At 39.1% G+C, this 72,089-nt stretch overlaps 2 protein-coding genes across 2 annotated transcripts; both read right to left on the bottom strand.

Moving 5' to 3' along the window:
* Nucleotides 1-17,702: 17,702 nt before the first annotated feature.
* NUS1 (NUS1 dehydrodolichyl diphosphate synthase subunit) lies at nt 17,703-46,157 on the bottom strand. The gene is made up of 5 exons (XM_039246039.1): nt 45,624-46,157; nt 29,470-29,595; nt 28,418-28,567; nt 21,815-21,914; nt 17,703-18,262 (listed from the first exon to the last, which is right to left on the bottom strand). The coding sequence occupies exons 1-5, from the start codon at nt 46,033-46,035 to the stop codon at nt 18,172-18,174; spliced, it is 879 nt and encodes a 292-aa protein (XP_039101970.1). The 5' UTR covers nt 46,036-46,157; the 3' UTR covers nt 17,703-18,171.
* A 9,065-nt stretch (nt 46,158-55,222) lies between these two features.
* On the bottom strand, nt 55,223-70,513 carry LOC120241118 (nephrocan-like). The gene is made up of 3 exons (XM_039246041.1): nt 70,325-70,513; nt 64,146-65,047; nt 55,223-55,676 (listed from the first exon to the last, which is right to left on the bottom strand). The coding sequence occupies exons 1-3, from the start codon at nt 70,511-70,513 to the stop codon at nt 55,223-55,225; spliced, it is 1,545 nt and encodes a 514-aa protein (XP_039101972.1).
* Nucleotides 70,514-72,089: the final 1,576 nt, after the last annotated feature.

Genomic DNA, 72,089 nt, shown 5'->3' with positions numbered 1-72,089 from the left:
TGCGCATGCATATCACCTGAAAAAAATGTCCTAGACCCCACATCAAAGCATTTAAATCAGAGTTCCTGCAAATAGACTGCTGACATCAGTGTTTTTATGTCCTCTCCAAGTGATTCTTCTATGCAGCCAGAGGTGAGAAAAAAAAATATATTACTCTAAAATTTCATATGAGTAGGAGTAGTGCCTTATTTATTTTATAGCTTATAATTCTGCCTTACATATAGTTCAATATTTAATTGAACTAACTTGAATCAAATAGCTGAAGGGAATAATTCATGAATGGGGAAAATAACATAACTTGGAAGGACTCAAATAAAAAAGAGGGGAATAATTTCCTTAATATTCTTTTCTTTGAATCTGTAAAAGGCATAGGACCTTTGTACTTTTCCCAATAGATTATCAGCACACACTGTCTTTCTCAAGAAGCACATATTCATCCAAGTGTCAGGAAATTCACTGAGCTATTTCCATCTGTATCCAATAGCATGTAAGTCAGAGGCAAAAAATTTTCTTAAAAATCGCAAAGGATAAGACTACTTGAGAGGTCACCAACATGAGTGTACCTGGTAGAGACACTGTGACCTAGTAATGGTAGGAGAGGGAGCAGTGAGTCTAGATTACCTGGAATGGGAACATAGCTCTGGGGCTGAAGAGAAACAAACCAGAGAGAAAGACAATAGAAAAGTCTGGGGCTCCTGGGTGGCTCAGTCCTTTAAGCAGCCAACTTGGGCTCAGGTCTTGATCTTTCAGATTGTGAGTTTGAGCCCAGTGTCTGGCTCTGTGCAGACAGCTCAGAGCCAGGAGCCTGCTTCAGACTCTGTGTCTCCCTCTCTCTCTACCCCTCCCATGACCATGCTCATGCTCTGTCTCTGTCTCTCAATAATAAATAAACGTTAAAAAAAAAAAAAGACAATAGAGCAAGTCTGGTCATTGTCTTGTGCTCTGTGCTACATTTTGTGGCTTCCCAGGTTGAATAAATTTATAGAGTGGATCTAGGTTGAGCTAATGGATTTCGGGAATTTTAATGAAGTCGTTCATTTGCAAGTCTGTGGTATCTATTTGCACGAGTTGCTTTGTTTTTTTTTTTTTAATTTTTTTTAATGTTGTATTTATGTCTAGGAGAGAGAGAGAGAGAGACAGCGTGAGCAGGGGAGGGTCAGAGAGAGAGGGAGTCACAGACTCTGAAACAGGCTCCAGGCTCTGAGCTGGCAGTCAGCACTGAGCCCGATGCGGGGCTTGAACCCACAAACCGCAAGATCATGACCTAAGTGAAAGTCGGACGCTTAACCGACTAAGCCACCCAGGTGCACCTGCATGAGTTGCTTTGAATCAGAGAGAGAATGGGTGGAGAACATCCGCCTCCTGGAGGTCATGCTCCCTTGCGCTGTCCCTCCCCTCTTCCCCCCCTCCCCCGCCCTCTGCCCCTGGGAAAGGAGAAAGGGAGTGAGAGGACACATATCTGTCACCAGGTGCACGGGTCTCAGAGCCCAATGTAGAGAAGTACAAGGACAAGAATCAGCGAGACTTGGGTTATCTTTGCTGATGGGAATGATTGCTCAAGTTGCTCACACCTGGGTAACACCCTCACCCTATTGCCAATACTTTTTGATTTAATATGGGTAGGGGTAATATCCACTTTTTTAGGACAACCTGGATATGGCAAGTTAAACTTTTCAAAAACTAAAATAAGCAAATGAGAAAACTAGGCTTAACAAAAAATAAAGCTAAAAATTATAATATGAAGGCAGAGTTAATAATAATAATAGTCAATAAAAGTGGAATACTCATTTGGTGCTGAGCACCCTCGTAGCCAATGCAAAGGGAGAAAACAGGACCTATTCGATGAAGATGTACACTGCTGATAGAAGAAACATCAACTAGGAACTTAGAAGTACAACAAATTCTTTCCAGAAGCCCCATGCCTGAATATTCTCTAGAGATACCAAAGGAATCTTCTCTCTCCTAGGAGGTAAGATATATTTAGAGATAAATGAATAGATAATAGGTCATAGATAGATAATCAATTCTTATACTCTGACGGCAGAATTCCTTCCTTCCTATTTCATGTCATCTATGCAATAAAAATGTGATTTCTCCAGGTAAATTGCCCTGAAATCATGTGTCTTGCCATGAAAATAAAACAAGAAAAATAAGCACAGTGCATATAACTCTACCCCAAAAGAAATGACTAGGCATTAAGGTGACCTCAGAATTTTGTTTTAGTTTACTGATTTTGTCAAAAGCTATTTGATACTATATCACTGGGAAAAATAAAGAAGACATTAATATTCACTGCACAAAAACTGACATACACAAGATTTGTTGTTTTCAGCATGATAAAGATCATTAGGAACTAAATCTGCCTTCATCAGAGCCAATATACTTAATAACCAGTTTGTAAAAATTTGCTGATGCTGCAACTCTTTTTAAGAAATAGAATTTATAACAATAGCCATGGATAGTAACAAGATTACTCCAGTGAAAAATGGCCTTTGTTGCCTAGTTCTAAAATAGTTTGGAATGACATCAGCAAGATAGCAAGATAGATGTTTCCAGTGCTTGTCCCCTCACAGAAATATCATTTGTGGGCACTTGGGTGTCTCAGTCAGTTAAGTGTCTGACTTTTGGTTTTGACTCAGGTCATGATCACATGGTTCATGAGTTTGAGCCTCATGTCAGGCGTCAGGCTCGGCACTGAGAGTGAGGGGCCTGATTGGGATTCTCTCTCCCTCTCTCTCTGCCCCTCTCCCTACTCTCTGTCTCTGTCTCTCTCTGTCTCTCTAAATAAATAAATAAACTTTAAAAAAAAAGGAAAAATCATTTTGAACAACTATCCACTCATGAAAATACCTTCACAAATGCTAAAGATTCCAGATAAGAGATTACAGCACCCAGAAAGAGAACAGAAATGAGATAAGATGCATTGAGGAAGGTAGGAAGAACAGTGTCACATGACTCCCCCATCACTCCTTCTCCAAACCTAGGCAGCCCAGCACAGACGTAGACTCTCTCCCAGTGGGTTAAGGAGAGTGAAATGAGCACCCAAGTTCATGGTGAATCCAAGGACCAAGTATTCCCTAATGACCCCTGGTGCCAGACCGCCCTCCATGGACGCAGCCTCCAGACTGGATCCGATGGTCCCAGCCTCCAAGCCAAGCCCCATGGATTATTGACAGATGAATGAATAGAGAAAATGTGGTAGATCCATACAATGGGATATTATTCAGGCTTTCATATAAGGAATTTTTAATGGGAGAAGTTTCTTTTTTATCTGCTTTATATTTAAGACTTCAAGTAAGATTTTTGATGGAAAAGGAAGTTCTACTACTTTAAAATAAAAGATTTGAAAACTGATTTAGATCAACTCTAACAAATGAACAAATAAAGACCTGAAAAACTTTTTTCCCCCCAAGTTTTTATTTAAATGCCAGCTAATTAACATACAGTGCATGTTAGTGCCTCTTTTTTTTTTCCCTCCCTATGTTTATTTGTTTGTATGTTGACTAGCTGGCATTTAAATAAAAACTTAGAAAAAAATAAGTCACTCAGAGAAAGATAAGTATCATATGATTTCAGTCATATGTGGAATTTAAGAAAGAAAACAAATGAATATGGGGGGTGAGGGAGAGGCAAACCAAGAAACAGACTCTTAAGTATAGAGAACAAACTGATGGTTATTGGAGAGGGGGTGGGCAGGGGAATGGGTTAAATGGGTGATGGATATTGAGGAGGGCACTTGTGATGAGTACCAGGTGTTATATGAAAATGATGATTCACTAAATTCTCTACCTGACACTAACATTGCACTGTATGTTAAGATCTGAAAAACTTAAATAACTTATCTTCAGTAGCCAAACTAGAATAGGGACTGCTTCTTCTGATTCCTGAGAAATATTAGTAAAATTGACAAATCTCTTTAAAGGCTTCTAAGAAAAGAGAGAACATATAAATTATCAGTATCACAAATAAAAAAGAGGACATTACTACAGACCTTACAGATATTAAAAGAATTATAAAGGAAAATTACATACAACTTTATGCCAGTAAAACTCAACAAGCTAGATGAAGAGGATAAATCTCCTGAAAAATACAAACTGCCAAAACTCACTTAGGAGAAAACAAACAAATATCCTGAATAGATATATATATCTATGAAAGAAATTGAGGTTATAATCAAAATCTTCACCACAAAGAAAACTCCAGGCTCAGATGGCTTTCCCAATGAATTCCATCAGGCATTTAAGGAAGAAATAATACCTGTCATAAATTCTTTTATAAAATAAAGGAAGAAGGAACATTTCCTAACTTGTTTTATGAAGCCAGCATATCCTTCATACCAAAACTAAATACATTACAGTAAAAGAAAAGTACACTATTAATATCCCTTATAAGCACATATTTTAAAACTCCTTAACAAAAATTAGCAAACTGATTCCAGAAACATAAAAAGTATGATATATCATAGCCAAGTGGATTCTGTCCCAGAAATGTAAGATTGGTTTACCATTTGAAAATCAATCTATGTAATTCACCACATTAAGATGGTAAGAAAAGTTATGAAACTACTGGGATAGAGAATAACAACAAAATAAGTTTTAATACCAATTAATGACTTGAAAAATAAAAACTTGCAGCAAACAAGAAATAGAGGGTGACTCTCTTAATCTGATAAACAGCCAACATCATATTTAATGGTGAAATGCTACAATATGTCCATTAAGCTTGGAGAAAACAAAAAGATGTGTATTCTCTCTAACATTGTAGTGGAAGTTCTAGCTAGTTTGATAAAGCAAGAAAAAGCAATAGGAAGCATAACTATGAGAGAGAAAGAAGTAAAACTATCCTTAAACACAAGTGCCATAATTGTTTATAAAGAAAATATTATAGGGTCGCGTGGGTGGCTCAGTCGGTTAAGCGGCGGACTTCGTCTCAGGTCATGATCTCACGGTTCATGGGTTCGTCGAGCCCCGCGTCAGGCTCTGTGCTGACAGCTAGCTCAGAGCCTGTTTCAAATTCTGTGTCTCCCTCTGTCTCTGACCCTCCCCTGCTCCCCTACTCTCTCTCTCTCTCTCTCTCTCTGAAATAAATAAAACATTAAAAATTTTTTAAAAAGATGGGGCGCCTGGGTGGCTTAGTCGGTTAAGCGTCCAACTTTCGCTTAGGTCATGATCTCGCGGTTCGTGGGTTCGAGCCCCGCGTCGGGCTCTGCGCTGACTGCCAGCTCAGAGCCTGGAGCCTGTTTCAGTCTGTGACTCCCTCTCTCTCTGACCCTCCCCTGCTCACGCTGTCTCTCTCTCTCTCTCTTAGAAATAAATAAAACATTAAAAAAATTTTTTTTTAAAGAAAGAAAATACTATAGCATCTACAAAAACTAATAAGCTAATAGGCGAAATTACCAATATTACAGGATATCAAAAAACATCAATTATCTACAAATAAACCTAATAGATGTGCAAATCTGTACACTTAAAAACACACACGCACAAAGCATTACAGAGAGAAATTCATGAAAATCTACAAGAGAGATATGCCATGTATATAGATTGATAGGCTCCCAAATTTTAAAATTTAATTCTTCCCAAATTGATCTATAGAGTCAATGCAATCCCTTTGTCAGAAACTGAAGAGCTGATTCTAAAGTTTATATGAAAAAGCAAAAGGTCTAGGGGTGCTTGGGTGGCTCAGTCGATTAAGAAGCCAATTCTTGATTTCAGCTCAGGTCATGGATTTGCAGCTCATGTGTTCTAGTCCTGCTGCCAGCATGGAAACTGCCTGGGATTCTCCCCCCACCCTCTCTGCTCCTCCTCCCCTCTGCCCCTCCCCCACCCACACTCACTTTTTCTCTCAAAATAAGAAAATCAACTTTAAAAATACATATATTAAAAATAAAAATTAAATTAAAAAACATAAAAAAAGAAAAGAAAAAGACAAAGGTCTAGAATGGCCAAAACAAACTTGAAGAAGAACAAAGTTGAGGAAATTACTTTCTATGATTTTAAGACTTAATATAAAGTACATTAATCAAGACAGTGTGACATTGGTATGAGCTTAGATCAGTGAACCAGAACAAAGAAATTAGAAAAAAAAATATGTATATATATATATATATCGCTAATTATTTTGACCAAAATGCCAAGGTAATTCAATAGGGGAAGAATCGTTTTCTTTCAAATATGACTGCGGCAACTGGATATTCATATGTAAAAAATAGACCTCAGCACTTATTTCACACTATATTAGTTCAAAATGAAAGTTCAGGGGCACCTGGGTGGCTCGGTATGTTGAGCATCCGACTTCAGCTCAGGTCATGATCTCACAGTTCATGGGTTCGAGCCCCGCACTGGGCTCCGTGCTGGCGGCTCAGAGCCTGGAGCCTGCTTTGGATTCTGTATCTCCCTCTCTCTCTCTGCCCCTCCCCCACTCGTCTTCTGTCTCTGTCTCTCCCTAAAATGAACAGTAAAAAAGAAAAATTAAAAAAAAAAAAAAGAAAGTTCAAATATTAGCTGTTGGAGTCGGGCTCCAGCCAGTTCAAAGGTCCCTGAAGGATGGATGGTGTCAGTGAGAAAGAGTTTCAGTGAGAAAGAGTGAGAGAGCTCTGAGATTCTTTCTGATTGCCAGGCAGGCATCTCTGTCTTGTCAGTTTTGGTGTCTTTATTTATAGGTTAAACGATAACATAATATCAGAAAATGCAGTTTTTACAATGGATGGTTCTCTGTGATAAGATGTTTTTGGAAAATGTACAGAAACAGGTTTTACAGAAGTATTCTTGCAGAACTGCCCCAATTACAGTGAGGTTGAGTAAATCTTCAAATAAGAAAATAACAGGGTGGTCTTAGTGAAAAACAGGATAACATACACATTTGTTTAAGTTAATAATGCTAAGATTAAGTCATAGGTTAAGTTGTATATAGATAGGTTAGGAGTCATTCTGTCTGGCTCACAAGAGGAAGAATGTATTTGAGCTGGTTAATAACTTTTTGATTTGATGATGAATTCGTAAACACCATGGGGGGCCCTAAGAGTGTCAGCCTTTGTATCTGGGTTTATGTTTTAACTAATTTTATCCATCCTCATCACAGCTGCCAGTGCAAGGGAAAGAAGTGTTTGTGAAATGTAGGCCTTAGGGAAGGGACTGCAATACATCACCAGTTAGCAAAGGTATATGTGGTAACTTATGTTCTGCCCTTATCTGTTCCTTAGGCCCTTTGTCTCTAGGCCAGACATGATTGTCCAGTTATATTCCTTATGACATCGAAGAGCAAACCATACCCTTAAAGAGCTTAGCTCATTTCCAATACATAGAATAGCTTCTTGGAGCACATTTACCTTTGTGTCTAGTTTTTTGTCGATGGTTTTTTGAATAGCTAGGGCATGAGAAACATTTTTGGTTAGTTGATTTACATGTTGAGCTGTATGAACCTCTTGGACTAATGCAACAGAAGAAACAGAATTGTACACGTAAAGGTCCATCTATTGTGAGTGAGGGTCATTAGCCTGTTCATAGTCAAGGAAAGTATCAAGAAAAATGGGATCTGCTTGGGACACCCTGTCTGTTCCCAAAATCACAAAAGAAGAAGTTACTAGAATAAGTTCCTTCGCAAGGTGCAATCATCAACCAGGACCAGAATAAGGGCACAAGTCACTCCCGATACCAACCAACAAGGTGCCTTGGGAGTCAGTGCTTAAGCAGAAATAATTGACTGGGGGTGGATATCAGTCATCATCCGACGGCAGGAGCCCTTGAAACCCTGCCTTAACCTCACAAGGAGTTTTCTCAACTAGAGAGCTCACAATGGCTCCAAACAATTAGCTTAAATGGAACTCAACCTAAATATAAAGCTAAAAGCATAGAGTATCTACCAAAAAACTTGGAAAAATACCTTTTCTGATCTTAGACTATTAAAATATTTTTAGACAAACAAAAAAGCACGAACCATAAAATTAAAAATTTAGAACATGGCTTTAACCAAACAGAAACATTTTTGCTCATCAAAAAATATCATTAAGAAAATGAATAGGCATCCACAGACTGGGAATAAAAATAATTTTAAAACATAGGGCTTGTCTCAGAATATATAAAAAAATATAAAAAAGGGAAAACACCTTAAAGATACTTGACATAAGAAAGCATACAAATGACTAATGATTACATCAAAAGGTGTCCAACATGTTTAGTCATAAGAGAAATGCAGAAAAAAAGCTACAATGAGACAGGATTTAATATCAATTAGAACGCTAAAAAGACTGGCAACACCAAATGTTTGTGACAATATAAAGTAACTAAAAAAGCCTCTCCTCATTCCTGTTAAGATTTTACCCATCACTTTGGAAAACTCTCTGGCAATTTATCCTAAGTTACTCTTTGACTTGGCAAGTATGTGGATGTGTGTAAGAGAAGGGTGTGAGAGAGATAATGCGTATAGCATCATTATTTATAGTAGCCCAAAACTGAGAACCACCAAAAATGTCTAACAGTTCAATAGGAGCATGGATAAACAAAATGTGGTATATCCATAAGTGGAAAAGTACTCATTAAGAAAGGATGTTGGATACAACAATTGGGTGTTGTATGGAAACCAATTTGACAATAAACTATTTGTAAAAAAAAAAAAAAAAAAGGAAAGGAAAAAAAAAAAAGAAAGTAGGCCTTAGGGAAGGGACTGCCATACATCACCAGTTAGAAAAGGTATAAGTATTAACTTAAGTTCTACCCTTATCTGTTCCTTAACCTAAATTAGGCTCTTTGTCTCAGGGCCAGGCTCAGTTGTAACTCTTGTGTTCTTAACCCCCTTTATTATCTAAGTCTTGGGTCTACAAGGCCCATAGGAAGAGCCTTTTGACAATCACCCACAGTGCTTTCATCTAAAATCTCTTTTGAAAGGCAGGGATATGCTTTTCCTTATGAGGTATCTATGTGCGTAATATTGGTCTAATTTAGAATTAGACCTGAGATGCTGGACTTACCCAGCTGCCTTCACTGTCAATAGGCAATTCTTCTGCAGCTCAGACTCTTTTTCTGAGTCCTTTCCTGCCTTCCAATCCCTGCCCTGGTGTAGATATCCTTACTTCAAAATGGGAAAGGGACCATGATTTTGCTTATCACACTGCAGCCTTATGATCCATTTGGGTATCCATTTCCCACGAGTATATCTTGACCTGTCTCTGGGGTAAGAGTATTCCTCCTTATGAAGACTGATCTCACACTGTGTGTGTTAAGGTGGGGTCTTTTGTCATTTGTCTTCATACCCCCAATATCTAGCATAATGCTTGGAATAAAAGAGATGACCACAGGGTGACCTGGGTGGCTCAGTTGGTTGAGTATTCTACTTCGGCTAAGGTCATGATCTCACGGTTGGTGGGTTCAAGCCCCACATTGGGCTCTGTGCTGTCAGTGCAGAGCATCTTACTTTGGATCCTCTGTCTCTCTCTCTCTCTCTCTCTCTGCCCCTCCCCCACTTGAACTCTCTCAAAAATAAACATTTGGGGCACCTGGGTGGCTCAGTTGGCTCAAGAGAGGGAGAGTAAGCAAGCAGAAAGGCAGGGAGAGAAGGAGAGAGAGAACTGCAAGCAGGCTCTCTGCTGTCAGCGCAGATCCCAGCTTGGGGCTTGAACTCAGAAACTGTAAGATCATGACCTGAGCCAAAAACCAAGAGTCAACACCTAACCCATCGAGCCACCCAAGCACCCAGTTTGCAGATTTTTTAAGAAAAGAACAAAGACAGGTTAAGGAAGTAATACTAGGTCTTTTTAGTATTCATTTTTTACGAAAACAAATGAATCATAAACTCCAAGTATGTAGGAGAGTATAGAATCCCAGAAACAGAAATGTAAAAAAAACGTATAACTGTAAGAATTGTAAAATACCGCAGTACATTATGAAATTTGGCCTTAGTAACTTTCAGGCTGATTGTTTAACAGCAGATTGGCAAAAGTTAGATTTAGAATATAGTAGAGGGGTGCCTGGCTGGCTCAGTCAGTAGAGGATGTGTCTCTTGATCTCAGGGTTATGAGTTCAAGCCCCACGTTGGGTGGGGAGCCTACTTTAAAATATTTTTTTAATTAAAGAAAAAGTAGATATTCATTCATTAAACAAATATTTGTTGAACACTTGGTACGTGAATAAAAGTCTACCAACATTTCCACTTCAGTTGAGATTACATTCTAGGGGGAGGCAGGTTGAAAAAAATAAACGTAAGTAAACCACATAGCATGTTAGACGTAATAAGTACAATGGAAGCAGGTAGAAGGATCAGGAATTTTAGGGAAATAAGGAGATAGGCAGTTCACAGCCTTTCAAGAGGGTTAGCAGCGAAGGTAAGAGGGAGGCCATAACTTGAGGGAGCACATCTGTAACTCAGGGAAAGAATCCCCTGCACTTAGCAGAGAGACTGAACATGGGAAGGAAAAAGCAAAAGTCCTGAAGAGAGGAGAGATGGTATCAGATGCACAGTGTGAGGATTAGTTGTGACACGAAGAAACGCCCTTTCCTCACACAAGGTGAAGACAGATTTTGAGGTAAAAAGGAACAATGCTGACCCCTAGTTGGAGAAGCCCTCTTTAAACCAGTTCTAACTAACAAGTTTTAGGTTCATCTTTTTGGACAACATGCTAGATTTAAAAATACAGAGAATTCTTGGACATAATCACCAGTTCAGTACTCAAGTAACACTAGCTTATGTGTGCTATCTGTTCCTTCTTTTATATTGACAAAAACTCACATTCCAAAGCACACATACTCGTTTATTTAACTTCTCTTTTTTCCCTCCTTGGGCCCACATGAGTAGGCAGCAGGGCAGAGATGATATTCTTCTAAATTAATTAAAAGCATCGCCAATTGATATGCTGTGAGCATCGTGGCTGGTCTTCTGCATCTGATAAGCTGAGGACCTCAGAGTACATCTGATAGCGTCTGATTTTGCAAGCAATTAGGTATTCTGCATATTTACGTACAGATGAGCTTCTGCTTCTGAGTAACTCATAAATTAATATTTAATGAAATCATTTGCCTGGAGATGTTTTGTGCATTCCTGTTCATCTCCTGAATGCTTTATATTTGGCGTTGGATCTCACACTCCAAACCCAGTGACAGACTTGGCGGGACTTACACATACATAGCCCATGTACTCCTGAATGAAAGCAGGCTTATTTCTCCGTAATTTTCTTTCAGAGAAGTCATCTTTCTCCAGGCCAAGAAAAATCTCTTTATGAGAAGCACTCTTAATACTTATTTGAATTACAGGTAATATTTAGGAAAATCACATTAGATTGAAGCCACTTGAGTATCACTTTCAGTAGACTAAAAAAGGCCACCGGATAAATTACTTAAAACTAAAAACGGGGGTGCCTGGGTGGCTCAGTCGGTTAAGCCTCTGACTTCAGTTCAGGTCATGGTCTTACAGTTCGTGGGCTTGAGCTCTGCATCTGGCTCTGTGCTGTCAACATGGAGCCTGAAGCCTGCTTCAGAGTCTGTGTTTCTCTCCCCCACCCACCGCCCGCCGCCCTCTCTGCCCCTCCCCAGCTCACGCTCTGTCTCATCTCTCAAAAATAAATAAACACTAAAAAATTTTTTTTACCCTCCTACACTATTGGTGGGAATGTAAACTGGTGCAGCCCCTTTGGAAAACACTGTGAAGGTTTCTCAAAAAATTAACAACAAAACTCCCCTATGACCCAGCAATAGCACTGCTAGGTATTTATCTAAGGGATACAGTATTGCTGATGCATAGGTGCACATGTTCCCCAATGTTCATAGCAGCACTCTCCACAATAGCCAAAACATGGAAAGAGCCTAAGTGTCCATCAACTGACGAATGGATCAAGATGTGGTTTATCTGCACAATGGAATACTACATGGCAATGAGAAAGAATGAAATGTGGCCATTTGTAGCAACGTGGATGGAAATCGAGGGTGTTATGCTGAGTAAAATAAGTGAGGCAGAGAAAGACAGATACCATGTTTTCACTTATAAGTGGATCAGGAGAAACTTTACAGAGGACCATAGGGGAGGAGAAGGGAAAAAAATAGTTGGGGAGAGGGGAAGAGGAGTGATGAGCATGGAGGAGGGCACTTGATGGGTTGAGCACTGGGTGTTATATGGAAACCAACTTGACAATATACTAAGAAAAAAAGACAAATTTCTAAAACTAGTATGCTATTTGTTAGCTTGTCTTCTGTTAACTATGTCCCAGGCCAAAAAAAAAAAAAAAAAAAGCATATAGAAAAAAAATATAACAATGTTTAATCATTATTCTTGGTGAAATATGATCTCAAAAACAAGCATAGGATGTTATAACAACCAACTTTAAGAACAATATTAATGTGGAAATCAAGTATGTGCAGGATAAAGGGAAAGAATTTGCTAATTTGATGTTTTATACAGCAGGTAATTGAAGCATGGAGTTTCTTATAACATCATACATGGGTAAGGCATTTACCATCTTTCAAAAGACACTGTTTTCTTTCAAATAAGCTTAGACAACAAGCTGACAGGCTTTGGGAAACTGGTGTTTCAAAACATCAAGGGAAAATGAAAATAATGAGAATTTGTACATGTAAAAAAGCTAACATATCATTTTACAGAATTAAAATATGCATATACAAGTAAATGTGTACTTCATCTCTATGAACTATAGATTCAAATTTAAACTTGATTTGTTTTTTAAAGTTATGTTACAGCTTATTTTATGCACCATCCATCACCACCCCTAGCTTTGCCTCTTTCTACTTGATATCAACAGTATGCCCTGTGTTGTGACAAATAATGTCCCCCAATGTTGTCACATGTCCACTGGGGGGTGTAATCACTCCAGCTGAGAAACGCTGCTTTAAACAAATGCTGTCAAACATCTGTTAAGTAACTTCCACGTTTTTCTTGATGTTCCATGTTTTAATTATCTGAAATCTAATTAAAATATTGGTTTCTCCTGGTGAAAACAGTTGGTTACTATTCCCATTATCTATTTCCTTTTCCATTAAATTTTGTAAAAATAAGAAACTTAAGGGGCGCCCGGGTGGCTTAGTCGGTTAAGCGTCCGACTTTCTCTTAGGTCATGATCTCTCGGTTCGTGGGTTTGAGCCCCGCGTCGGGCTCTGTGCTGACTGCCAGCTCAGAGCCTGGAGCCTGTTTCAGAGTCTGTGACTCCCTCTCTCTCTGACCCTCCCCTGCTCATGCTGTCTCTCTCCTAGAAATAAAACATTTAAAAAAAAAAAAAAAGAAACTTAAGGCAGTTATGTGTAACTGTTAACTGAGGAATAACCTTGCAAAATAGACATTTGCTAAAAAGAAAGGAAGGCTTCATAGAACCAGATCCATAAAAGATACAGCAGTTGAAATAAATCTTTATCAGAATGGAAATATTACTCTGTACACGTAGAACTATGCTGTTATGACTGCCCTACATTCAGATCTTTTCATTCTGCTCAGGTTTTCCTTCTCTGAGCCAAACAACTTATGCTTCTTCCTTGTCCCCATTAAAGCAACTTAAACTATTACTACTAATGATGAGAAGTATAAACATGGTCAATAGCACGTAATGCAAATAGTTTGTCCTGGGAGTCTATCTAATTTTTATTTTTTGCATTCATCTGGATGTATGAATCCAGAGGCCAAAATTTATGCATAGTCCTTGAATCTCTACAAGACAGATGGAGGGAAAAAAAGAAGAGTATAAAATTACTTGAAGAATTTGGACTAAAGTGAAATACTCATTAAGGGTAACTGAATGTGGACTGTAACTTCTCCCAAACATTTTATTTTCATGTGCTCATGTGATTGTTATATCCAGACACAATAACTAAATACAAAACAGAATGCAAGACTCTCAATTTATAGTTTGTAGCTTAAAAAGGATCTCTTTATTAAACCTGTTACAGCAGAATTCATTTTTTTCAAATAGAAGTACAAAAAAATTTGATTGTCACCAAAAATGTAACCAATGAATGATGGTATTAGAAATTATTTTCCTTTACTTAGCTTTTTTGAATTTTGTTTTTTTCCCTATAATTAATGAGTGTTTTTTAAAACCACAAGCCAAAAATAAAAAATAAATAAATAAATAAAACCACAAGCAAATTCTTTCTGCACTCCCCTTTCCCACCAATTTTATCACAGTTTATGGACTATCGAGTAGGATTCTGGGACAACTGCTGACATTACTCTTGTTTCATGGGTCTTATTTCAAACTATACTGAATTCTTCCTACACTAATTTTTGTTAAATGCATTTCCTATTAACCAAAGTTAAAAATGTGCCCTTTGATAAACTTGGTTTCAGGTGAAAATCTGTCTTGCAATTAGATACATAGAAAGTGAATATTCTATGCAATGTAAGACAAACCATAGTTCTTACCTTTCTATTTCCTAGTTTGACAAAGACTGTCAAATTTCTTAAAAGAGTACACACATACATTTTTAACTTGGCATTCCATGTTCAGTAAAAACCAATTTGATCTTAATTACTGTGGAATTTTGACAACTCTACCAATGGCAAAGCTGAATTTTATCTTGCTGTTATCTAGCAAAAAGCAAATACCATTAAGATTCCAAATGTTTAACCTGGTAAAAATGAGAATATATTTCAATCAGGACCATACCATTGGAAAAAAAATAGTATTGCTATCTAGTCATGAGTTTCTTAGTACATTTCTGCAGGCCCTAGATGTTTAGAATAAATGTAGCATTCAGGGGCGCCTGGGTGGCTTAGTCGGTTAAGCGTCCGACTTTCGCTTAGGTCATGATCTCTCGGTTCGTGGGTTTGAGCCCCGCGTCGGGCTCTGTGCTGACTACCAGCTCAGAGCCTGGAGCCTGTTTCAGTCTGTGACTCCCTCTCTCTCTGGCCCTCCCCTGCTCATGCTGTCTCTCTCTCTCTCTCCTAGAAATAAATAAAACATTAAAAAAAAAATTAAAAAAAAAAAAAAGAATAAATGTAGCATTCACATAATACTATAGTCCATGAAAAGAGTATATTCTTTTATTGTTTTTGTTCATACATGTTAAGTTTCAACTTTCAATAATAAAATTCAATAAATTTGATTCCTCAATCATAAAAACTTGCTTTACACATTATGTACATGTTGCCAAAGTCTACAGCCATACAAAACATCACAAGGATTTGACTCTATGCGTGGTGCCATCACACAGGAGGGAGCTGATCAAATAATATACATTCAAAGGCTAAATTGTAGATACGCACAGTGTATTTGGCACTGTTCATTAACATCAGAACACCTTCCGCTCAGAGACAGGTATTCTTAAGCTTTAGTCCCAAAATATCAGAATTTTGTTATTCACATCAAAAGCAGCTTTCAAACTCTATTGTAACAGTAATCAGTTTTAAGAAACAAAATACAACCAGAATTGGGACTGGAATTCGAGCACTCAATCTTTTTGCTATGCTCCAACCTGTCATCCTTAAAGTAGGTAACTACTTTCTATCGTCAGTGGTGTTGGGAAGAAACAATTTAAAGACAAATACCTTGAGTACACATAAAGACAAACAACAGTTTGATTAATCTTTAAGATTATCAGTTCTTCTTGGGAATGCAAAGGGAGTCCTGATGATGCAGAACTTGTGATGATTTTGGCAGGAATTCCAGAATGACCAATGCCATTCAAGTTGTAGAGAGGATACAAGCAGTTAAACTCATGAGGAGAAGGATCTGGAATGCTTACATCTGAATTCAGAATCCTTAGCAACTTGTTTTAAGCGTCTCTTTCTAGGACTATAACAGACTCAAGTCACAGGTCATAGATGTACTTTGACGTGTAATACTACACTGCCATGAAATGGAAGGAGAAAATGAAAGTACAAAGACTCAATCATTACTTTTAGAGAATTTGGCCACATCCCAGTGGGTGGTGTTTGATTAACTTCATTTAAGAAATATTAAATCCCTTCACTTCAATCAGGCCCGTTAAATTTATTCATTAAAGCCATACATATTCCAGAATGTTTATAAAAGACACACACCATGTTTATAAAAGACATAAATTCAGTCTCAAACTAAGGCAAAAAAACCTCAACAGAACATGGATCACAGTACAGGGGAGCAGAAATCAGAAACTGGTAGTTCAGGGATATGCTATAGTTTCACACAAAACTTGCAGCAATACATTAAGACTTAAAAAAAAAAGTCTTATAATGTACAAAGGACTATGAGGTGCAAAGTAATCTCACTGAACCAAAATTTAGTTTAATCATTTTATTTCAAGTGTAGTTTTAAAAATCATAAATGGGGTTTTATAGTCCAAAGTTCAAACATTCATTCCTCCTCACAGCTTTAGAATACGACAAGCAATTTCAGACCTTGCTTTCCAAACCCCATCTTCTTTGCCATTTTTCAGATTTCTGAGACCTAGTATTTAAGCTACTCCATCCTAAATGAGTATTTTAGACAACTATTGTACACTTAAGATTTTTCTGAAAACTGTTCATCAAAGATAAAGAATGGTTTCTGTCCAAGGATCAGGAGTGAGGGAAGAAATATTAAACATCAAAAAATCATTTATTCATTTAAAAATAACAGAACCAGTGCTATTCTCTGTCATCAAAGAGAACATGTAAGGTTAACTTAAATTACTTTTGTAGACTTTGGTAATATTTTAGTACCTACACAGGCCTCAATCATACTTAAAGATCATTTAGGCAAAGTCCCCCACCATCAGGATTGACTGAATAAAACTCCTGGGTACGAACATAGCCCTAAATATGCTGTTCCAAAGGGGAATAGGTTACTGCTTTTGGGGAAAAGAGCTGCCTTGATAACTTCCCTCAGATGCTTATTTTAAATAAAAAGTTAATGGGAATATTTTTTAAACCAATTTTGGGTACACACTGCCTACCAAATAAAAAAAGAAACCGAACTTTCTTTCCTACTTTAGGAAATTTTCCAACTTTACCTTTAAGATTATAACTTTTTCACCTTTTTTGGACTAATACAATATTTAAGTTTTTTTAATTCTGCATTTCAACATAGTAAGAGTTCTTTTTCAAATGATCTTCACAACCCAGAACACAGACATCAGAGCAACACTCATAAGTCACACTGTTTAACTATAATGAGATGAAAATGGACGGATATCTGAAAATAGGTATTCCCTCTGCTCCAAAGGTGAGCAAGCTTTTAACATGTGACCTACACAGAACTCCATTCCTCTGGAGATCCCTCAAACTCAAAACGGTTCCATTTAAGCACATGTACCCCAATGTTCATAGCAGCACTCTCCACAATAGCTAAAACATGGAAAGAGCCTAAGTGTCCATCAACAGATGAATGGATCAAGAAGATGTGGTTTATCTATACCATGGAATACTACATGGCAATGAGAAACAATGAAATCTGGCCATGTGTAGCAACATGGATGGACCTTGAGGGTGTTATGCTGAGCGAAATAAGTCAGGCAGAGAAGGACAAATATCATATGTTTGCACGTATAGGAGGATTAGGAGGAACTTGACGGAGGAACAAGGGGGAGAAGAAGGGCGGAAATGGTGGGGGAAAGGGAGAGAGGCAAACCATGAGAGACTCTTGAATGCTGACAAAAACTGAGGACTGATGGATGTGGGGGGGTGGGGGGGATGGGCATGGAGGAGGGCACTTTGGGGATGAGCACTGAGTGTTATGTGGAAACTAATTTGACAATAAACTATTTGTAAAAAAAAAAAATAAAAGCTAGCAAAAAAAAAAAAAAAAACGGTTCCATTTAATAAGTCAATATATTATTCTTAAAAATTAAGTTTGGTCACTAGGAAAGACTGAACAAAAATTATTCCCCTCCCCTCAAAACAACCAAATAGCTCTAGTCATGCCCTGCTCTCCCCACAAAAACAGGGAAGTAGTTGAGACTGAAGCCTTTAAATCTGAAATCTCAGCTCCTAAAACATTGCTGCTATTTGCTCAAAGTTGCAGGTCTACGAATTTCCTTCTCCAATACTTCCCCCATTTATAAATTTATTAACACACATACACATACACACACACACACACACACACACGCATACATATTCACACATACCCTTACTCTCAAGTAAGACACTTTTTTGTGTTTGTTGATAAATTATGAGGATTATGAACTAGGTGTGTACAGGGTTTCATAGGTGCTTTGTAAACATCAGAGTCACTTGGGTCCTTTTCTCCAAAAGCCTGAAATCAAAATAGACAACCAGGGATCACTACTTTCCCAGACGCTGTTCACAGGCTGCATATTGACAAAGGGCAGAGAAAAAGTCCTCATAACTGATGTTTAGGTGGGAAGGCAAAGAGCTGAAAAGAAAGCACAGGGGAAAAAAGCAATTAGATGATATACTGTAATGGGGGGGGGGGGGGAACCAGAAGGAAAAAAAACAAAAGACGTTAAAGACAGAAGAAAGTGAATGATAAAAATAGAGTATGTCAAACCATTTCTGCCAATGACTGCTAAACTCACTGTGAAACACTGCAAGTAAAAAACCATCTCTCCTTCCTTCCCCAAGGACAGAAAAGCAACTTCTAGCAAGACAGAGATTCAGAACCCGTATTAAAGCCTAAGTCTAAGTGAATGCAAAACCGGAGACTGTTTATAAAGGATCTCATTCACACTCACTTTAAAAGTCCTCTCTGTCAGGGTAAAGCCAGCACTGCGCAAAGCGGTCTAGGACAGCCAGACTGGCCACCGCCAGAGCAGCACAGCACGCTCACACGGCTAGTTGCTGAAGCCATGCAGAGAGCAACCGATAAATGTTCACCTCTACCATTTCTATTCGCTCAAGGAGGCAATTACAGGGTGACATGAAGACACTTTAGGGGCAGAATGAATGTATAGTCAGAGGGTTCCCTGTTAGGTACTTTAAATACTTAAAATAATTTTCAATAATTGACATAAACAATTCTCTAGTGTACACAGCTTTATTGTGAGGCTTTGGGAATTCCAAACTGTACCAGAGCCAAACACCTGGTGAGAGTAGAAGTTGCACTATGAGCTCCGGGCACGTACATCACAAAAAAAGACTGAACAAAACTACCGTGAATGGACTCCTGTCTGACGGTGTGCTGGTTCTCGTAGCTGGGCCTTCTTTATCCTTCCTTTCCCCTCCCTAGCTTTACTGAAATATAACTGACTTCCCATCTCTTCCTTTCAACTGCCAAAAGTTCTGAAACATGCCTCCATTTCCTTATCTCTTATTAATTCTGCCATCAGCCTTTCATCTGATTCATTCCACTGCAGCGATAACCTCACAAGGCATCCTCAAAGGACAAAGTCAATGGCGCTCTTCTTGCTGAAGCTTGCTTCACATGTCCTCCTCAAACAACCCACTTTACTACGTCTTTCTCATTTTATCCTCTTCATCAACCGCTTGCTCCTATCACTCCTCAAGAAGCACTTAGCACCACTCCCTCCTCAGTGCCCCAGAGTGGCACTGTCTTGTCATTCCTGTCTGTTCTGTTAGTGCTCTGCCCTTCTATTTCTCCACATTATGATTAAGACATTAAGACACCAGGTGCTTATGGTCTGGTGGGTGGTAGACAAATTCAGAGTAAACCTTAACAGAACGTGATAGGGCTATGATGGATATATGTACAAAGATCTATGGGAAAGCTTATTATGTGCTCAGTATCTCATGTCCATTATCTGATGTAAATCCTCAACTTCTTATTAAAATACCCATTTTACAAATACAGAGAAGTTTAAACAGCTATCCAAAGTCATGTTATTGAACTGCATAGCCAAGATTCAAACTGAGATATATTTGTTCTAAAACACACTCTTCCCTCCAAACTACTCTCAACCTCACAAGGCATCACTGTTACCTTTCTTGGAGCCCAATGCAAAAGGCACCTGAAATGAACTCAAACTGCTGGAGAAAAAAAAAACAACAAGAGAAACATACATCCATCATAAGGAAATCCAGAGTTTGGAGATTTGGGTTCTAATTCCACTTTACTACAAGCAATTATTAAGAAGAGCTACATCTCTTCCCCATTTTCCTCACACCTATAAAATGAGGTAGGGCCATATGATCTACAGCCCTTCCTGACTCTAAAATGCTACATGTTTTTTTCTGCCTTTTTATTTGACAACTTTCCCTGTCTTGCCCCTGAACTTGAAGCATTTAGTAAAAGGCCAAAAGATCCCTTGATACTGTACTCTTATATATACACTTGAGAAAGTTCCTCTATTTCTCACAGACTCAACTACCATCACTTCTAAGGACTGTCAATCTCCAACTATCCATTTTTAGCCCTGACTTTTCATCCTGGACCAATTCTGCATCTTCATCTGCTTTCCTAAGTGTTTCCATAAAAGAGACTATGGCCTCAAAATCGTCTTATCCTTGAAATTAATGTTTTCTCTTCAAAATCAATGTTCCCTTGACTTTGTAGTTTCTCTCAATAATGTCATAATTTACCCTATTAGGCTTTATAGCTTAGGAGTCATTTCATTTCTTCTCTAACTTTTAGCAGAGTTTTAAACTACCAAGCCTGCAATTATGCTTAGTAAATAATTCTCATTAGAGATAGAATTTATAGTATGTTCCTCTTTAAGACTCAGAATTGAAATATATTTTAAGGCTACTGAATCTCTTTAAAATCAGGGGTCACAACTCATGAGCCTATCACCTGTTTTATTACAATACAGCCACACACATTTGTTCATGCACCATCTGTGGCTGCTCAGCTATACTCCCTATGCTGAGTAGTTGCAAGAGGAATAGCTACTAAGGGACTGTATGGACCACACGTTTGCCAAAAATCCTTACCATCTAGCCTTTTGTATAAAAAGTTTACCTGTGTTCTAAATAAGCAATTTCATTCTCATCACTGTATTATCCCCTAAATTATAGCTATGGCCTCTTCACTTGTCTCTCTACCAGATCCTTTCCCAAATCTGATCTACTCTAGTACACAGGTGCCAAACAAATCTTCTAAAATCACCATTTCCACACGATCTACAGGCTCAGTTGTTTCCTATTTCCTGTCTAAACCGTTATGCATATTCTTTGTGCTGGAACTTAAAGCCTTCCCAACATCAGTAGCCCCAAATTATTTGTTTTCACCTTACAGAGTTGACCCTTGAATAACATGGATTTGAACTGCCTGAGTCCACTTGTACAAAGATTTTTTGCTTTTTGTTTTTGATAAATACAGTACAGTACGATAAATGTATTTTCTGTTCCCTATAATTTTCTTACTAACATTCTTTTCTCTAGCTTACTTTATTGTAAGAATACACCATATAATACATAGAACACAAAAAATATGTATTAAGTTAGACTTCCAGTCAAAAGTAGGCTATTAAGTTTTTGAGGAGTTAAAAGTTATATACCAATTTTGGACTGCACAGAGGGTCCACACCCCTCATGCTCACATTGTTCCAGGGTCAAGTGTACTACCATATAATGTTATAATACTAACTTTGCTTTGGTAGGGCCAGTTCCCTCACAATTTCTTTAAAATGAGATGTTCATTCCTCCCTTCCCAGCTTTTCTTTTTTCCTTGCTCATCATTCCCTACACTTCTCAGCTTTTCTGTAATTACAAAAATTCTATCCATTTTACACGCCCCAGAGTATGTCATACCTTTTCTTTAAAACCAACAACTCTGACCCACAGGCGTATCTCTCTCACTCCTGGTTTCCTATGACAATGTGTATCAATACCAGGTATCTGCACAACCATACTCTCTTGTATCTGAGTCTTTATCTTCCACTGATACTGTGAAATACATAAGGGAAAGGACCAGTATTATAAGTCTTTGGGAATTCTCACCATACCTACTGCTAGGCTCAAGGAATACTTGCTGAATTGAACCAAAGTCAGTACACTTTTAATTACTTACACAATCTCAGTCAATCTGATGTGCCAGGGAAGAAAGCCTAGTGTGCTCTCCACAGGACCAAACTTCAGTACTAAATCAGGATCAGGGAAACCTTTTGAACCTTATAAAGAAAGAAACACATAGGAATTTAACATGCATTGCTTATAAATAAAATGACGATGGACAAAATCTGTTCATCAAATTGGCTTTTTATGCTTTATCTGTTTTCTTCAGAAGCTTTACTCATATGTTTCCATACCACCACCCCACTACCCAATATATACTTTAGTATCTACTCTGTTTTTTCTCTAAAGTCCATTTAACTGAATGGATTACCTGATAAGATAAGGTAACTCCACTCCCATCCTAAACCCTACAGACAGCCCCCAAATCCCATCCATCTTTCAAGACTCCAGAGTTCTCCTGGCACCCTGAGAACCACACTGCTTTAGGGGTTCTAATGCTTATTCTAGCCATAGAATCCCAGAACGTCAGAGATGAAAAAGAATAAAAGTAACTACAATCCTTCCTTCCCATATGCCCCTTATTTTATAGCTGAGAACAAAAAGATCAACTCCTAGCCATCCAGTATAACTGTTTTCTCCAGAGCCCCAGCCTAAGGAGGGAAAAGACTATACATCTGCCTCAACAAAGGCATGGCCATTCAGTCTCACAAACTGGTTTCCATAAGAGACCTAGTTTGAGGGAAAAAAAGGAGATAAGGATAGTTCAGTTGCTTAAAAAAAAGTAAAATAAATATTAAAATAGTCACTGGTAGAACATAAAAGATGCTGTTATCCAAGAAACCCAGGCTCCAACAGTTTCTAATACCTCAATTCTGCCACTAACTTTTGGTTACACAACCTCTCCAGGGCTTAGTTGTTTCATTTGTTAAATAAGGAGACTAATCTAGATTAGACTAATCTAGATTAGACAGGCTCATACACAGGCAGTAATAAAGAATTATTTCCATAAAAAAGTGGCCTTAAAGTCCATATTGGTAGAAGTGCGTGGACTAAGAAGAATATATATTCCCGTGACTGCTGAAGTACAAATTCTCTTTAGTTTAAAAAAATTAAATCAAATATGGCAAGAAGGAACTTCTGGCTAATGGTAGTGTGAAGAAGGTGATGAATCCTCCCCCCCAAAACATGTATTAAAACTGATAAAACCTAACACTTAAGGGTACTGGATACCGACCAGTATAAGAAGCAATTATTCTTTTAATAACAAAAAAAATGAAACACCAGCTAGAGCTTCAGGTGAGAACAGTAAGGGTCTTTGTCTTTCCTGCTTGGGAATGGTCCTAACTCCCATGCCTCTCAGCCAAATCAAATGGAAAGAATTATAGCTTTACCAGCATGGAGCTGATAGCAAAACTGGTAGATTTGCTGCTTGTGGCCAAAAGATACAAACTCAATTTGGAACTGGAGACTGTGGGCAGGAGAGGGCAATGATGAAAACCCAGGGATTTGCCAGCTAAAAGTGGGAAACTCAAAAGGAAACAGATGAGGAAAACACACAGTTTATTGGCCTGATGTTGTGGCCCTAGTTAGGGCAGACAGTCCAATGGTCAGAAATTTTCCAGGCAGATCCTGAAAACAAAGGCTCAGCTAAGCCCTCCACATATCCATAGCTGATGAGGAAACTGCATACATGCAAAGGCTGGAAAGAGGATAAAGAAAGAGGTCAGCAAGGGAGCCCAGGGAAAACTAAACACCAAGAAGACTTGAGAACTGGTGGGAACTCTGCACCCAGCCGCCAACATCACACAGACCAAGGGAGCCTTCTAAACTCAAGCTGTTTGAGCACAACCAGTGTGCAAATCACGGTCCAACACAAAACTAGACAGACATAAAAAGTCACACTAAAACAAAAAATTGAAAATAGAAATTTTGAAAGAAGACAGCAGTTGTCATCTTTATGTAAAGAAAATGTTGGGGTACCTGGGTGGCTCAGTCGGTTAAGCTTCCGACTTCGGCTCAGGTCATGATCTTACAACTTGTGGGTTCGAGCCTCGCATCGGGCTCTGTGCTGACAGCTAGCTCAGAGCCTGGAGCCTGCTTCCGATTCTGTGTCTCCCTCTCTCTCTGACCCTCCCCTGCTCACGCTGCCCCTCCCTCTCTCAGAAATAAATAAAACATTAAAAAAAATGCAATCTTATATTTAAAAAACCAACTCAGTTTTGGCTCAGGTCATGATCTCAAAGATCGTGACATCTGACAGCGTGGAGCCTGCTTGGGACTCTCTCGCCCTCTCTCTACCCGCCCCCCCCCCCCAAAAAAAAACAAACATTAAAAAAAAATCAACCAACTTGACAATAAACTAAGAAAAAACAAATCTTGGAGCGTCTGGGTGGCTCAGTCAGTTAAGCGTCCGACTTTGGCCCAGGTCATGATCTCATGGTTCGTGGGTTCAAGCCCTGTGTCGGGCTCTGTGCTGACAGCTAGCTCAGAGCCTGGAGCCTCTCTTCTGACTTTGTGTCTCCCTCTCTCTGACCCTTCCCTGCTCACGCTGTCTCTCTCTCTCTCAAAAATAAAAAAAAATTTTTTTAATTAATAAAAAGTCTTAAAGACTGCAAAATGAACTACCAGAACTAGTAAGTGAACTTCAGCAAGGTGGCAAAATACAAAATCAGTATTTTTAAAAAAAGCAACTGTATTTTCATATGTTATTTATCATCAAACAATCCAAAAGCAAAATTAAGCAAACAATCCCACTAATAATAACAACATCCAAAAGAATAAAACAATTGGGAATAAATTTTGACAAAAGAGGCAAAAATCCCAAATCCTGAAATTATAAAACATGGTTAAAAGAAAAATTAGGACCCAAATGCGGAGAGATATACTATGCTCATGGATCAGAAGGCTCAATATTGTTAAGATGGCCATTCTCCCCAAACTGAGGTATAGATTCAACTCAATCCCTATCAAAACCATGTGCTTTGCGGTTTGTGAAACTGACAAGCTGATTCTAAAATTTACATGAAAACGAAAGGGTCCTGAGTAGCCAAAGTTGTTTCACTTCTAAAAAGAGAATCAAAGTTGAAGGACTTAAAGGACATGATTTCAAAGTTTATCAGTAGTAGGCACTACAGTAATCAAGACCTTGTGACATTTGAAGGACAGACCATACAAACCAATGGTAGAGAATAAGAAGTCCAGAAATAAACTCAAAGATTTATAGTAAACTGAATTTCAACACAGGAGTCACAGGAGTAATTCAAGGGAGAAAAAAATGGTGGTAGAAGAACAACTCGGTTTGTTTGCCTCATACCATTCACAAAAATTAAGTCAAAATAGATTACAGATTTAAACGTAACAGGTAAAGTGATACAAATTCTAGAAGGAAATAATGGTGACTTTGGGTTAGACAAAGATTTCTTAGATATGACACCAAATGCATGATCCACAATAGAAAAAAAAATGTTAAGTTGGATTTCATAAAGATTAAATATTTTATTTTTTAAGCTTTTATTTATTTATTTTGCAGGGAGGAGAGGGAAAGGGAGAGGGAAGGGAGAGAGAGAGAGAGAGAGAGAGAGAGAGAGAGGAGAGAAAGAATCCCAAACAGACTTTGCACTGTCAGTGCAGAGACTAAGGCAGGGCTCAATCTCTCGAACCCTGAGATCATGACCTGAGCAGAAATCCAGAACAGGATACTTAACCAACTGAGCCACCCAGTCACCCATAGATTAAACACTGTAAGGAAAAAAAAAGTCAGTCATGGATTGTGAGAAAATATTCCTAAGTCATATGTTAGTACTGAAAAAAAGATGTGTACTCCAAGTATATAAAGACCTCTTAAAACTCCATATAAGACAAACAACCTATTAAAGATAGGCAGAATGTCTTGAACAAATCTTTCACCAAAGAAGATACAGATGACAAATTAGCACATGTTAGTCATTAGGAAAATGTTAATTAAAACCACAATGAGATACTATTATACCTAGAATGGCTAAAATTAGGAAACAAAAACAAAAAATTGACAATCCTATGCCTTGGCAAGGACGTGAAGAACCTAGACTCCTCTACATTGCTGGTAGAAGGTAACAGTACAATACCTTCTTTGGAAAGTTTGGCAGTTTCTTAAAAAGTTAAACATTCACTCAACCACACAACCTAGCAATTCCCTTATTAGTTATCTACCACAGAAAGGAAAACATGTCTGCACAAAGACTCGGATATGAATGGCCACAGCAGCATTATTCAAACAAACCTAATGCATATCAACTGGTGAATGGATAAACAAAATGTACATCCACAGAACTGAATACTATTTACCAACAGAAATTAATGAACTACTAATACATGGAACATGGATGAACCTCAATAATATGCTGAGGAAACAGAATATTAAAGACTATGTTTTATGTGATTCCATTTATATAAAATTTGTAGAAAAGATAAAAGTATAGTCAATAAAAAGCAGATATGTAGTATCTGTAGACATGTAATGAACTTTTGGGGGTGACAGTATTCAGAGGGCCTGCTTCCATCAGATTTGTAAATTAACTTACGGACTGTGTACATTTTCACTTATCACGGGTTTGACACCCCTGAAGGCAATACCTGGGCTCAACACTTCCGCACTTCTCCACAGCCTCCTTGAATGACCACCTTTGGTCCCTCTATCCTTTTAGGATACCCTCATAAATTAGTCTATGTCTGCGGCCTTACAGACTCCGGGAAATGGTCAACACTCCAGTAACCTACAATGAGTCTCTACAATAGTCTACTTTTAGTCTATTCATTCAGCCCAAACATGGCCAGGCACTGAGAGAGAACACCAGAGTAGGGGAAGAAGGGAGTAGTCAGTGAAAGTCAGGAGTTGGTGAGACCCAAGGCCAGAGAGCGAATGTGCTCTGTGATGGACAGGTGTCAATATGAATGACTGAGTTAGACCAAAAAAAAAAAAAAAAGCATGATTAATAAGGTAAATGGTAACTCTATTTGAATGAACAAAAAATGTGTATCTGAAATTACATGGCTATAGAAGCTATTAATGGACATGAACTTGTGAGAAGCACTTCCTTTCTTCAAAAGGATCAAGGATAGGGCGCCTGGGTGGCTCAGTCGGTTAAGCATCTGACTCTTGATTTTGGCCCCACATAGAGCTCTATCTTGGGCAAACAGCTTGCTTAAGAGTCTCCCCCCTCCCTCTGTCTCCTACCCTTCTGCCTACTTCTAAACAAAACAAAAGAACCCAAAAAACAAAAAACAAAAGGATCAAGGATAATGCCAGTATGCAGAAGGACCATAAAGTTAAAGCAAAAGTTCCCTAGGAGGTTCTACAGAGAATAAGCAAATTAAAGGTTTTTATAAATAGTTGAAGGAAAAAAACCCTATAATGTTATATTTGGCATTACATGACAAATATAGTAAGTACATTTCATATCACATAGTAGAAAGAACACTAAAAATAAAGTGATGAATGCTAATAAGATTATATGAAATTCAAACTTAACAGATAGTTCAAACTAAAAAGAAATAGTAAGAAGAGTGTGATATTATAATAAAACATATGGGTTTGGTCTCTGTCCAGGTTCCAGGCACAGAGCTCCTAAAATTCTTGGAATTTCCTGAATGATAAGAGTGAGAGGAGTATCTTTTGTTATTCATAATAAGCCCCCTTCTGTTAATGGTGACTCTAGGCCGGCCTCTAGATAGCTTTAGGATGGGAGCCAGCTGCCAGGGAAACCAGTCATGTGATTACAGGGCTGCAACTTCTAGCCCTACCTTTCAACCTGCAGGTAGGGAAGAGGAGCTGAAGACTGAGTTCAATCCCTAATAGTCCATGATTTCCTCAATCATGCTAACATAAAGGAACTTGCACAAAATCCCCTAAATGACAGGGTTCCAAAAGCTTCCAGGGAGATGACTGCACTGTGGTGATGAGAGGATGACGGAGCCCAGAGGTCATGGAAGATGACTGCATCCCCCAAAGATACCTGGCCCCATGTACCTCTTACACCGGACAGCTCCTGACTTCTATCTTTGGTAATAAACTGGTAAACATAAGTGAAATTCTTTTCTGAGTTCTGTGAGCCATTCTAGCAAATTGTCAAACCTTAGGAGACAGTTATGGGAACTCCTCCCCGCCCCCACACTCCCATTTATAGGCAGTTGATCAGGTGGCCCGTACAGGTGGCATGCACAGGCAGCCTGAAAACTACAACTGGCATCTGAAGTGGGGGCAGTTTTGTGTGACTAAGCCCTTCAACCTACAGAGTCAAACACTACCTCTGGGTGGTGTGTCACAAGTGAACCAAATTGCTGGACACCCATTTGGTGTCTGGAGAATTGGAAAATTCACTGTACAGTAAAACATCCCCCCGGAAGGCTAACAAGCAGAAGTCCGACATTCAAGAACATTCATCAGCCCCCAGCAAAATCCTCTTATATCCTCTCCTTTACCAGTAAGTCCTTTTCCAAGTGAGTGGACTACAAATTTCATTATCTCAAAATCATTTCCACATGTGGGGCTTCAAAATTTCAGAAACATTACAAGTGTAACAACGACAACAAAATCAGGTTTTATAGGGCAGGCTTTATAGTACATACTGTACCCTCTTAGGACAAAATTGAAAACATACATATTTGTATATATATGACTTACTAAGTAAACTGTCTAACATATCTACATCCAAATCTGTGGATCTCTTTTGCTGCTGGGCTACTAATTGGCAAAAGTCCTGAGCAGCTCTCACGATATCTGCTTTTCCATCTTCTGGGGAGAGCACCTTCACCGCCGACTGGCAATTTAAAACTGAAGGAAAAAACAAACAAGTTATTAAGAAAACAACCTGTTCCAGACATATTTCAAAATCAGCTTCAAGAAATATTAAGTTCAGACTAAAATAAAAGTATAGTTCTTATAGTAAACATAGATCATTTAAGTCCTCCAAATTGAATATAAAACATACTTATCTACTCTCCCGATAGGAACCACACATCACATTTGTGTATATATTTACACACTGCCTTCCTTTCAAAGACTTTGTATCTCTGAATAAATCCTCTAGAAAATAGGAACCATAGGCTAGTTTACACTTTTCATTCACCTAAAATGCCATCTACAATCATAGTAGAGTTAGCAGTAAAACAAAGATAAAAATGAAGAATATAGGGAAAAAATGTGTTTCAATGGAACAGGTACTGTCTAACTTATCAGAATCTGATTCTAGGGGAGCTATTTTATAATTGATAGGATTCTAGGGACCTGAGAGGAATGCCAAATTCTTGTCTGTAGACAAGAATGCAAATTCTTTCTTGTTTGGTAGAGGTTCAATTATCTTCCCTCTAACCCAACAGAAAAATCAGTTTTGCCTCTATTTACATATTCATTGCAATATTCCTGATCCGTAAGTGTGTCCATTCTTGGGACTCTCTTTTGAACTAGTTACAATCTGCCTGGTTCCTGGTTATTTATTGGTTACATAAAAATCTTCAACATGTGTTTATTTTTTAATATCTATGAGAGTCATGATTTTATTTTTTTTGAAAATTATCTTTGAACAAGATGAAGAAAGAAAAGTCTAAATCTGATGATTAAAGAGCGTGACAATTAACAGGGCAAAATGAATAAATGAGTGACAGAATCTGCCTTGAAACACACCCCAAAAAATACATCTGTGTAAGTTAGATACTCAATTGTATACTCATGCTTACCTTGATCATCTTTGTCATTACTATTCGCAAACTCTGGTGAATATTTGGAACAATCTAAACCCAGAAGTTCCTGCTGTTGTTTTAAAATTTCATCCATCAATCTGGAATTATTTCTTTTGAAAATACCTTAAAAAGAAAAAAAACAAGTAAATCCCAACTAGTTTAATTTATGCTCTTCAAGAATTAATGGGTGTTTGCTGTGAAAACAACACTGCACCCAGAACTCAACAAACTCCATATGAAGCAGTGCCAACTACGCCTAAACTAGAGTCTAAAAGAGAAACAAAACAAAAATGTTATTAACACGAGAGTCTGGAGTCAGGCTAAAGTTAAAAAAAAAAGAAAAAAAGGATAGGGATGACTACCTGGAGTCAATATGAATATGATAAAAATTTGGGCACAGAAAGAAATTTTAAGAGATCATTTACTTGAAATCCTCATTTACAGATTAAGAAACTTGACACCCAAAGTCCTTAAGAGACTTGTCCAAGAATCTGTAAGCTGCAGAGTGGTCTAGAGGCCTCATCTTCCCGACCCTCAGTCTGATGCAGTTTCCTTGCAGACCTACTATGTGCAATCAATATTATTACCTCTATTTGATTAGTTTTTTTAATGGTAAAAGGAACTATTATGAATTATGTAGAAAGTAGACAGAACACACAAAAGTAAAAGAAATGAAATGTAGTAAATTCAAGCAAAGCATGGAAACTGTTTTTGAGCCTTCAACCATGCACAGAAAGATTAAAACTTTTAACTGCTATTATGTCGTTGAGAAAGATGAAGGAACTATGTGGCATACATTTAATATAAAACTAACGAAGAGAGTTCTAACTAAAAACAAGGGACAAGTTTTTAGCTGTTTTCAGAGGGGCAGCTTTTTCACTGGCCATTGCCTTTTCGACCTTTACCAAGTGTTCCTACTCTGTAGTATCAGTCAGATCTGACTTCAAAGATTGACTGGGAAAGAGAACATAGTAAATATATATAAAATAACCCTGAATCTGCTGTAGAGATGTTAACTTGGTAGTCCATGTATAATAGCAGTTCAAAGATTTTAAAAAAACTCTCCTTTGGTAGGAAAAGCCTTGTAAAATAAGCTAGACTTGAGCTGAGCTTTCCAAAGTTAGAAAACTGAGCTTCAACCTTAGAAAGTTAAAGAAAACGGAGAGGGTATTTAGTTTGGGAAAATGTTTAAGAAAAAACACTGAATATTCAAAAGACAGACAAATGTTGCTGGTGCAAAGGATTTGAGAAAAGGGGACAGATCTAATTTTCACTTCAAGTTGCCTACCAAGTGGGTAACCAACACTTTCTAAGCAACGTGGGAATGTTGGAAATTTATAACTTTAGGAAAACAAACCTGGAAATGGTATAGAGGTCAGGCAGCAGAGTACAGCAACAGTCCATTTGTAATTTGATGAAACAATTGAAGAAGTTCATTACAAAAGAACTGAGAGAATGAAGAGCATGACTTCATGAGAGGTGAACAGAGAAAATTCCATGTCTTTAATCCTAGCTATAAGAAAATAGTGACTTTTGTTTAAAGTGGGGAATTTCTAGCAGAGAACTGGTCTGAAGGAAAACATAAGCTTAAGTTTTAGACACCTGATGATAGAATATTTAGGCAGCAGTACTGAGAAAGTGATTAAGACACATGAGGGAAGGACACTGAAAAGAGGTCATATAGGGATGCCTGGGTGGCTCAGTCCGTTGAGCATCAAACTCTTGATCTCAGGGTCATGAATTCAAACCCAATGTGGGGCGTGGGGCTTACTTAAAAAACAAAAAACAAAAAGAGGTGATAAGCACCATGTGAGTAGAGATCTTAACTGTGTTTACTCACCAGGCTAGCACAGTGCCTGGCACAGAACAGACACTCAACAAATGTCTGCTGAAAGAAGACAACAGTCAGAGACAGACTAGGGGACTTAATAAGACCTCTTTAGGGTAAGTGACATTTCATGGAGCCCATGGAGAATTGGGAGAATTCTACAGGGGCGAGGCTGGGAAGGCAACATAACAAAAGATAGGGATATTGACACACATTTGGGTGTCATCATCCTTAAGGTGAAACTCAAACATACCCACAAGAAGTGAAATATAGGATCTCCAAAGGTAAGGAAGCACATGGAGAAGAGCAGAGGGCTAAGGCTGTGGTTCCTTGTGAAAGCCGACAGTCGTAAGACCAAAAGCTAGGAAGTATGGAAGTGAACACTGGTAGCACCCACATGCAGAGCAATAAAAAATATTTAGTCCCAAATACAAACAAAAAGTTTAACGGAAGGTGATTAATATCAGAAGCTATCTGAATAATAATGCTTAGGACAGCAATACTTGTGCAACAATACAGATGTGTAGGATATAAAGATTATGTTCAAGCCAATCATAAAATTGACATGTATGACACAAAGCATGTACAAAACAGTTATATGATATAGGCTTATTAATGTTACAAGATTTCCAGGTATTTACACAAGTAAAAAATAAAAAATAATTTAGACCACACTTTGGTCTATATCACAGATGTAAATTATGGAAGGCATAAGAATTTTAAAAACAATGCAAGATCTCCAGAACACTGCTAGAACACATGAACTTACTAGAATGTAGGTTTATTCATTTTAATAGTAACCCACCACTAGGAACCCTTGCTTTTGTCTACTTAACAGCACACTGACCCCTTCCTTTGATACTTCCTTTGGACCTATGCTTCATTGCTCCCTAATTCACTCATCTCTGCCTTAGCTTCCAAATTAAAATGGGAACACATTTCAGGAACCCTTGTTCTCTCCAAATCAATGGATGACATTCTTTATCACCAAAATGGTCACTACCTCTTTTCAATCTATATCCTTTCCTTCTCAGTCTTTCTGAAGTGTTACCATTAATGACCAAGCTCCTCAATTCTCAAAATTCTATCCTCACCCCACGGCTTAAACGTCCTTTCTCAGTTCTATTCCCAGCCTGCTGCTCCTTGAATGGCCCCTTCTCACTGTGCACGAAATCCTTCCCTCTTCCCATGTCTAACTGGAAGATTACTCCTAGAGTTCCTTTCTCAGCCTTCTCTTTCTGTCCATGTGCTCCTCCTTCTCGGAGTCTAGTCACTCATGGGACTTTAAAACCACTCAGGGCCGGGGCGCCTGGGTGGCTTAGTCGGTTAAGCGTCCGACTTTCGCTTAGGTCGTGGTCTCGCGGTTCGTGGGTTCGAGCCCCGCATCGGGCTCTGTGCTGACAGCCAGCTCAGAGCCTGGAGCCTGTTTCAGTCTGTGACTCCCTCTCTCTCTGACCCTCCCCTGCTCACGCTGTCTCTCTCTCTCTCCTAGAAATAAATAAAAACATTTAAAAAAAAAAAAAAAAAAAACCACTCAGGGCCAGGACAAGGGTAAGATGAGTGAAGCAAACTTAAGTTGGCATCATAAACAACGTATTATCTTTAACAACTTAATGCAAAAGCATCCACGATGAACAAAAAATTAAAAGTTTAAGTAAAAACAGGATCAGCATTTAACAATTCCAGTTCTGGGGCACCTGGGTGGCTCAGTTGGTTAAGTGTCCAACTTCAGTTCAGGTCATGATCTCGCAGTTCATGAGTTCCAGCCCCTCGACAGGCTCTATGCTGACTGCTCAGAGTCTGGAGCCTGTTTCGGATTCTGTGTGTGTGTGTGTGTGTGTGTGTGTGTGTGTCTCTCTCTGCCCCTCCCCCACTCATGCTGTCTCTTCCTCTCTCAAAAATAAATAAACATAAAAAATTCCAGTTCATTCAAATATCTAATTCTACCCAGAAGCTCTATAAGCATCTAAACACCCTAAAACATGGCAGCTTATCTCTTAAAGCTCATTCTCAGGGAGCCAGAGTGGCTCAGTCAATTAAGTGTCTGACTTGGGCTCAGGTCATGATCTCACTGTTGTTGAATTCGAACCCCACCTCAGGCTCTAAGCTGACAGTGTAGAGCCTGCTTGGAATTCTCTCTCTCTCTCTCTCTCTCTCTCTCTCTCTCTCTCCCCCCCCCCCAGCCCCCCGCCTTCTCTCTGCCCCTCCCCTGCTCATACTGTCTCTCTCCCTCTCTCAAACTAAACTTAAAAAAAATTTTAAGAAAGCTAGTTGTTAAACACTTACATCAAGTTCTACTTTAAATTTTTTTTTAAATGTCTATTTATCTTTGAGAGAGAGAGAGAGACAAAGCACGAGCAGGGGAGGGGCAGACAGTGAGGGAGACACAGAATCTGAAGCAGGCTCTAGGCTCTGAGCTGTCAGCACAGAGCCTGATGCAGGGCTCAAACCCATGAACTCTGAGATCATGACCTGACCCAAGTCAGATGCTTAACCGACTAAGCCACCCAGGTGACCCTATAACAAGTTAAAAAAAAAAAAAATGGAGCAGTACCATAACTGTAAAACCGATATGCACTTAGGAACTAAGCTTGGAAGGGAAAAGGCTATAGGAGAACAGTGAATGTATAAGGGTGATAGGAGAGTAGGGGATTTAAAACAGTAACTGGGGTAAAACTATATATAATTAAAAGGGGGCGGAAGCCTTTTTTGGTTCTATTTCTTTTTTTTTTTTTTTTTAAGTTTAATTTTGGGAGAGGGAAAGAGACTGTATATGCATGCAGTGAAGAAGGAGTCGAGAGAGAGGGGGACAGAGGATCTGAAGCATGCTCTGTGCTGACAGCAGAGAGCCCAATGCAGGGCTCAAGCCCAGGAACCATGAAATCGTGACCTGAGCTGAAGTCAGACACTTAACCAACTAGCCACCCAGGTGCCCCATGTTGTTCTATTTCTAATAAAGGCATCACTACCTGCCCAGTCACCCAAGCATCTTCTCTACTCTCTAGTATTTTCATGATCACTTCCAATGTGCTATTAATATGCTAAACCTATATGCTCATCTACAGCAATATTTCCCTCATCTATTTCCATTTGTCCATTGTCCCCAACTGTTTCAAGTTTTTATTTCCTCATTAAAATATTCCAATCACATGATCTTCCAATGGGTCTTCCTGCCTCTTCTAGCATGTATCACTGGACTGAAAACCAGATTAATCTTTGGGTTCATCTTCAATCCTGACATATTCCAATTTTAGTATCTTCAATGGCTCCTCAAATGCTTAATGTACTAAGAGGAAACTGCTCAGACCAGTATTAAGATTCCAGCCTATGCTTCCATACTTGGTGTATGGAAATAATGTTTATGAAACAAATGAATTGATTTCTCTGTAGTGCTGTATCCCTAGCAAATTCGAACTGTCGTATGTCCCGCCAAAGCAGATGACATGAGTCCAATCTCCATTCTTCATGTTACCTCCCCAGCCCCACACCTATGAACTTTTCACAGGCCAGCTAAAATGTCACTTACTCTTAAGAGACCCTTCCCTATGCCCCATTCCTCCTCTGACTCACCTTTACCTCCACCGAATACACACATTTTGTTCAAACTCCATAATAAACAATATTCTACTTTTTATCATAATTATAACTTAATCCCCTACTGAACTGTAGTCTTCCTTATGAATTTCTGTCTTACTTACTTCTTTTCCCCTAAGGCACCTTCCACATAGCAGGAGTTCAATGTTTATTTAATAAACTGAATTAATCAGTGCACAAAGTGCCACCTAACAACAAAACCTAAATGGACAGGTCACTAAATGGAATTTTTAAGAAGTTTCCAGGAACCTCTCACAATAAAAGCAGGTACTTCCTCACTGCATACAGGCAGAAATTCTGTTAAAAAGGAAGAATACACAAAAGCACAGTTACAAATTATTTTTTATAAAGAAGTTCATAGTTATTTTAAACACAACCTTTGTCTTCGCTAATTTGGATGGAGAAATTAGATACACAAGTATCATCTCTGAGAAGTGTATAGATAAAACAAAGTATCAGAAAGATGATTCCTGATTGTTCAAGGCTTGCCCCCTCCAGAAATCTGATTATATGCTATGCTGCCTATCTCACATACCCATAGACAATACTATCAGCTTGAGATTTTCTTCAGGATTCAAAGTCTACATACACATACTTCACATGATACACAAGAAATGCAAAAAAATGTTAAGAGTGCCTTTGCCTAAGATAGGCAATTCCTCTAATAATATCATAGTATGGTATTAGGCAAGTATTCATACTTCTGGAATTCTTTTTCTCATATCACACTTCATCTTGTTTGCCTTCACAGAATCTACTAAAGCCAAACTGGTGTAATAAAAAAAAACTATGACAAAAGTTATTGTAAAAGGAAGCTGAGATTACACTCACTCAGAAATAACTGACTTAAGAGAAAAACATTTGTAAATACTTTTTGGAGAAAATCATAATTTACAGAACTGTACAGTAATAAGATGAAATAATCATTTTAAACCATCCTTTTACAGATGAAGAAGAGGCTCAAAAAGGTCAAGCAACTGTCCTTGGCCAAGAGTCTAAGACTCTGGAACTCAGGTCTCCTGGATTCTAATTATTCAGTTCAGTAACTATTTCTAACATTGATAAACAAATGATGCTAAACCCACTTTACTAATATACCCATTAAATTCTGAATTCCCCTCCCCAAAAGTTGAACTCTCTTAAATATATAAAACTGGCCTTTTTACAAATAAGCAGTATCTTTTGAAAAAACTAGAATGGGAGATCTTTTTTAAAAGGTTCTGAAGGTTTCACAGGGCTAAGTTATTTGAGTTAAGAAAAAATAACTCTGGGGATGCCTGGGTGGCTCAGTTGGTTAAATGTTCGACTTCAGCTCAGGTCAGGATCTCACGTTCGTGAGTTTGAGCCTCGCACTGGGCTCTGTGCTGACAACTCAGAGCATGGATCCTGTTTTGGATTCTGTGTCTCCCTTTCTCTCTCCCCATCCTCTGCTCATGCTCTGTCTCTCTCTCTCTCAAAAATAAACAAACATTAAAAAAGTTTTAAAGAAAAAAGTTTTTGCAATAATGATTTCAAGAATTTTATATAATGTTTGCTCTACAACTTTATCTCTTGTATTCTCAATTTCATAAATGTAAATTATATATATTTATGGAAAAGATATATGAAAGAACTATCTTTTAAAACACACAAATGCACACACACACACACACACACACGAACATCTACAACTTCCATAAAAATAAATAAATAAATGTTACACCAGAAAAATGGGATCTCAGAAAGACGTACAATGTTTTTGGTATTTCTTGATAAACATTAGGTACATACTTTTGGGGCCAAATGTAAACTTTTTATATCCTAAGAAATACCTATTTTGAATTCTAGTATTAAAAACTACTTAAGATGCTCAACATTTAGACCAATAATGTAACTTAATGTCCCCTAACCATTCATCCTAAACTGAATGTCCCCTAACCTTAGCATGGTAACACTTCCAATTTTTAGTGTTTCCTAGTCTTTGTTCCCATGCATGTATAATCCCGGCCTATATGAACATGCAATTTTATATCTTGCTTTTTTCACTTATTTAACATGTATCCTTCCTTGGTGCTAATCTCATGATTATTATAACACTTGCATTATTTAACAGAAAAGTCTTTGCTGATTTGTTCCAGCTCTCAAAATATAAAAATCAATACTTCCAGAGCTAAGATCATTACTACTACAGCTACTGCATATTCTCTCAGCATTTAGGTTTTCGTCATATTCAAAGAAAAGAAAAATGCCAATATAACTGGTGAACACAGAAGTTAAGTGGAACGAAGGGCATTATATGAGGCCAGGCAAAGGGGTAATATGAAGGGGTCTCTGGGCCTTGGTAATGAGCTGAGAAAGCATGCCAAGTACAAAGGAAGCCATTGGAAGGTTTTATTCAGAGATCAAATGGTGTTATCAAAAAAGATCACTTTGCTGGGGAGTAAAGAATGGACTATACAGGGGCCAGAATATAATCAGGTGGCTACAGCAATAATCCAGATGAAAGATAATGACAACTCAAACTGGGGTGTCTGCAATGGAAAACCAAAACAAGTATCCAATTTGGAACATATTCTAGAAGTAAGGCCATGGAGGCCTGTTGATAACTTATAGGTGGAATACAATGTAAGAGACTCATAGAAGACATATAAGTTTTTAGCTTGAGCACATGGCTGAAAGGTACTAGTATGTTTTAAGACGAGAAAAACTGGGGCGCCTGGGTGACTCAGTCGGTTGGTTAAGTGTCCAACTTCGGCTCAGGTCATGATCTCCCAGTTCATGGGTTCAAGCTCCACATTGGGCTCTGTGCTGGCAGCTAGCTCAGAGCCTGGAGCCTGCTTCAGATTCTGTGTCTCCCTCTCTCTCTGACCCTTCCCTCCTCACACTGTCTCTCTCTCTCTCTCTCAGAAATAAATTTTTTTTTTAATTAAAAAAAGAAAAAAAATAAAGAAGAGCAAAACTGTGAGAGGGGCCTGAGGGGGGTGAAATTCAAGACATGTTTTAGACATGTTAAGTACCTGTAATGCCTAAAAAAAGTATATCTGTTAGGTAGTGAATTAGATATAGGAGTCTGGAATTATGGGAGAGATGGACTGGAGATACAAATCTGGGTATGAGCATTTAAAGGATTTTTAAAATGATAAGGTTAGAGAAATCATCTGGGACAGGGGTCAGCAAACTACTGCTATGGGAACACAACTACACCCATTCTTTTATAAGTTCTTTTTGGCCTCATTGGCAGAGTTGAGTAGTTTTAACAGCAACCTATAACCCACTAACCTAAAATATTTACCATTTGACCCTTTAAGAAAAAGTTGTTGGCCCTTAACCTAGGAGATCGCATGAACAACAGAATGACAAGGGGGTATATGCAGCACAGTACTCTAGGACACCCCAACATTCACAAGTGGAAAAAATGAGAAGCCAGAAGGCTCAGAAGGAACAGACAGCAAGACAGGAAGAAATCCAAGCACACATACATTTCAAAGACAGTGGAATTAAGTATGTTCCAGCCACCCATTAGATTATATGCTGTATTCAGCTGTACTGGAGTCCTTTGAAATCTTTACTATACTAATCAAGATTATATTTTAGAATTATAGGTTTCACTATTTAGTCTACTCTTTCACTCAAGCATGCACATATTAACTGGCTAATACAACCATGACATATGTACTTTTTTCAAATTAAGGAAGCCAGGTAAGGAGTTTAATTAGACAAGTATTCAGTCAGCAAATCTTATCGCTATTCCTTAAATCCTGCTTCTTCTAAAATTTATGTGAAATGAATATTCAATTCCATAAAATGAAACTTTTAAAGCACATATTTAATATGTTTTCTTTTAAATCTGAAATTATGGGGCATTAGGTGGCTCAGTCAGTTGAGGGTCCGACTTTGAATCAGGTTATGATCTTGCGGTTCAGGAGTTCCAGCCCCCAAATCGGGCTCCGTGCTGACAATGTGGAGCCTGGAGCCTGCTTCCAATTCTGTGTCTCTCTCTCTCTCTTTCTCTCTCTCTCTCCCTCAAAAATAAACGAACATTAAAAAATTTTTTAATGGAAATTAGAATTTTTACCATGGTTATTCCCTACTTTCTACAGAAACAGACTTTAAGAAATAACGAACATCAAGTGTTCATAAGGACACAGGAAGGGAAGAGAGAAAAGTGAGATAAACACTAAAACAATCTCTCCTAGTTATAAAGCATCTCACCAGCTACAGAATTAATGTAATACTTTAAAAATAAATGCCTGTCCTTCAAAATGGCCTACCTTTTCCCCTTTTAAACTAGACACCTAAGTAGGCTGCCTAGTGGCTACACTCACTTAATTTCTCTAACAATCCAAGAGGCAATCTTCAGAGAAGAAAACATATATTTATGGAGCAATTATTTAAAATTAAAAAAAAAACTACCATCAAAATTTTACATGACTAAAGGAGTCCTAACAAAATAAATCTTATACATCATGAAACAATTTTACTTCAAGAGAGAGCCCCAGGATTAGGAATCAGCGTGTCGTAGTAGCAAAGATCTGTGTGTGACGGTGGCACAGCATAATGGAAGGAGTGCTGTGTTTCAAGTCCCAGCTCTTCAGCAGGATAGATGTGTAAAATTAACGAACCATGTGGACTCTCTCAGCCTCTGGGTACACATTTTAAAAATGAGAATATCTTCAAAGACTCTGTTCACCTGACAGACAATTCAACAGAGCAGGTGTACCATGATATTAAATTTAGTTGATTCAGAAAGTGTCCTATGAGTCATAGGATGGACATTTATATTAGTGGTATGAAGAAAATTCTATTTGCCTTCATATATGTTACAAATCATTTCTATCACCTGTAAATAAGTACCACTTAACCAAGGCTTTAAGATAACATGACATAATTAGGAACAGTATTAAAAGTTAGGATTGTAGTCCCATTCTCTTAGGAGAGAAGTCAGTATAGCAAAATCGTTAAGTATAAAAGCTTTGGAATAAGATTTAGTTCAAATTCTAGATCTGCTCCTTTCCAGATATGGGTTCTTGGCTAAGTCTCAGTTTCTTGATCTGTAAAACTGCTAAGGATTTAATGGACTTCCTTGCATAGTGTCTGGTACACAGTAAGAATTCAACAAAGACTAATTATTCCTATTAAGTAAAGGTTTATTTTCATACACAGACCTAGTACTATGGTTAAACAGAAGAGCACTGAAGAGGAAAAGGTCATTTCAAAAGTTAACAAAAGCCGAATAAACCTTTTCAAAATCAGCAAAACTGTAGATGGAATAGTAAGTCAAGAGGTTATCTAGGAAGTAACAGTCAGAACAGACATTATAAGGATTGATGATAGCCTTTCGACAGGTAGCAAAGTCTCTGGCACAAAATGAAGAGGACATTCTAGGATGCAAAGATAAATGTGAAATTCTGTACAAGACATGAACTACACAAAGGTGAACTAGGAACAGATGTTGTCTTACTGAGGGAAAATAAGTGGCCTAGTTTGTATTGCTTAACATATCAACATGTAATCACAATACAACTGGATTTTCAACACTTCTTCCAACTCCGTATTTCAACATAAGGAAAACAAGAAGTACTTACTAAGACCATACTTCCCAATAGCATCTGTGTCAGTGTGTCAGATACGTAACTAGGGGAAACTACATTCATTTCCCTCCATTATGTTAAAGTTCCTGGGTACTTATGTTAGGAAACAAATTACAGGTAGAACACCAAACTACCTACACACTGTAAGAGAAGCAAAGATGAGAAGGATGGACAGTATCTGTGGAGCTTAAATCTAGTAAGAAAATTTACGCACATATACATATACATGACTACTATTTCAGAAAAGAGAAATACCTTTGAAGATGTACAAAGTTTTGAGGAGATTCAAGAATAGATCAAGATTAGAAATGGAATACTCAAGAGAGACTACGTAAGAGGTGACAGGATAGACTTACAAGGATCAGTGACAGCGTTCTGACAAGTAGATAGCCATGTGTCAGGAAAAGCCATCTGTAGGAGCCATTTGTCTTGGGGAGGGGGGGCGGGGCGGGGTGCTGAGGAGGAGGAACATCAAGCAACCTAAATGTGGATGAGGCAAAAGGTATATAAAATAGTGAGAAGTAGGTTGGGGAACCCAGGAGTACACTGGGCAGACATTTTTAATGCCAGTGTGAGAAATCTGTATCCAAAAACAATTTCAGAAGACACCTAGCACAGATTTACAACCACAGAAGTAACACTAGAAAGACTAAGATGAAAGATTTGTTTCCTTGTTGTGTTGCTAGATTCTCACACAGACCGCAATGCCTTATTCTAGATCATTCCAATTTATAATAAGTAATACTAAGACCCTACCCAGATTTCCTCATTCATGAAGAGGAACATGAAGAATGAATAATTTGAGGCAAGGCAAACAGCAGAGTATCCCTCAACTTGTGTTAGGGTCAAACGTGAAGGTACAGAGGCAGTATACAGACAGATGGGTAAAAAGAGATGCTCAGGTCCCACTCCCCTAAGTCAGTCTGATCAATAACTGTGTTGAATCTGTATTTTTTATAAGTATCCCCCAAAACTCTTTCTCAGATGGTCCACAGGCCACATTTAAAAAAAAATTTTTTATGTTTTATTTATTTCTGAGAGAGAGAAGGAGAGAGCATGAGCAGGGGAGGGTCAGAGAGAGAGGGAGGTACAGAATCTGAAACAGGCTCCAGGCTTTGAGCTAGCTGTCAACACAGAGCCCGACGCGGGGCTCAAACCCACGAACCATGAGATCATGACCTGAGCCGAAGTCAGATGCTTAATGAGCCACCCACGCGACCCTAGGCCACATTTTGAAAAATACTGTCCTATAGCAAGGTCCACAGCATGGCACCAATATATCTGGGCAAAAAAACAGATTTCATCATTGAAGATGATGACACACACCCAGATAATGTGGAGCCAAGCGTACTTGGATTAAGATCCAAGCCAGCACAGCACCCCTCATGTAATAACACCAAAGGTCACTGAACTCCAGGTTTTGTGTGACAAATCAGGCTAATCTCTTTACTGGAATTCTGGACTTAAGAAATCCTGTGAAAACAACCCCAATTTCTAATAGATGAAAGAATTACAGGCAGAAATTATTATAATCAAGAAATATGGCAGGTAAATGAAAATAAAAAGTTCAGTTTGTTGGCAGTCAAACCGAAGTAAATATCAATGGGTTTTTTGGTCTAAGAATAAAATATAATCTTTTTATATTTTATTATAATTAAATTATAATTAATCAGAATGAATCCAATTATAATTAATTAGATCCAATTATAATTATCCAATTATAATTAATTAGAATGAATACTTATTTAAACTCAAATTTTTAAGTGAAAGCGTACAGGACAGAGAAAAATGTAAGAAGGTACAGTTAGCTTGTCTCCAAGATCTCTGCCATCAATCCCCCTGCCTCACCCCCATCCTTCCCACACTTGTCTCCCTTGCACCTTTCTGGACAAGTTATTATCTCAATGAGAGGTAAAGTCTATTTCACCATTTTCTTGATTTGGGCCAGACCAGTGACTTCTCAGGAGTACAGCAAAAGTAACACTGCATGATATCCTAAGCTAAGTCAAAGAACCCTTGTAAGCTTTGGCCTCTGGTTAGGTCTTTGGGAACATTCTCGGGAAAAGCCAGCCACCATCTGACTACCCTGAGGCCACGATTAATGAGGAAGCCCAAGCCAGTCATGTAGAAAGACTCTGTGAAGACAGACGACTAACCTGCCCTCATCTATTCCAGCTATTAGGAACCAGGTATGGGACTTATGACAAGAAATTTTTATGTCCCAGCCACTATCTGACAGCCACCTTCTGAGTGATGAATCCCAAAAAAGACATGATCAACTGAACGGAGTCAACGTGTAATCTGTGGTTTTAAAACACTATGCCCTGGGGTAAATAACTAGAACAGTCACGCAAACTTTCACCCTACCTCATTTCTCAACTTTTCATTATAGAAACTTACTTATATTTACTGTTCCCCACAGTACTCAGCACTGTTGGTAAGGCCTGTCTAATAGGAAAGCTACCAAAAGGGAATTCCCTATTCACAGACAGAGGAGGGAGGGAGAGAGAACACTGCTGTTCATGCTAATCCAAATTCTACCCACTTTTGCAAAGCCTAGCTCAAGTGTCACCTCCTTCCTTCTCAGGAGCATAGGGGGGTAACCCTGCTTTGCAGGGATTTTTCTCTTTCCTTAAATAATGTTTCTGCCACTCACTTAGCATATTAACTTACATTAATTTTTAGTAGATATCCTTAACTTGAGAAATTTTAACTTTAAGAAACACAGTTTCTTGTATTCCTTTGTATCCCAGTGCTTTACACCATAATAAGGTACTCAATAGATGTGGCATTTGTAAAGATGTTGATAGGATTTTTTTAAACCTATAAAGAAACGGGTTTAAATAAAAATTTGTTTGGGAAAACTAAATAAAGCTTAAGTGGTCATACCAACCCTGAAAAGGACAACTTTCCTCACATATCCACACAGCTCGTTTTCTCACCTTTTTCAGGTCAATACTCAAAAGTCAAAAGTCAATGAGGTCAATGAGGCTTCCCTTGCCCACGCTACCTAACGTTGTACCCCATCATTGCCTTTCAACATTCCCATTCCCAGTTTGATTTTTCCTCATTTCATTTATGATCTAATTTACCACATGTTTTACTCTTTTATAACATTTGTCGGGCTTCCATTAAAATGTAAGTTCCATGAGGATAGGGATTTTTGTCTGTTTTGTGCACTGATGTACCCCTATGCCCAAACCGATACCTGATATTTAATAGCCAATTGTTACTGTTGAATGAATGAATGAATGAATGAATGAATGAATACCAAGAACAGGTCAAACAATGAAATTATCCCCTAAAAAATAATTAAAACTGCTTTCATAGTGGGACACAAAGTGCCCTATGTCAATTCACTGGAAATAACCTTAAAACTCCTTTAGGTTTTCAATGTCTGGTTAGCATGACTTCTTCCTTCCTATCAACAATCACTCTTCTTTTAGCAAATATGACACGAGATATTTCTGAACCATATCAGCAATTCAAGAACAGGAATTGTCAGAACAAGGAAGTGTGGCAATATTACAATCTGTAGGCACAGTCACCAAATTAAACTATTTAGCTATACATCTGCCTTCCCTACTTGAACCATAAGGGTACTTGCTTTAAAAGACTCACTTATATATAAGGGATGCACTTGTAAGTCAATTCACCCTATTGTTTAATGGCTTTAGCTAATTTCCATTTCTGCTTCACTTCTTTCTTTCCCCACACAATATTTCTGTTGTATTGGTTTAAGCAAAGACTGTGTCGCTTCCTAACAGTCTTGTGATTTCTATTGGTCTGCTGAGTTTGGCAAGTTCCATAAAATGTCAGCCTTATTAAACTTTACCCTATGGGTTATAGCATCAGTTGATGATGACAGACTACTGAGTCACTATATTTCTTGCTGACTGCAAGGAAGTGACAGGTCAAAGATTACTCTAATACTGTGCAAGAGTTACTGTCTGACCTTGACCTACTCTTTCTGAGAAAACCCTGCACTTTCACATACCTATTTGACAAAGACTTAGAGGGAAAAAATCAAACTGTAGTGTCTGTGGAACATACCGGTATATGTTACTGAACAAAGAAGATAGCATTAGTTTTCTTTCCTTCATACCAATACACCTAAAACTCTGTTACTGCCACATCTTTACGTCTAAGGAAAGGAAATTACACTACTTTCAGGATCTGACTGAAATCCAAAACTGACATTTAGAGCCTTCCTCAACCTAACCTCCTAGTCATAATTTCAGTCCAACGGAAAGCCCATTTCCTCTGCATGAACTTCTCAAACTCCGCCAGTTCAAAATTTCTCTCCCCCATTCTCATTGTTGTTACTTACTCCCAACAGTTCTTGCTATTAACCAAGAAGTTACTTATGTATCTACTCTCCATAAACCTGAGAATCCATGGAGTTAAATGTAAGATTACAAGGAATGTGCGTATTAGCACAGTGCTTAAGGTTTGTAGCCACCCAATAAATGGTGAATTCCTGTACTTAAAAAATATCCCATGGTGAAATGCATTCCCTCAATGAGAATTTAAAGGAGGGCAATTACTGTATCAAGTACTGTGTTTAGCCACTGAGGATCAAGGATTGCACGCTATCCGAGACCTCCGAAGGCACAGGTGACTATTTTCATTTTGCCTATCCAATCTCTCACATACTTTAGGTAAGCCCAGTTCAGATACTACCTGCCCCCAACCACTAAGCGTATGCATAAATCCTTCACAGGCTAGCAGTAATTTAACAGCAGTGCCTTGAATCTCTCGGAAGAAACACTGTAGTATTAAATGGGGGGGGGAGGGGAGGAAGAGGGAAAAACGTACGCGGAAAAGCGCAGATGCTGGTGACCCTCAGGTCCCTCTTTTGTGAAACATGTGTATACAAATAACATCTACCCTACTGGGACTTTACAAACAGTAAGAAATACTTTTTAATTGCACAGAAAGCGACCCTACCAAATTCAGGGACTTAGCAGGTGTTAATAAAGCTTATCTCCCTTCCTCGAAAGCGCTAGCACCGTTAGGGTGCACCGCAGGGCCGTGGGACCGGGCAACTGGAAGAGCAGGGAGCGCTGCGGTGCGCCGCGCGCCGCGGATACACCTGCCGGATGTGCGGGCCCCCCGGCCGGAGTCGCCCCCGTCCCCCTACGCGCGCCCGACCTCACCTTGGTGGTCGTAGACACTGATGTAGGAGATGCCCACAGCCATACACCACACCACGAGGCTCGCGATATCCGAGAAGCTGGGTTCCTGCTCTTCGGTGACCACCAAGCCCATGTGCACTGGCAGCTTCTCCAGGGAACGGCCGTCCGCGCGCCAGCTCAGCCGGGGGTGGGCGGCGGCCGGGCCCGGCCTCCCTCGCGGATGCCGGTGGTGACGGCGGTTCCTGCCGACAGCCGGGGGCTTGCGGAGCGTGAAGCCGAGCGGCGCTAGGACCGCGGCAGAGGCGGCGCGGCAGCAGCGCCGCCAGATCCAGTTCCAGGTGCCAAACCGAACGCGGAGCCAGGAGGTGAGCGTGCGGTGCAGGCAGAGCAGAGCATGCAGCACCCGCCACACCAACTCGTACAGCCCCGTCATACTCCCGTGGCGTCCAGGCGCCCTCTCCTCCCTCCGTCCCACACCCGCGGGGCGACAGCTTCTTATCCAGCCCGGCGGCCGGCGCGGGCCATTGCTCCACGTTCTCCCGCCCCCCACGCCCGAACCCCTTTCCACTGCCAACACCTCACCTCGCCCCCGCCGCCATCTTCCTCCTGCCTCGGCAGCCCCGCCCCTACTAGTACATGGACGGCTCTGATTGGTCGATGCGGAACTCTGACGCGACTTCTGAGTCCAAGGATGTGGCCTAACCAGGCGCCGCGGAGGAGAGCGCGCTCGTGCGGACTTAGCGGGCTGGGGACCGCGAGCGCCCTCTAGGCGTGTGGAGAACGGGGAGCGGACGCCACCAACCCTTGCTCGCTGGACTCCACAGACAGGCGCTCAGCGGCTTCAAGGTTGGAATGGGCGACTTTAGGGACTCCGCGTCCCTCGAGGCCTTGGGTGTCTGATACTGCCTGTGTCCTTTCACGGCCCAGCCAGAAACGGCTTCTAAGGGGCAAAAGTGGCCCAACTGGATTACGTTACAAACGCCAGAAATAACCTAGAAATAGAAGGTCGCCCTCAGCAAGTGTGGATGTTGGGGATCAACGAGGGTCCCCGAAAGGAAGTGTGCGGAGACAGAAGCGTGCCCCTTAGAGAGGTCCTGCTACTGTTCTTTGGTCAAACCTTGTACCTGAGGCTAATTCTTCCCAAAATGTGAATGAGGATCTTTAGGAGTGTTCTTAAAACGTAATTCTGCCTATGTCCTTCCCCTCTAAATGGAGTCTTTACTGGCTGTCCATTGCATCATACATAAAAGGGGGTTCCATGGCCTGGCAACTGGACCATAAAGTAGTCCCCCAGGCCAATTCTGTGCTTCCTGTGCCATTTGCCCCCTTTTGCTCACTTCCTTTCACCTTAATCTCTGTTTCCTAAGTAGATCTTGCCCAAGCCCCAACCCATTTCTCAAACGTCATTTTACACGCCCAGTTTCTCAAGTGAAAATTCCCTTGATCCCCAAGCCTGTCATTTCTTCCTCCTTGTAAATCTCACCACTGTTAGCAAATTTCATGGCTCTACTTTCCGTTTTCATATACAGATTACCCTCGAAAAATGTACTGGGTTAGGGTGCCAAAACTCCCCTCCCCCCTCAGTCAAAAATCCTAGTATAACTTTTAACTCCCCTAAAACTTTACTACATCTCCCCGATTCCTCTGCACTTGGTGCTCTGGTGATGAACCAAGAGGAGAGAGAGGAAAGGCAGTGACCAGGAAAGCCTACAGTCTTCCTCACTAGCCATTGCTGTTTATGTGACTACAGGATGCTCTGCTAAGGAAGCTTCCCAGACACCAGCGTCCTTCTGAAATTCTGTATATTCCAAAGAACAGCCACCTACCCACACACACTGCTACATTTCTCTGACATACTCACCTCTATGCCCCAAAGTTTCCCACTTCTGACAAGACTAGAGCCATTAATCTCGTCCTTCCATGGTCAACTCTCAGGTCTGAAGGCACCTGCAGGCTGCAACTTTTGTACTGCTTTGAATTGCAAACTTAAGCAAAGGGGTTCTGGCCCCATCTCTATCTGACAGTACCCCACTGCCACCACCCCCAGCATGCAGACCCTGCCTTCTCTCCTCAATTGTTTGTTTGCTTGTTTGTTTCCTCCAAGAGTAACCATAGGTAGGTTAACAGGTCTCTTGGCTTAAAAATGTTCAGCCTTCTAAAAGGGGATAGGTAGGGGCTCCCCACTTTTCTTCTTTGGCATCTTTCAGTAGGCTAAGAATAGAGATATCTGATGGTGGCTCTCAAATTTCAGCTACTTCTCTCCCCCTAGAAGGAGCTGGATTTGGGGGCACCTAGGTGACTCGATTGGTTGAGCTTCCGAATCTTGGCTTCGGCTCAGGTCATGATCTCATGTTTTTGTAAGTTCGAGCCCTGTGTCTGGCTCTGCAGTGCAGCACAGAGCCTACTTGGAATTCTCTCTATCCCTCTCTCTCTGCCCCTCTCCTGCATGCACTGTCTCAGTCTCTCTCAAAATAAATAAATAAATTTTAAAAATAAAAAATAGAAAAGTAGGAAGTGGATTTGATGCCTATTGTTTTCTGCCTCAAGTCTGGAACAATAGGAAAACATAATATCCTCGTATGTATATCCATTCAATCCAAAGCTTAAGGACTTATCTCTTTTCTAAAGAATTTCTAATTTTGTCACTTGCAAAAAAAAAAAAAAGCAATGGATGTGGCACTTTTAGGAATGTTAGGTGTTCGTATAAACAAAGTATAATATAAATTTTGGACTTCTTAAGCATAATTCCCACCACCCAAGTTCTATCAGGGTTGGAAAAATGCAGAAAGAATTCCACAGCCTCAGAAAGATGGGAAGTCTCAAACATTATGGGGACATGCATGCTGTGATTCCAAGTGTATGACATTCTTGATATGTCATATCAACATCCTTGTTATATCTCAGTCTGGGTCTGATGCTTACTCTCTCTTCAAACTGTTTTTTTGGTTTTTTTTTTGGTTTGGGTTTGTTTTTTGTTTTTTGTTTTTGCCTTTTAAAATGTGTTGTAATTTTTATTTGATGATTCACCTGGGTAGAAGGAACAGTCATTTAGTAATGTGGTGGCAAGGGGCAGAGGGTGGGAAGTGTTCTGCAATCTTACGATCAGGTCTCAGCCTATTAGTGAGCCTTGGGTCTCTGGTTTGTGAACGCGCAAGTCTTTTTTCAGTCCCCTAACCATCTTATGTAAGCCAGGATGACTAGACAGGGCTGGCTTTGGGTATTTCCCTTCCCCTAGGTCAGATAAAACCCCCATAATTGAGACTGTGGTCAAATCGTTTCCCTTGAGAGCACCCCTTGTTAAGAAGAACAGAATTATCTGGCATATTTCAAAATGGCTCCTTTTCTCCTCCTGCTGCCAGAAGCATGAGGGGATTTTTTTTCTAATATTCACAAGAACCTGGTTGAGCTCCCGAAGGTAAAGCGTACATAAGTATGGGGGGGCCTCCTGTGTCTGCCACCCCCTCCAGACTTTTTAATTCTCAGATGTGTCTGCTCTGAGCCTCTAGCAATTCTCCATCACAGGTCTGGTTTTTCTGCCATACTGGTTTCTGCAGAGGCCTCTGCTCAGGGCTTTCTGCTCCTATATTCTCTGCATTCACCTGGCTCTCTAATTAGGGGATCTCACTGTCTCTTATGGATCAAAAAAGAGTTGTTGACTTTCAGTTCATTCAGCTTTTTTATTTGTGGTTGCAACAGATTGACAACTTCCAAGCTCCTTACATGGTGAATCATAAACTATAAGTCAACTACGAGTTTCGTAAAAGTTATTAGAACATGGCCACATCCATTTATGTATGAATTGTCTACAGCAGAGCTGAGTAGTTGCAACAGAGATCTCAAGGCCCACCACGTCTCAAATATGTACTCTTAGGTAATTTACATTAAAAGTTGGCCAACCTGGGGTGCTTGAGTGGCTAGTTGGTTAAGCCTCCAACTTCAGCTCAGGTCATGATCTTGTGGTTCATGGGTTTAAGCCCTGCATTGGGCTCTGTGCTGATAGCTCAGAGCCTGGAATCTGCTTTGGATTCTGCGTCTCCCTCTCTCTTTGCCCCTCCCCTACTTGCTCTCTGTCTCACTCTCTCTTGAAAATAAGTAAATATTAAAAAATTAATTTAAATTATTAAATTAAATTTTAAAAAAGGACAAAGTGTATGAACAGATCATTAACAGAAGAGGAAATGCAAAGGTTAACAAACATAAAAACGTGTTCAACCTCACAAGTAGTCTGTAAGGTGAAAATCAAAACAATAAGATACTGTTTTTTTACTCACTAGATGAGCAAAAGGTAAAGACTTAGGGTAAATGCTGATGACCATGTAGAAACAGGTATCTAGAAACATTGCTCGTTAGTTGATACATTTTGAGGAGTTAATATTTGTAAAATGATCAGATAGAATCAATTATAATTAAAAATACACATAACCTTTAACATGGGAATCCCACTTTGAAATTTCATCACATTTCTAAGGGAAGGATTATCATGGGCTGCTTTTCATATAATACATGGACCTTTATTGTCTCTCAGACAGTATTATTTTCAATGGTATTTGTGATTCTTTAAAAAAAAAAGTGGTTGATAGATTAATCCTAAAGCCCAAATGAGTACTATAAGCCTGCATAACAATAATCTGACACTGGGTGGGGCAGCCTGTGTGGGGGGGGTTGTTGTGGGGAGAGAATAGGTGGGAAAGAATGACAATATACTAGGTATTTTTCTGAAATCAAGATAGACTGGGAATATGAATACTCGAGAAGCAATTGTCAGTGACTGTTTTAAAAGTTGAATAATGGCTATTAAATAAAATCCTCTGTATTAGATTCCTAAAAACAGTGCTTTGTGAAAGCCTATAGAGAATATTAGAACAATATTCCACCTTAGAGAGAAAAAGATAGAGAAATCCATCATTGGAACTCTTCCCTGTAAAAAACCGATACCATCTGGAATAAAGGCAATCCTTGAGCTCAGAGACAATGCTAGTAATGTTACAAAATCAAACTCTTAAGTAACGTTACAGAATGACACTGTTAAGATAATCCATTATTATTACTGGAATGATACCAGTTCCACAAAATTCATTCTTAGAATATTGCACTCTAGGGGCACTTTCACCAATTCCCTGAGGCTTCAGACTAATAAACTGTCAAGAATCCAGTTTTTAGTATTTATTACACAATAACATGATGGAGAAACATTGAGTTTCTGGTTGACTTGTAAAGGTAGTAGTTTTTCATTTGTGTACATATTTGTTTAAACAAATTTTGTTAAGAACAAAATGTCTAATTAACTAAATAATTGGTGATGTAACTGAGCCATGACCTCTGGCAAAGGAGAGCTTTAAAAACGTACTGATTATTCTGTTTCAGGGCTGGTGAAATCTGTATAACTTGTATTTAAAAGGCATGAAAAAATAAATAAATAAAAGGGATGAAAGCATTAAACGTCAACCAACCTCCTTCCAACCTTTCCCACCCCCACCCCCACATGGCTATTTTACCAGGATTTTTGGCTACAGCCTCAATACCAGAGCATTATTTGATGAGGGGACATAATGAGCAACTATTAAAAAAAAAAAAGACTTTTTTAAAGAGAGCTCTCTGAGCATTGGCCTTAGAGACATCTTTGTCATCTAAAACCAGAACATCCAGGAACCATGAAGTAAGGGAGGAGATTCAAAGGTGCAACCAAGCAGAGAATTTGAGAAGACTTGTGAGCCCCTTTGCAAAGGCATTAACAGCAGAAAGCCTACACATCACAAGAAGGCAAGTCCAAGTTTCTGCTATTGCATATATTGTATAACAGAAAGTTCTAAAGTCTGTGAGGAAAAACTTTTCAAAGTTGATCAATTCTGAGTATTTCTAAGTAGAAACTAAGTATGCTCCTGAGTGAGAATATCAGCTCGGATAAAAGTATACATTTGCATGTGACCATGTGCATGTGCCAGAAAGGAACTTCAGTGCCTTCTTTTCAGATCATTCGTTTCAGCTATTTATTCATTTTGGTTTTTCTCACTCCCTTTTCCAAGGCTGAATGGAAGACTAGTCTTTCAACCAAGAACAATTAAGCCCTTACAGGGGCAATTTATAGGCTTCCTCCCTTATATTAGCAAGGGAGCAGTCACAGTGGGAGGGTTATGACCAGGCAGTGGCTCAGTTCTGACTCTTAACAAGTCTAAGCAGGCATGATTTGAAAAGGGAGGGGGAAAGCAGTAAGAGAAGAAAAATGCCTTCAGTATGGACACATCCTATTCACTGCATAACCCGGGGGGGGGGGAGGGGGGAGGGGGGCGGTGCGGTTGCTGGGGGCGGGCATTAACATAGACTGCTGTGTGATTGGCATATGGGATATAGAACAATGTCTCCATTTGGAGAGAGAGGACGATTTGCAAATTATGGGGGCAGTTAAGGAAATGTTTTTCTTCCATATAAGTTTAATTCAAAAGAACACTAGGAGGTAGTACTACAATCCCCATTTTACAGATGAGGAAACAGTGGCACTAAAAGGTAAAAGGAAAAATTAGACTGTGGAAGTTAATCTTCCCTTTTCCTTATCTACCCCAAAGTAACCCTTTTTTTCAGGCATTAACCAGAAAATTCCAGTGACGCTCAACCTACACCTGTCTTCCATTATCATGAAGCATGTGTTTTACTTCACTGTCTGTGTTTTACTCTTGTTTCTGGGTTTCACTTGCCTTTACCTTGCCCAGTAGCTGTCTTCTCAGGTTAGTAGCTAAATTTCTGATTTTTAAACATCTCTACATAACTATAAATGTGCGATAATTGGGCCTTAAAATTTCCTGATCCTTTTTTACTGTGTCCTCCCTACTTTTTCCCTATTTATTATTTCTTGTTCTTTTTTCTGTATGTATATCAATAAACTTAATCGAGAGCCCAAAACTGAGATAGATAGTATAGGTAGATAGGTAAGTAGATTGATAGATAAGAATGTACATATATATATATATGTACTGTTACAGACTGAATTGTGTCCCCAAGATTCTTATGTTAAGCTCTAACCCCCAATGCAATTGTATTTGGAGATAGGACTTTTAGGGAGATAATTAACGTTAAATGAGGTCTTAACAGTGGGGCCCTAGTGCAATAGGATCTGTATCCTTCCAATAAGAGACACCAAAGATCTCTCTCTCTTTTTCCATGTATGCACACACCCATGCACACACAGAGGAAAGGCCACATAAGGACACAGCAAGAAGGCAGTGGTCTACAACTCAGGAAGAGAGGCCTCACTAGAAATCAACCCTGATGACGTCTTAACCTTGGGCTTTCTAAGCCTCCAGCATTGTGAGAAAATAAACTTCTGTTGTTTAAGCCATTCAGCCAGTAGTATTTTGTTATAGTCACCAAAGCAAATAAATACACATACTTTATGGAACATTTTTCTATTCTGTACATTGTGAGTAAAGTGTCCTAAGTGAATGTTACAGCAAATTCTGTAGAAGAAGGAGTACTGAACAGAAATAAAAAACAAACAAACAAAACAGGTGCAATCAAGTTCTAGTTCTGCCACTTTCTTTTTTTTAAGTCTATTTATTTATTTTGGTGGAGAGAGTGGGGGAGAGGCAGAGAGAGAGGGAGGGAGAGAGAATCCCAAGCAGACTCCTCGCTGTCAGTGCAGAGCCCAACGCAGGGCTCAATCCCAATAACCACAAGATGATGACCTGAGCCAAAATCTCAGACACTTAACCAATTGAGCCACCCAGGCACCCCTAGGTCTACCACTTTCTATGTGTGTGAACCTAACAGTGACTTCACCCCTATGAGACTGGCTCTCACATCTATAAGACTAAGATTCTTTCTCAAGGCCCTCATAGCTTCGTAATTCTGATTATTAATACCCAGGCTATGGTAGTGGATATATATTATTACATATCACAAATCCCTGGTTTTTCTTAGAATTGTAGTTCAAACACATTAGAAGAGTTAAAATCCATACCATAACAAGGAAAATCATGTAAGAGTTTCCTTATTTCTGAACTTCTGTACTTCTGTGCTTTATGTAGTTGGGAAACGTGTCAGCATGCCAAGGAGTACTAGAAGCCACACTAAAAATAGGGCTTTTTTCCAGGGAATGTCAATTCCATAAAGATTTTGGGAGAAGAAAATGTGGACGTAATACAAATTCCACATAAAATTTTAAAATATGACACTTTGGAGAAAGTTCAAGCTTCTGGTGAGCATATTACGCATCCACTCAATCTCTACCATTTCCTATCACTGTCGTTAGAAGCATTTTGATGGAAAGCTTTGTAAAATGCTGCAATAAATAAATCTTACTAATTAGGAAAGGAGCCAATTTAGATGGGGTTTCTGATTTATATGCCAGTAGATTTTATTTTACAAGTAGATTGATAGAAAACAATGCTAGTAGATTGATAGAAAAAAATTGATAGAAAAAAGTTATTTTACAGTCACACCTCTATCACCAGACAGGCACTTTTCAAAAGTATGCAGTTCATCAAAAGCAAGGCAGTGTGGGGATTGTGGTCAACTCAGGGAAAACAGACGATAACTCAAAACACAACTCTTTTCAGGAGCTCCATTGTAGGGACATCTGCAGTGTGTAAGGTGCCAGATATCTTTCCCTTTGGTCTTGGTGAGGCTGCCCAACAAGACCTGCTGTCCCTTAGCCAGAGGTGAACATGTGACCCAAGTTAAATCAATTAGCCTCTTCTACTGAGGACATGACTCTTGAGAAGAGGGAAGCGAACACTGATAACAGCGAGAGCTCCTCATTCTGCACAGAGAAACTTGAAGAAGCTGAGGGCCTCTCCATTACATCCTTCTGCCTGGGGCCTGGAGCAGTTCTGACCCCTGTTCTTTCCAGATTCTTCAGCTTTTCCTTTGATTCTGTGGGCTATTCACAATCTTTCTAATACTTTCTTGCTTGCTAAAGTTGGACTCTGTTTCTATTGCTTACAGTCAAAAGCCAGTAGTTTAGGTCTGCAGGCATCATCTTCGTACATAAAAGTCATCACCTCATGTGATAAAATGAGCTACTCTATTTTCAGGAAGTTAGTGAGATGGCCATTTTATTTGGCATTATTATTTGTGTAGATTTCAGTATAAAACACAAATTACTTTTTAGTGGAAGGAATCTTACATCTTCTTACCATTGTCTCTTTCTCCCTTCCTCCCCCCACCTCAATTTACCTCAATCAACTCTGATTTCCTTCTTAAAGAAAAAAAAAATGTACAAAAAAGACTCTTGCATATCTAATTTATTGTATATTTCCACTTAGGAGATTGAATGCTATAAAACTTCTGGAGCACAGAGCATTTTTAAGCCAGTGAAACTACTCTGCTAATGATGGATACATGTCATAATACAATTATCCAAGTCCCCAGAATGTAGGCCACCAAGAATGAATCCTCATGTAAACTATGGCCTTCAAGTGATGATAATGAGTCAATGTAGGTTCATCAATTGTAATAAATGTTTCACTTTGGAGGAGGATGTTGCAATGGGGGACTCTATGCATGTAGGAGGTAGGGGACATAAGGGAAATTTCTATACCTTGGTCGCAACTTTGCTATGAACCTAAAACTGCTCTAAAATGAAGTCTATCAAATTTTTTTTTCTAAATTGTAGGCAAAGCTCATACTTAATCTATTTCATAATCATAATAATCATCGTCCATGTTGATTCTGATGCTGGGGTGCTCTTCTGGTTTTGATTTCTTTTTGGTTTCTTTGTTTATCTCGGTCTCGGTCAGATGTAATTGATGCTCACATTGTCTCATGATCTTCTTGGAGGACATCCAGCTCTCTCCTTGTCGTTCAGCTGGTGCAGCACATTGTCCTCCCTTCACATCCGTGCCCTTGGCCTTCAGGACCTCCCTTGCTCTTATGAGACTACAGGTACAATTCCACGGATTTCCATCCAGATACAGGTGTCTGAGGCGAGGCAACCCTTCCAAGGCTTTGAGGTCTAAGGCAGAAATCTTGTTGTTCCTAAGGTTTAGAACCTGAAGCTGCTTTAGATCCTTGAGGTCCCTCTCCGTAACATCCTTGATGGCATTGCCTTTTAGGTCCAGCCTGGCTAAGGTCCCTGGAAGCCTGCAAAAGTATGGAAACAGGATGTGAGAGGAAGCCATGATCACCATTCCATAACTACCAAGGCAACCCAGATTGAGCAACACCAGCCTTTTCTGTACTGCCATGTCCTGTTTGAAGCTAGAAAACAAGCTTTCTTTTGAAAAATTAAGTCTTAACGTATAGGTCTTTAACTCTTCCTCATAGGTCTTATTTTCTAACCCTCTGAGTTTTCTGGTTTGTAGCCATAAATAAAACTCTTTAATTTACTTCTTTGTCAAATAGGATCATGGAAACAACTTGATAAGAAAAAAGTTCCCCCTTTTTTTTAGTTGACAAAGGCCATGAATCCATAATTTATAAGAGAAGGAAAGGTATTAAATAAAAACATGAAAAAGGCAATGAAACATAAAAGGCAATGGAAAAGTGATATAGTGTTTTATGTATGAAATTAAAACATGGTTTTTGGTTAATTTTTTTTAATGTTTATTTTGAGAGAGAGGGTGGGCACAAGCAAGGGAGGAGCAGAGAGAGAGAGGGAGAATCCCAAGTAGGCTCCACACTGTCAGCACAGACCCAGACCAGGGGCTCAATGTCACAAACCATGAGATCATGACCTGAGCCAAAATCAAGAGCCAGATGCTTAACCAACTAAGCCACCTAGGTGCCCTGGTCTTAAATTTTTATTTTTTTTATTTTTTTTTAAATGTTTTATTTATTTCTAGGAGAGAGAGAGACAGCGTTGAACAGGGGAGGGTCAGAGAGAGAGGGAGTCACAGACTGAAACAGGCTCCAGGCTCTGAGCTGGCAGTGAGCACAGAGCCCGACACGGGGCTCGAACCCTCGAACCGCGAGATCATGACCTAAGCAAAAGTCGGATGCTTAACCGACTAAGCCACCCAGGCACCCCAAGAATCCAACTCTTGATTTTGGCTCAGACTCATGAGTTCAAGGCCTGTGTCGAGCTCCATGCTGACAGTGCACAGCCTGCTTGGGATTCTCTCTCTTTCTTTCTGTCTCTCTCTGCTTCTCCTCCCCAAAATAAATAAATGAACTTTTTTTTTTTAAAAAAGGTGAAACAAAAGGTTTTAAAATAAGACTGAAAAATGGGCAAAAGGCATGAATGGAAGTCCACATAAACAGAGCCCCACGAGTCAGGCTCTGCACTGACATCGTGGAGCCTGCTTAGAATTCTCTCTCCCTTTATCTATGCCCCTTCCCCAAATGAGCACCCCTCCTCATAAATTTAAAGAATAAAAACAAAAACACAGAAAAGCAAAGTCCTGAAGTCTCCAACCATACTCAAAATAGAGAAATGGGGAAAACACATACACACACACACACACACAGATGCCACTTCTCACCTATCAGATTGGTGAAAATCTTGATCTCTAGCAATACATTCTGTGGGCAAAACTGTGAAGGAACAGACATTCTCATACACAACTTGGTGGGAGACTAAATGGCATAGGCCCTATGGAGGAGAATTCAGCATAAATTCTTAAAATTCTTCTTAAAAGCCTAAATAAATAACCTGTGTATTTACCCTTCAACCCAGCGATCTCACTTATACATAGATAATTCACAAATATAAAACAGCATATTTTTTTTTATGATATTACTTATAATGCTGGCTTGGAAACAACCCAGTACAACAGTGAAAAACTACTATTCACCCTTTAAAAAGAAAGGAGCTCATTCCTATGAATTATTACAAAATGATTTCCAGAAAGAATTGTTCAGGGGAAAAAAACTAAAAAGTAGAATAGTATGTATAGTATGTGTAAGAGGGAAGTAAGAATACATGTCCATATATTTGCTTATGTTTGAGGGAAGGAAAGAATGATAAATCAGAAATGAATGAAAATGGTTACTTATAGGAAGTGTTTGCATATGGTTTTAACTTTTGAATCATGTCAGTGTCACAAAACAAATAAGATAAAACAAAACCAAGCCTGCTTTGGATTCTGTGTCTTCCTCTCTCTTCCCCTCCCCCACTCATGCTCTGTCTGTCTCTCTCTCTCTCTCAAAAATAAATAAAAATTTAAAAATATTAAAACAAACAAAAAAAGGAAATTCTGATACATGCTACAACATGGATAACATTGAGGACATTATGCTAAGTGAAAAAAGCCTAGCACAAAAAAGACAACCACTATAATTCCACTTATATGGGATTTCCAGAGCAGTCAAATTCATAGAAACAGGAAGTATAATGGTGGTTGTCAGAGGCTAGGGACGGGAGACACAGGGAGTTGTTTAATGAGTGTGGAGTTTCAGTTTTGCAAAATTAAAAAGTTTCAGAGACCAATTACACAACAATATGAAGACACTTTACTGAACAGTACAGTTAAAAATGGTTAAGTAAATTGCATGTGTATTTTACCTCAATTTTTGAGCAAGAGAAATAACAGAGTGGCACTGTCCGACACTTGAGTTCAGCTCAGGTCATGATCTTACAGTGTGGGATCAAACTCTGCATTGGGCTCTGCCCTAAATGCGCCAAGCCTACTTGGGATTCTCTCTCACCCTCTCTCTCTCTGTCCCTCCCCCACTCACAGGTACAAGTGCACTCACTTGCTTGCCCGCTCTCTCTCTCTCAAAAATAAATACATATTTAAAAAGTTTTTAACAGAAATAATGGAATCAGGTCTCATGAACACAGGGACCACCCTGGAGAGGCTCCCACTGGACAAACTGGGAACAATTTGAGAATCAAAAGAGACTAGCAACTTCAAATGATCATAACACACTGAATAAATTAAGATCCTTTGGGTCCACAGTGATACTTGGAAAAAGTAGAAAAGGGAAAAGGGAGAGAAAAATAGTCTATAATGTTCAATGGAAAAAAATAGAAAAAAACAAAATTGAATGATCCCAAATACATAAATACAAATTATGTTTAGACATAGGCTCTGGTTGAGCAATTATGGATGATTTTTCATTCTTTAGCAGATGAAGTTTTTAATCTTGAACAGGTACGGCTTTATAATCAGGACAAAAAAAAGTTTTTCTCTATGGATATCAATGTAAAAAATGTCATGCTAATGCTTATTGATAAAAAGTAAAAACAGAATCACAATTGTGAAACTGAAAATTTTTCTGCTACTCAACAGCTTCTTATTAAGTGCTATTTCCATAGAGTGTAAACCCCCTGAATGTACATTCATGTCTTTTAGTATTCAGAGAAATTTATTGTGGTGGTCCTAGTCATATGATGATTATATATTTTATGTTTGTATCCTGAACTATACATTGAATATATACATATAAGTATTTGTGATTTTGAGTATTTTGCAGTCTTATTCATTTAAAGTGACTTCTCCTTAGTTGGAATAAAGTTTACCTTAAAAAGTCGATGAATTTACCTTGGAAAATCACTTTTTTCACTTTAACAGTTGACAGTTAAATTTATATAACATTTATTTTTTAAACTTTATTTATTTTGAGAGAGAGAGAGAGAACAAGTGGGGGAGGGGCAGAGAGAAGGAGAGACAGAATCCCAAGCAGGCTCTGTGCCATCAGCACAGAGTCCAATGCGTGGCTTGAACTCATGAACTGTGAGATCATGACCTGAGCCAAGATCAAGAGTTGAATGCTTAACTGCCTGTGCCACCCAGGTGCCCCAACAGTTTGATAGTTCAATTTAGTTTGAAGTCAGTCCCCAAGACAATGTATTTTATGTACATACCAACTGATATAAGGTACATCTGTAAAAGTTATACAGAAAAATCTTATGTATAGCTTTTTTTTCCCAAGGAAATATGGACTATTAACAGATGGTGTAGCAGTAAGCAAGACACTATTACCCTTCAGAGTACAAGGGAGAGAAACTGAGGAAATATATGATAAAGTAAACCAAAGAGTCCAGTCTACTAATTAAGACTTGAGTTCTAACTTTGGCCATTCTACTTACCAGTATGCAACTTCAGGTAAGTTATTTGACTTAAAGTTTCTGATTTACTACCCTAGAGATGAAAGTGCCTAGTACACAGAAGTCACATAAATGCTAGCTAATGAAAATTAGAAAGCCAAGTTTTCTTTTAAACAAATATATTGAACAGTTCTAGGATAGCTAGCTAAAACTTGTACCTGTTCTTCCATTTTTTTTCTTTCGTGTTTCTATGGACGTTATAATCGAAATGACATTGTAAAAGAAATCACTAATGTCCTGGTTTTGTGAACTTAGGGCAATTATTTATTGCTTGGATATAATTTGTCTTTTTAAGTCTGGTTTATACTTAAAAAGTTTGCCAGATTTTAAGACAAACATGTTTCTAAAAATGCTATTTGTACTTTGGGTTTGTGGCTTTTTAAAGTAAAAAGGGGTACGCCCCATTTTACCAGTAGATGGCACCTGAGAATAAGGAAGGTAAAATGATATGCCTGTGTTAGGTTGTAGAAAGCTATTCTGGATGTGAATTACCCAAATTGTGGATAAAGAAAAGATGATGTGACTAATATTTGTTCACTGAGCTGCAGATTGGTGAAATGAAAAACAGCGAAAGTGAGACCCAGGTCTTGGGTGTTCTAAGTTTTAAGTACTATAGTATATTGTTTATAGCAGAGTAAATCTCAGAGGTGAGTGATCGATCACATGATGACTAAAATTCCCTGGCTCCGGAGTTCGACCACTGTACTTCACCATTTACTGACGATGTGATTTTGAGCAAGTTTCTTGATACCTCCTAACCTTAATGTTCTAATCTGTTATTTTACAGATTCACTGTTGGTTTAGAGGGTACTTAATGTTATGTTAGGTATTATTTTCTTCTTCTTCTTCTTTTAGTGTTTATTTATTTACTTCTGAAAGAGAGAAGTAACCGAAAGAGAGAAGTCACTGCTGGTTTAGAGGGTACTTAATGTTATGTTAGGTATTATTTTCTTCTTCTTCTTTTTTTTTTAGTGTTTATTTATTTACTTCTGAAAGAGAGAGAGCACAAGTGGGAGAGGGCAGAGAAAGCAGGAAACAGAACCCAAAGCAGGCTCCAGGCTCTGAAGTGTCAGCACGGAGCCCATTGCAGAGCTTGAAATCATGAATCGTGAGATCCTGATCTGAGCAGAAGTTGGACTTTGAATGAGCCACCAAGACACCCCTAGGTATTAATTTCTATCTCAAATAATGTATTGAGGCAAATGTAGTAGATATTTGAATATATGTGCACCGAGAACCATCTACTATTATTTCCTTGGTGAAATGTGGAGGAGGATGGTAGGCAAAAGAAGGGGTTTGTGATTTGTGGTAGGATACATAGCTAGCAACTAGCAACAAATTAGGTTCGGTTAGCAACTAGCAACAGGTTGCCTGTGTTTATAGTTTATTGATACAAAACTGAATTTTAAGGTACAATTTTGTGTATGAATAAGACCCATGAAAATACAAAGTGTACTGTTTTACGCTCATGGATAAAAGTCTTAACATTCAGGGGCGCCTGGGGGGCTCAGTCGGTTAAGCGTCCGACTTCGGCTCAGGTCATGATCTCACGGTTCGTGGGTTCGAGCCCCGCGTTGGGCTCTGTGCTGACAGCTCAGAGCCTGGAGCCTGTTTCAGATTCTGTGTCTCCCTCTCTCTCTGCCCCTCCCCTGCTCATGCTGTCTCTCTCTCTCTCAGAAATAAATAAAATATTTAAAAAAAAAAAAAGTCTTAACATTCAGAAATGTAAAAAACAGACTGTATTGTGTTTTAATGCTTTATGGGAGGAAAGTCACAGAGAACCTTTTTCTAGGCCATTCGTACTTTCTGATTCAAAGAAAAGCTGAGGCGGTGGGGGGTGATGGGGAATTTAAAAGTCATTTTCCACAAGGAGTAGATTGCTCTCATAACTGGCCAAGTTCTTTGACAGAGTAGATAGCTGTGCTGCTTAAGTTAAGCCTCATAGGAAAAGCCCGCTCTCATTTCGTCACTTGCCCCATTGTTCTTGCCCATTACTTCTCTACCCTGGCTGCACATTGAATTCATCTCAGGAGCTCTTTAAAAATGCTCATGCCTGGGCACAAACCCTTGGGTGTCTGCTTTAATTGGCTTGAAGTGAGGTCTGGGCGTAAGTATGCTTTTTTAAAGTTCTCCAGATAATTGTAATGTGGAGTCAGATTCAAGAATTATGGCTAGCTCAGGCTTGCAATTCTATTATATACTCCATTGGGTAAAAGCTTTGTGCTTTCTGTAGTCACTTATTAAAACACACAAACGGCCTGGCAGGAGTAAATAATTAAGCTACTTTTCACTCATTAAACTCAGCAGGATTACTTAGCCAAATGCTTTCTAAAAGCTGCCTGAATAGAGAAGGCCACTGGATTCACAGTTTTGCCATGGCTGTCACAGCCCACTGAGAATCCTTGATGAGACAGTCACTCCCCAATCTCTTTCATAAGTTTTTAGTCTATATGTGATTTTTTTTTCTTGGAAAAGGGGGCATATAGTGATAGAAAATAAGGCTTGAAATACAGTAGAGAAATTGTTGAAATAACAAGTATTAGAGTCTTGAAACACTGCAGGCATGTTCTTGCCTTAGGGCATTTGTATTGGCTCTTCAGTCTAGAACACTCCTCTCCCACTCCCCGCAAACAGCTTCACAGCTAAATCGCTCACCCCCTTCCAGTCTGTGCTCAAAGCTTACATTTTCATGAGGGTTACCACGCTTACCCTATTTAAAATTGCAACCAACCACCCCTACTCTCTACCGTCCTGAAACTAGTAATCCTGCCCTTTCTTGTTGTTGCTAACTATAACAGCCATCACCATGTAAATGTTGGATACTTACACCTTACGTTTATTGTTACTCCTTCCCTGCTAGAATTTAAGCTGGAAAGAACAAGAAGTTTTATTTGTTTATTGCACTGGTGTATCCCAAGTGCCTGGTAAAGTACGTGGCACCAGGAAAACCCTCAAAACTTGTTTATTGAAGTAAATTAATTGTATGCATATGCTTACACATTAAAAGAAATTGCTTAATTTCAAGTAACCCTCAATATATATTTTGAAATCCTGATTTCCATTGGGAAAATCATTTTTTGATGTTTTGCATTGGGTACAGTCACTATACTGTACAAAAAAACTTCTTTTTATCAACTAGAAAAAATGAACATCTGGGGGCGCCTAGTTGATTCAGTGGGTTAAGTGTACAACTTCAGCGCAGGTCATGATCTTGTAGTCTGTGAGTTCGAGCCCCCTGTCAGGCTCTGTGCTGACATCTCAGAGCCTGGAGCCTGCTTCGGATTCTGTGACTTCCTCTCTCTCTGCCCCTTCCCTGCTCATACTCAGTCTGTCTGTCTCACTCCCTCTCAAAAATAAACATTAAAAAAATTTTTTAAAGAAAAAATGAACATCTGTACGTATCAAAGATAATGTTTCCCTTTTTCATTCATAACAAAAGTTGTTTATTGTAACTAGCAATGCAAATAAATAAATTCAGTGCCATAAGATCCTACAGAAGCCAGAAGCTGGTATATTAATTATGAGCAATTTGATAATGATAATCAACAGAGCAAGACGCCTTTTTTTTCTATAAAGCACCATAAGGAAAATGAATCCACTGATAGGCACATATAATAAACAATATACCATCTTTTTAAGGGAATAATAGGGCTTTATTCTCCTCCTGCTTTTTTATCTACTTTACAAATGTAGAACATGGAATAAAGTTTACATAAAAAGGATGAATTAATGTCAACATGTACATTAGTCATAGGTTATGACTGGGTGGGGGAACAGGACAGTGGGCTGGGCACAGAGGGAGGGATATTTGGAAAGAGGAATTAAATGTCAGAGTACGCGGATGTATATGTGTTTGCGTCCATGTGGGCAGGTACGCGTGTGCATGTGTGGTTGTGAGAGAGAGAGCTGAAGAGACAACTGAGAACACAGGGTAAGACATCCCAAATGGACTCACACACCCACAGGCAGACACAGAAAGAAGCAGAAGCAGAATTGAGTCCTTTAAAGATCGCAGCCCTGAGAAGAACATGAGGCTCCCAAAAACAGAATTCAAGTAAATACAAGATGAGATTATACACTTCTGATTTTTTTCATAGCTACTATTTCAATGCTCTTAAAAATATTAATATTTAACTACATTCCACCCTCATTTCTTTTTCATAGCCTTACTTTGCTAGTTGCTAAGCGTGTACCTAGTCTGCCTGTTGCTGGATCCCAGGCCATATGCTTAAAAACCAAAATACATTTTTACAAATAATATCCCCATATTATGTTAGCATACTTCGCCAAAGTGACATTGTATATTTTCAAATATAGATCGCACCTGTTGGTGTCTTGTCCGGCAGGCGAGAGCAATTCAGTTAGTGCAGGATTTAGTTAGAGAGCTGGAGATTCCAAAATCTAAAGCAGGTCTAAAACCTCTACCTTGGAACCCATGGATAGCCTTGATCGGGTCATTTATGTTTGCTCTGTTGTTCTTGCTTATATAATGTGTTTAATTGCCCCCAATCTTCAGAAAACATTAAAGGTAATCAACATAAATGAGAACTCTCACTTACCTTAGAGGTATAGACAACAACAGGTTCTGTTCCAGGGCCAGGTTGGAGAGCTGGGAACACATCTGCAGGGCTCCAGCTTCGAACAAGCTAACGATGTTGTTGTCCAGAAACAAGTGTTTCAAGTCTCGGAGGTCCCGGAAGTCTTGGGCTGTAACTCTCTGAATCAGATTATTGCTAATATCTAGTTTTTGTAGCCTTGCTGGTAGTTTGAGGGGCAACATTTGAACCTGGTTTTGGGACAACTCAAGAGTGGTTAAATTGGCAAGGATCTGTGCCCCATCAATGGAGGAGATTGAGTTTTCTGACAGATAAAGGTGGGAAAGATTCTCCAAGTGTTTCATGTCTCGAAACCTTACCACTTTGAGCTGGTTTCTCTCCATTTTTAAAGAGAGCAGGGATTTGGGCAGATTAATAGGAATTTTAGTCAGAGAGTTACCACTGACACTGAGAAATTGCAAAGCCTGAAGAGAAGCAAAGAAGCTAGCTGGTATAAGATGCAGTTTATTATTCTCCAGGCTCATACTTCTCAGGTGCGGAAGTACCAGTGGTCCAGCTACAGATTCGATAATGTTATCATCCAACATCAAACTCTGCAGACTGACCAGAGAAGAGAGTGTGCTGGGAGAGAGAGAAGAGATCAGATTGTTTTTCAGTTCAAGGATTTTTAATTCCTTCAGTCCTTCAAAATCAGATCCGTGTAGGATATTTATCGAATTATCATTTAGTTTTAACACTTCAAGACCAGCTGGAAGAACACTGGGGACTCGTCTTAACTTATTTTTCCAGAGTTCCAAGGTCTTCAAGGTATTCAGAGTTTTGAAAGTATCATTTTCTACTGACTCTGTTCCACTGGCCAGCAGAATAAATTCTTCTAGAGCTGACATTCGGGTGAAGCTAGATAGCTACAAAAAAAAAAAAAAAAAGAGAGAGAGAGAGAGAGAGAAGGAAAGAAAGAAAAGAAAATGTTGGAATTATTTTTCTGATCATCAAAGCAGCACTTGTTCTCTGTAAACAATTTAAAAATTCTGGAAAATATGGAATGAATATAAAAATAATCCATAATCCCCCCACTTGGTGATAAACTCTGTTTACATATTTCTTACCCAGGAGGAATTTGAAGTAGCTTCTTCCCTTCCACAAAAGATGTAAAGAGCAATCATTTTGTCTATTTTTTTAAAGTTCACTTATTTATTGAAAGAGAGAGAGAATGAGCCAAGGAGGGGCAGAGAGAAAAGGGGACAGAGAATCCAAAGAAGGCTATGGGCTCACAGCAGAGAGCCCAATATGAGGTTCGAATCCATGAGCCATGAGATCATGAGCTGAGCCAAAGTTGGACACTGAACCTACTGAGCCACCCAAACATCCTTTACGTTTTAACTACTATCGTAGACACATTCCTATTTGTTCTCTAAATGTAAGAGCTAAAACTATAAGATTCTTAGAAGAAAATACAGGCATAAATTTTCATCACCTTGGATTTGGTAAAAGTTATCTTAGATATGACACCAAAAGCAAAAGTGACAACACATCCACAAAACAGGTAAATTGGTCTTACTGAAAATTAGAAACTCTAGTACTGCAAAGGACACCATTAAGACAATGAACAACAACGACGACAATGACAACGCAAACAACCATAGAATGGGAGAAAATTTTCTTAAATCATGTATCTAATAGGAGATTTGTATTCAGAATACATAAAGGACTCTTACAACTCAATAATTAAAAGAAAAATAACCCAATTTTTAAAAAATGGTTTAAAAATGGGCAAAGGGTTCATATAGACATTTCTCCAAAAAAGATATGCAAATGTTCAGTCAGCACACAAAAAGATGCTCAACATCATCAACCTCTGGTGAAATGCAAGTGAAACCATAGTGACAGGATGCCTGGGTGGCTCAGTTGGTTAAGCATCCAACATGAGCGCAGGTCATGATCTCATGGTTTGTGGGTTTGAACCCAGAGTCAGGCTCTGTGCTGACAGCTCAGAGCCTGGAGCCTGCTTCAGATTCTATGTCTCCTTCTCTCTCTGTTCCTCCCCTGCTCACGCTCTGTCTCTCTTCCTCTCAAAAATAAATAAACATTAAAAAAATAAAGAAAGTCAAATCATAATGAGATACTAACTGACACTCACTAGGATGGTTAGGATCCAATAAATGATTAGAAATGTCAGCAAGAATGTGGAGAAACTGGAACAGTCATACACTACTATAGGGATGTAAAACAATGGAAGCACTTTGGAAAACAGTCCAGCAGTTCCTCAAAATGTTAAACATAGTTTAGTTTAACATAACTTTCTATATTGCCATGGAAGGCAAAAGAGAAAATTTCAAGAAATAGGAGTGAGCCAATGTCCTGGAGAGAACAGTTTTTTAACTGTATGAAGTAGGTAGAAAGCAGGCAATGGTGAATTAAAGCATAAATGGGAGGTAAAGATGGGGCTCCTGGGTGAGTCAGTTGAGCATTTGACTCAATTTTGTCTCAGGTCATGATCCCTGAGTCTTGGGATCAAGCCCTGAAATAGGCTCAGTGTTGAGTGTGGAGCCTGCTTAATATTCTCTTTCTCTCTCTCTCTGTCCCTCCCTACTCCTCTCTGCAGCTTATACTCTCTCTCTCTCTCTCTCTCTCTCTCTCTCTCTCAAAAAAAACAACAACAAAAAAAGGAGGTAAAGAAGTAGAGACAGTAAGTACAGATCACTTTTTTTTAACACACAGAGTTATAATAATATTATTATTATTATTTTTTGTAATGAAAGGAGCCTATTTCTCAGCTGGAACAGGGCACTCATAAAGAAAGAGCCGCTGGAGATATCAGTGTGGGGAGAATGATGGAGCAAGCTCCAGGGAGAAGTGAGGAAGATGGACTCCAGGGAATGGGAATGAAGTTGCCTTGAGCAGATAGAAGGAGATCTCACCCTCTCTGTCTGGAGGAAAGAGTTTGCAGAATTGGAGACAAGTTAGTACACAGTGAGCAGGAGTTGAGGGAGATGAAGACTAATGGCCTGGTTTTGTCAAGAACAGTCAATAAAATGGGTGACCAGTCATTGGTAAGAACGAGGATGGCAGGGATTGAGAAGGCAACACAAAACTGTACTGAAGTTTTGGAAGATGTCAAGGGATTACAGGAAAACCTGACCATGAAGAACTGAAAGGGCAGATGGAGGACATTGAAGACCCAGATGAGGTTGGAGACCTTAAACTTGTGGGGGTTCTATCAATTTGTGGTTGTTGCAAACCAGACATATATAAGCACATGTGTGCAGAGAGCTTGTGTGACCCTCTCCAGCAGCACCCGGGTATCCAGGCATGTGAGAAACAAAGGAAAATGATCACCCTAATCTAAAACTGAGGCTTTGCTGAATAGATGGTGAGATGATTAATTTTGGGATACAAAAAGGGCAGGGATAGGGAAAGAAGATGGATAAGATATGAACTAATCATCGGAGAAAACATGAGCAGATCTAGGGTTCGAAGTCTCCATGAGGTAGATGGAAGAGAAGGAGAGAGCATGGCAGGTGAAAGGAAAAGAAGATAATGACCAGGGAGTGGGGGAATTCAAGATTTCTGAGTGGAGGAATTGGGGTATAATGAATGTGATATAACCAAGAGGGCAGATGGCTGTGGTGAAGTGGAAGTGTAGATGCTTTCTTGTGAGCTCAAGGAATCCTGAGGCTAACACATCGGACCCTGAAGGCACCAAGGAGATACAGGACCCAGGATGGTGAGGACAACCAGGAGCTGGGAGTCTAAGGGGTCAAGACACAGTATGAGGCAAACAAAGAACAAATGGAGAGTGTTACAGTCTGATGGCATGCCCCTCAAACAAGTAGGACTTTTTACAGACGCATGCATAAATAAAGGCCTTCATCTCTTGAGGGCAGGAACTGTGAATTTTCCATATTTTATCCCTAATCTGGAACACAGCATTCACAGTCCCCAACAGAAAGCATATGGATAAATAATATAAACATTTTAATTGTATGCATGTATATATGTATGTGTGTACACATGTATGCGTACACAGTACATGTGCACGGATGTGTATACATATACATGTACATATACATATATGTGTTGTATATATGTGTGTACATGTATGTGTGTATATATATATATAATTTCTATTGCTATTAATCTGAAGGTATTTTAAAGGTACTTTTTCTTGAAATACAGGCCCCCGATTCTGTAGTTCAAAGCAAATGGACAGTATATATAACATATTCACAAGACAAAGCTAAAAGATGGTCAATTTAAAACCTAAGAGTTTTTAAAAGAGAAGTATTATTGCTTAGAGCTTTTTATTCCTTTCACAGAGCAATCCTGTCTTTCATCAACCTTTCTGCCTGGAATTGTCCTTCCAAGAGACAGTTAACTGGGTTTAATTTGGGGAAGAGGCAATACTGCTGTTCAGTGAACCTAAACCCACAACAAATGAACTCATTCAATAACTGAATTTGATGAGAGATATAGTTTCATCTTATCACCTGCAAAGCAACACTGTGGGATCATTACTGGGCTTAGCTGACACTTCAGCTCTTGGTGTCTCAGGTCCTCAGAACAAATATTTAAGCATCTCGCCCTTTAACCAGCTGTCCCACTTGAATGCTGAGACCTGACAGGGTCAGACTTGCTCTCTGGCATTAGGCACTACTGGATTTGTTACAAGAGCAAAGTAAACACGACGACTAGGCAATTTTGGTTATTGAGCCTTGAAATAAACACCATGCCACATACTATAAAGTCTCCGTGTTTAGGCGCACGTGCGTTAAAATTTCTTAACCAAACGAAAGGGGATGGTGCCTCTGTATGATGGGAAAGTACATTCACCTGCCAGCTCCCTACACCTGGATCACAGAGAGGTATTTCCTTATCTCAGGATTTGGTTTATGAGGGAGAAGCAGTGCCTAGTAAAAATTAAACCAGAGAGCCATGGAAACTGCCAGGGAAAAGGAGCCTGGGATCACCCATCAAACCTAGGCTTCTTACTTCACAAAGGAAGAAAGTGAGGCCCAGAGACTTTTTAACCACTGTTTAAGATGATTATATTTCCAGCTAGGGAGAAAACTAGGATGAGAACACTTATCTCTTGATTCCTTTCAAAATACCAAAGGCCAAAAAGTTCCTTCATATTACAAAAGTCAGACAAACCTATAGCATTCTTTTCAACTCTCTGAATAGTAGGCAAAAATAAAAAAAGTCAGAATTAAAAGCACATAGAGTGAGAACGGCAGTAACATGCCCAAACCAAAACATGTATTTCCTCTGTAGAGGTGTCCACAAAGACACTGATGCCTGGCGGGTTTGTAGGTTTGTATAAATAATTCTCAGATGCTTGGGTTCTTCTTGATGGTCTTATGATGCTCTAAGTATCAGCTGCTTTTTAGGGCACAAACAAAGCTACTTTTTCCCCTTTCCCTTCAAAGCACATCTTTTTTTTTTTTTTTTTAAATGTTTATTTACATTTGAGAGAGAGAGTGCATGAGCACAGGAGGGGCAGAGAAAGAGAGAGACAGAATCTGAAGCGGGCTCCAGGCTCTAAGCACAGAGCCCGAGGAGCAACTCAAACTCATAAGCCGTGAGATCATGACCTGAGCTGAAGTCAGATGCTCAATCAACCGAGCCACCCAGATGGCCCTGAAAGCACTTATTCTTAATCCTGGGGACAGGAAGTAGCCATTTCTTCTCAAACTCTTTTTGTTAAGAGAGAGCCACTTCCTGGGGTACCTGGGTGGCTCAGTCAGTTGAGCGTCCAACTTTGACTCAGGTCATGATCTCGTGATTTGTGTCACATCAGGCTCACTGCTTCTCGATCTTCTGTCCTCTGTCTGCCCCTCCTCCACTTGCTCTCTCTCAAAAATAAGTAAACATTAGAAAAGAGAGAGAGAGAGAGAACCACTTCTTTTACTTTACAACAACAAAATTGCATTTTTTAAAAATAAAAACAAATAAAATATCATTCATTATAGATTCAGATTTTTTTTAACTGATTCTCTGAAAATAAATATTCAGAGGCAGATACCCATCTATGCAGTAAAGGGCAAACTGATAGTGCTACTACACAAACTTGATAACCACTGGTTTTAAGTTTTGATTATTTAAATTAAGCTTAACAACCCACACTTGCCCCTAACCCTGCCTCAAAAAATAAAATTGCAGCAATTTGACTGTAGAACAGTTACCTGAAGGTGTTGAATTTTGCTGTGGCTAATGTAGAGCTTCTTGGTGGTGGAAGGAATGCCTGATGGTACCTCCATTAGCCTGTAGCATTGTACCGACTGCACTGAATCGCAGCTACATCTTCCAGGACAGTTAGGATGGAAACCATGGGTAAGAGAGAGGAAAGCAAGGAAGGCATAAAGCAGATTCATCTTCCAAATCAGGGCTCTCAGGCAGCAGGCATGTGTTTAGGTGATGTCTCACTCTTTATACCATGAAATCTGATCATAGAATCTTATGAATGTGCACTCTGTCAATGTAAGGAGACAGCAAAGAAAAAATTCCAATTTTGTCTGGGTTAAAATGTTAGCAACCATTACAAAGGGCTTAAACATTGATAAGCTGCCTTAATATTTGTAAGTGAGCAACCCCCTCTGTTATTTATGGCTTGGAAGGCTAATCTGCAAACACCTCTATTATCTGTTGTTTCTTTGTTTTGCTAAATGTGACAGTAGGGAATTAGTGGGGAATGACAAAGGGCTGTTTTATAGCAGGCTATAAACCTTTGGATTTTCTGTGACCCTATATTAAAACGATTTTTGTGGGACTGCAACAGGCAGGTGTTTTCTTCTCCCATTAACTAGTATGGGAAAATGAGCAGGTTTTCTCTTTATTATTGTTGTTTCAGTAACATTTATGGCTAGGGGGAACAATGGGCTACCAAGAAGAGAGCTTCAGAGCCAGAGATAACTTGTTCAATTCATCCATCACTTGATCCACTCAAATACCGAATTCGGACAATATTTTTGCCACTAAAAAATGCTGTTGAACAGATGAGAATAAAACCTCAGAATGGGTCTGTTACCTTCATCTATTTGTAAAAATGAAAGAAAAGGCCTCGAGAGTCTCCAGAGGAAGTTGTGTGTTCTGAAACCTGACTGCAAAGGGAAGGCTTCATTTGTCCCAGGCACGCCTTTGTTGAGGCTCTTTTACTTGCTGTGCTCATCCCTGCTGAGGAATTAAAAAGCATTTTAAGCAAAATATTATATAGAGGAGCTCTCTCCTCCCCAACGGAAGACCTGAATTTCCCTCTGCTGGTTAGTCTGATCCGATCGCTCCCAAGAAATTTCCTAATATTGACAAGCTTTTCTGATGTCCCCTTCAACCTACCTCTCTTTGCTACAGTTTTCATTTTGAAGCCAAAGTTCCTTTGCTCTGATAATCAGTTCATTCTATTTCCAGAGTAAGGATTTCTGTGTGCTTTTCCCAAAAGACTTTTCTACTCCTCTCTTTTGATTTTTTTAAACCTCTGTTTCTTTTTACTGTCTGAGATAAGGAATGATGAAATTTTTTTCTATCAATATCCTGATTTTCAACAAACTTTATTATTTATTTCTCTTGTCTAGTAATAGAATTTTTTTAATTTTTAGAATTTTCAAATAGGAAAGTCATGTTCAAGAAAAGAAAATTTGGAAGAAAAGAGCAAGGAGGGGGAAAAAAAATCAGTGTTCATGTTGTCCCCAAATCAGACATGTTTCCCGTTTCTTTTCTCTGCCTGGTCTTTGAAAAAGCAAGGAAAAATACTCATGGAACATTTTTTTTCCTTCTGTGTTAATTCAGAGTTAATTAAAATGAATAGAGTAAAATTCATAGTTAATTAAAATGAAATGCCTAAAAAATCCTTCGATGTCATCTGCCATCAGACACAGCTGATTTTTCTGTTATGCAGCATAGTGATGAGTTCCATTTTCCATCCTCTGTTGGTTGCTGCAGGATACCCTTTTCTTG

This window comes from Hyaena hyaena, unplaced genomic scaffold (assembly GCF_003009895.1).
Source record: "Hyaena hyaena isolate Hyena2069 unplaced genomic scaffold, ASM300989v1 scaffold_279, whole genome shotgun sequence".
NCBI classification, from domain to species: Eukaryota; Metazoa; Chordata; class Mammalia; order Carnivora; family Hyaenidae; genus Hyaena; species Hyaena hyaena.
Note: the sequence above shows the minus strand (reverse complement) of the source record. Positions and strands in the feature narration are given on the sequence as shown.

Bases quoted from the DNA above. Each gene is read 5' to 3' on its own strand.
- LOC120241118 (XM_039246041.1), bottom strand. From the start codon at position 70,513: ATGAATCTGCTTTATGCCTTCCTTGCTTTCCTCTCTCTTACCCATGGT. The intron at 65,048-70,324 runs GTAACTGTTCTA...TTTTTTTTGTAG, and splicing joins GCAAAATTCAACACCTTCAG to CTATCTAGCTTCACCCGAAT. The intron at 55,677-64,145 runs GTAAGTGAGAGT...ATACTTTTGCAG, and splicing joins TTGTTGTCTATACCTCTAAG to GCTTCCAGGGACCTTAGCCA.
- NUS1 (XM_039246039.1), bottom strand. From the start codon at position 46,035: ATGACGGGGCTGTACGAGTTGGTGTGGCGGGTGCTGCATGCTCTGCTC. The intron at 29,596-45,623 runs GTGAGGTCGGGC...TTTCTTTTTAAG, and splicing joins CAGTGTCTACGACCACCAAG to GTATTTTCAAAAGAAATAAT. The intron at 21,915-28,417 runs GTAAGTCATATA...TTTCTTTATAAG, and splicing joins TATGTTAGACAGTTTACTTA to GTTCAAAAGGTTTCCCTGAT.